This window comes from Solanum dulcamara, chromosome 7 (assembly GCF_947179165.1).
Source record: "Solanum dulcamara chromosome 7, daSolDulc1.2, whole genome shotgun sequence".
NCBI lineage: Eukaryota > Viridiplantae > Streptophyta > Magnoliopsida > Solanales > Solanaceae > Solanum > Solanum dulcamara.
In genome coordinates this window covers 33,011,796-33,083,884 of record NC_077243.1, presented here as the reverse complement: position 1 = coordinate 33,083,884, position 72,089 = coordinate 33,011,796, and the positions used below count along the sequence as shown (strand labels likewise).

The 72,089-nt window shown below is 34.6% G+C and overlaps 2 protein-coding genes across 3 annotated transcripts; one reads left to right on the top strand and one right to left on the bottom strand.

The window, feature by feature from the left end:
* The first annotated feature begins 19,126 nt into the window (after positions 1 to 19,126).
* LOC129893907 (proline transporter 2-like) lies at positions 19,127 to 38,725 on the top strand. Of its 2 annotated transcripts, XM_055969338.1 has the most exons (8): positions 19,127 to 19,316; positions 33,673 to 33,717; positions 36,649 to 36,873; positions 36,965 to 37,059; positions 37,166 to 37,355; positions 37,480 to 37,604; positions 37,853 to 38,068; positions 38,234 to 38,725. In XM_055969338.1, exons 1-8 carry the CDS (start codon positions 19,223 to 19,225, stop codon positions 38,609 to 38,611), a joined length of 1,368 nt encoding a protein of 455 aa, XP_055825313.1. In that variant the 5' UTR covers positions 19,127 to 19,222; the 3' UTR covers positions 38,612 to 38,725. The 2 variants fall into 2 exon arrangements, with proteins under 2 accessions (XP_055825313.1, XP_055825314.1); XM_055969339.1 differs by lacking the exon at positions 33,673 to 33,717.
* A 6,539-nt stretch (positions 38,726 to 45,264) lies between these two features.
* Positions 45,265 to 47,972, bottom strand: LOC129896018 (O-fucosyltransferase 28-like). Its single transcript, XM_055971836.1, is given in 8 exon segments — positions 45,265 to 45,472; positions 45,576 to 46,052; positions 46,138 to 46,370; positions 46,564 to 46,696; positions 46,810 to 46,898; positions 47,181 to 47,251; positions 47,292 to 47,388; positions 47,561 to 47,972. Coding segments are annotated over 8 exon segments (1,620 nt in total). The 5' UTR covers positions 47,873 to 47,972.
* Positions 47,973 to 72,089: the final 24,117 nt, after the last annotated feature.

Genomic DNA, 72,089 nt, shown 5'->3' with positions numbered 1-72,089 from the left:
AATGACCCTGAAAGTCATTTTTGGAATTTTTATAAAATAACCATTTTACCTCTTGCTTTAGATGCCCCGAGCCGTTTATGATTGTTACCGGTGTTGATTTTTAGAAAATCCTATGAAAAGTTAAGTTTTTGGAAATTTTGAGTTTCATAAGCTTTAAGTATTAAAAAGTGGTATTTGGGGTCAATCGAAACTACGGGTCTTAGAATGGAATTTTGTCGATTCTAGCAGCTCCGAAATGTCGATATTGGCTTGGGAGACTTTACGAAATCATTTTTGGAGTTGTAACGAAGATTTAAGTCCTTGAGTTGAGAATTTGAGGAACTTTAAGCCAAGGTTTGATTGTGGTCAACTTTTGGAGTTCCGATACTCGGAATGGAATTCCGACGACTCCGTTGGATTTGAGAGATGGATTTTTGTCTAGAAGAAGTGTTGGTTGAATTTTTAGAGGTCTCAAGTCCATTTTTGTATTTTGAAGGCCTAAGTTGGTTTAGTTGCGACTTTTCGAGTTTTAGGTCAACAAGATCTCGAATTCAAATTCTGATGGTTCCATCAGCTCTGGAATGACCAAATTAGGCTAGTAGCACTGTTGGAATGACTATGAGTCAATCGATACGAGTTTGGGGTCATTTGACGCTTTTAACTTTGAAAGTTAGCCTATGGTTGACTTTGGTCAACATTTTTGGAAAACGCACTCGAATAAAAATTTTGACAGGGCGGTTAGTTCTAGAATCTCGATTTTGGTCTAGAATGACCCTTCATTTGCTTTTTCGAGGCTTTCGGTCTAATCTTGAGGCACATTGTGGAATATTATTTAAAAGGGCTCTTAGGCGTGAGACCCACTTTTTATTAAAATAATCTCGTATGAGAATTCTGAATGCGCCATTGAGTCTGAAATGTCAAATTTAGTGGGTTAGCATAATTGTTTTATTTTTATTGGATTCCGAACAAATTCCGAGCACCCTATCGTAGATTTTAGATTTTCCAAAATCTGATTTGGCATTAGCTGGTGTAGGCCCTTTTTTGGAATATTTTCTCCAACTTTAAAACCCCATAACTTGAGTATTAGGGCTCTAAATTGGGTGATTCAAAAGGTAAACTTGTGAGATTTTTCGTGGAGAACGCATTGGAGAGATTTAAAACTAATTTGGAGTATTCGATTCAGGTAAATATTATGATTTTATTTGCAGCAGTGTCCATTTTCGGATTGAGTTTTTGAAGAACTTTGAGAAATTATTTCTTGACCTATATAAATCCGATTTTGGTATTAGGGTCTAAATTCAAGAGAATTTTGTAAGGAATCTCGTGGTGATCTCATAAACACGAGGGGAAGCTTCGTTTGAGGTAAAAATGCATTTTTAGTTACTGATTTAGTCTTTTTTGGAATAAAATTTATTTGAATTTTGGAAGAGTGTATCTTGGTCAATATAACTCTGTTTTGAGTGATTCTTGAGGATAGATTGTGGGGGTTTTCGCAAGAATCATCATAGTGTAATTTTTTGGTTGAAAGAGTCTCGTTTGTTGAGAATTTGCTGATTTTGATGCTGTTATTTTTGGTCCTTTAGTCGGAATTTATGAGTTTTGGTTGCATGCTCATCCTGAGTAGTTTTCCACCTCGAATTATATTATAAATTTGATTTGTGAGCTCGGGGTGATGTTTGGAACCTATTTTTAGGGGGTCAAATCCGGAATTTCATATGTGGGTCACGCAATTCTCGTTTTAGACCCCAAAATTGGTCCATCTCTAAAAATTATGAAATTTGTGTCTAAACGAACATATCGACTTTGTGGTTCTATTTTTGATACTGTGCCAGCATTCCGAGGCCGTTCGAAAGGGAAAAGCTCCAGCACAGTGATTTGAAGCTCGCGTGTTTAGCCTATAGGTAGGCTACGGTTTTACCTTTCTTTAGATTGAGCTAAAATATGTGAAAGAATGTTGAAATAGTTAGAATTTGGGTTGGGTAATTTGATTGTATATTTTAGGTGTTAGAAAATCATGTTTTAGGCTTGTTATTGGGTTTTACAGATATTTAGAAGCATATGTATCTTGTCGTTATTTGTTAGTATTATAAGGAGAGTTGAATGAGCATGTTGTTGATACTGTGGAGTATATTAGCCTTAGTATAGGATGTAAACTTGCTTTAGATGCCCCGGCATCGCTCCGATGGAATTAAATCCTTATAGAATGGTGTAGCGGGCTAGTGCCTGGTAGTTTGGCCTTAGTTAGGCATTACCCTTTCTCTTAAAAATATCCTCATCCATCAATCGGTATAATCGTGACTTTTGTGATGCGTCGGCCACACTAGATTTTATGATCGTTGATTTTGGCTCCGGTTCTAATTTTGGCGGCATATCGGTTGACTCATTTGGGAAAACAAATTTGGTACTATTTTATTCTAGTTGGGAAGTAGAATGTTTGGCATCATGGGATAAATTATCTGTGAGCATCCGGGTACCAAGTCCCGGCCTCTATTTTGAATTATCGGGGAGCATCCGGGTACTCGGCCCTAGCCTCTACCGGCTTGCTAGTATGACGAGCATCCGGGTACCCAGTCTAGGCCTCGATCATACTGATGTATTACGGTGAGCATCCAAGTATCTAGTCCCAGTCTCAACCGTACTTATGAATTATGGAAAGAATTCGGGTACCTAATCCCGGCCTTGGCCACTTTGAACATTCGGGTGAGCATCTGGTCCCAGTCCCAGCCTCGACCCCTAAGTCACCACTAGATCGATTGACTCTTAGAGATCCTGGGTTTGGAAATGATATAGTACTTTGGCTCCTAACATCATAGATTCTTAATTCCTAGCCTTGGTAGTTGTAGCTATTCTGTGTACTCAGCGGGCTTATGGGGGTTCATCCGGGTTTTTATTTAACTTGCACATGAGTGTCCCAACTGGGCTTATGTGGCCCAGTTGGGTATAGTTAGCTGTAGTTCTCATAGGTAGTACTCTTTCCCCCTTTTGATGCTTATGTTGACTCCTATTTAGGCTATTCCTCTTTTTCATATTGCTTTTACCTTTTCTGCTAAGTCGGCCTATGATGCCTATTGGGTACCTGCTGTCTTGGTACTCATATTACACTCTGCATCTACTTTTGTGATGCAGAACCGATCACCATCTACCACTGTGGATATATCGAGCCTGTTGCAGTCAGCTTCGGAGACTAGAGTGAGCACTTGGCGTTTTTGGATCATTCTTATCTCCTTCAGTATGGATGGCCCATCTTTTGCCTTTTGAGACTAGTCAGTTGTTATACATACTTTTGGTCCACTTTTGGGACTTGTACTCGTCTTTTATTTTATAGCAGCTATGTACTTGTGACTTTTAGGTTTTGGGAGGGATCTTTAGTTGTTTATATCATGTTTTGATTTACTTTCACTTATTCTTTCTGCTTATCTTTATAATTCGTCACTCTTGTTTAGTTTCTACCCTCAAACCCATTACTTGAAGTTCTGAGTTGACGGGTTGACTTACCTACCGGTGGGTTATAGTAGGTGCCATCATGACCTAAGGAATTGGATCGTGACAACAGTTTGCCCCATTTCGACTGAAGATGATGTAGAAGTCTTCAGGTTAAAATATTGACATGTAGCCAATTTTGCTCGATAAAAGATATTTTTATATATATTTTTTGTATTTAAAAAAATAATAAATTGATTAAACTATGATTTAGAGTTGCCTACGTACCTTGAGCTGCATGAGGATCGGGCCATGTATAGTTTGAAAGTTGAGGCAAATAACCTCTTGTCTTATTGTTTCGAGTTGACGACTCTGGTCCTAGTGAAAGGTTTCATATGTTCCCAATGTCTCTTCCAAAATTGCCCTAATAACGAGTTATGATTGGAAAAGTAAGATTGTGCACTTACTAGAGAGAAAGAATGATTACATCCTTGTGATGATCGAACTCTGCATCGAGCTTCCTATATATCTCGAGTGTCATGAGAAAAGTTAATGTAGCTCAAAAGGCAAACTTGTAGTAAATTTTTATTGACTCTCAAAATTTTCCACAGTGTTGAATCGTGATGACACTGTTTCCTTTTGTGATAATGGTAGAAAGAATTTAGTACAAATGAAGGGATGAAAATGTGATGTAAAAGGGCCTTCGACTTGGGAGTCAAGCATGTAATGTAAAATGCCTTTAATTGGCAGGACGACAAAATGTAAAAGTTAGAGTGTGGATACATGCGTTAAAAGGTGGGTACATATAAAAACATACTGAAATACCTGCATTAGAAGATGATCGCCGATAAAATGTACCATAATACCCGTATTAAAAGGTGGGCGTCTGTGGAATGTATTGAAATACCCATATTACAAGGTGGGTACCTAAAAAAGGTACTGAAATACCCGCATTAAAAGGTGGCACTTATAAAATGTACTAAAATACCTGCATTAGAAGGAAGATGCCTGTAAAATGTAATGCAATAACCGTATTAGAAGGTGGTCACCTATAAAATGTAATGAAATACCCGCATTAGAAGGTGGGTGCTTATAAAATATGCTAAAATACCCGTATTAGAAGGTGGACGCCTATAAAATATAATGAAATATCTGCATTAGAAGATGGGTGCCTATAAAATGTGTTGAAATACCCGCATTAGAAGGTAGAGCCTATAAAATATAATGAAATACCCATATTAGAAGGTGGGTGCCTATAATATGTAATGAAATACATGCATTAGAAGATGGGTGCCTGTATTTGAATTTAAAATGCCCGTATCTAGAGGGAGAAAACATGAGTTATATTTTATTTTCATTTTATTTTTTGTGTTTGTTTTTGTAAGAAATGTTGAAAAGTGAAAAAGATAGAATCACATCTTGACTTCAGTTGGTACTAATAATTAGTATTGTGCATAAGAATTCCACCATCTTTTCTCAGCTAACCGAGATCAACATCAAAGTAATTCCTATAATTTTAACTGAAGTCAAGAATCACATCTTGACTTCAGTTGGTACCAACAATTAGTATTGTGCATAAGAATTCCATCATCTTTTCTCAACTAACCGAGATTAACATCAAAGTAATTCTTATAATTTCAAGTGGTACCTCAAACTTACCTAAGTGTCAACACGATTTGTTCATCTTGTTTCAAACAATATTTTGAACTATATCTTTCCATCATGTTTCAAGTGCCCTCACCATAAAGAAAGTCCTATTTTTCAAATATTTGAATAATATAATTTTAGGACATTTTGAAAAGTACGCTTACGCTCAGAATGATATTCATGCATGCAATTGTGAAACCATAGACTTGGCCTTCATGTAAATCTTCACTAATGTGAATATTTGAAATAAAATCATGAAGGACTTGTTATTGGCTTGTAATGTAGGCTTAGGGAGGGGTAGGATAGTCATTTGGGATAAAAGTGACTTAATTCCTTCTTGAGCATTGCACAGAATTTGTGCTTTCAATGTTTTGTTACACTTTTAGCTCTTAATCATCATTGTTGTACCTTTCTTGTTTGCTTTTGGACTTCTTTTGAAGATTAACTTTTCTGAGCCTTTTCCCATTCTCATCTTTTTTGAAGTTTCTCCTATTTGTTTGGAGTATTCTTCTTCTTTTGTTGCAATTTTGTCTGCCTGAACTTGTGGAAAATTTTCAACTTTTTTTCTTTTGAAGTCATTTTGCATCCTAAACTTTGAAGGACTTATCAATTTTTGTCTTTGACAACTTCGAACCTTGAATATTCTTTTGTAACTCACACATCTTTAGGGCGCTCAAAAAGGTCAAGCCAAGAGAGAGATAGTACATATAAGCACGCAGAAAGGATATAGGCTAAAATGTGGTTGTCCAAAGAATAGGATTAGGCTCAAAGTGGGACATGCTAAGGATTAACATCATTTGGTAGGCTTTGAAGTGGCACAAATGGGTCAAAGAAGCCCTACAGTCATTTTTCAAATCAAACATTACTCAAAATTTTGCCTCAATAACATTCGAACCAAGTTCTAGATCAACATTATAATGTAATGAATTAATCTAAGGCTCACTACACAAACGCACATTAAACAATGAGGTTGATTTCATTCTTGTATTAGATGTATGCAAGAGAATTTTCTCAAGTGTCACTAAGGCACAATTAAGAGGTACCAAAAGAATCTATGGTTTACCATGAGGTTGATCCTCTCCATCATACCAAATATTTTTCCTTATGCACACTCCAAACTATGTTGGGCCAATCAAGTTCAGACTTTAATTGATTTTTTCATTTTTTTTCAAAAAAAATGGGACCGAACCCAAATGAGGGTTGCCTACATATCTTGTAACAAACAAGAATCAGGTCTGCGTAGTTCAAGCTACTATAGTATAAGATGATAAGCAAGCAAATATTTTTTTTAAAAGAGTACTGAACCCAGGAAGGATTTTCTACGTATCTCATCGAGATGAGAATTAGATTCGCTTAATTCGTAAAGATACAAACTAAATGTATGTACAAACTCTTTTTTTAAAGAGGAATACCTAACCCAAAAGCGTTGCCTGCGTATAGTTCGTGAAAATACAGTATCAAATATATGTGTAGATAAAACAAATTCACCTCTAGAAGAAATGTAAACCAAAAATCAAGATATTATCTAATATAAAAATATGTAAAAAAGCTAATGTAAAAGATATAGACAAACTTACAGCAATGCCTTGTATGCTGGGTATTGGCAACGTACTTGGTGAAAGAGTGTCTCCTAATTGTTTGTGGGATGATTATTGTTATGATCTCCCAATTGTTTGTGGGAAATCACTCATTGTTGTGATAGTCTCCTGATAGTTTTTGGGGACGACATGTTGTGACCCCTTTATTATCTGTGGGGGCACAATTTCTTCATATCCCCAAAATCATTACCTACAACTTAAGATATGGTCCATGAAAGTTGTAGGTAATGATTTTGGGGATATGAAAAAATTTGAATCACCTGATATGGACCATCCTATGAAAAGTTATACCCAAAATATAGAAGATGTATCATTTTCGTCGAGAATTGAAATACCACATATAACGTTTTAGGGGGTGTTACAGGAAGGAATACTCTCATTGAAGTCTTACATACCTAAGAGTAAAACTTAAAGAAAATAGACATAATTTGTATAATCAAAATACTTTAGGCATGAGAGAATATAATTATAATCAAAATACTTTAGGCATGAGAGAACATAATATAATCAAAATACTTTAGGCATGAGAGAACATAATTATAATCAAAATACTTTAGACATGAGAGAACATAATATAATCAAAATACTTTAGGCATGAGAGAACATAATTATAATCAAAATACTTTAAAATCTTTTCATGCCTTCATATAAGGACCTTTGATAAATCAACAATTCACTGTGTTTAAGAGCCAACATAAGTTAATATAAGATAGGTGATTAAACTTCAAATATTTAATAATCTATGCATTTGGAATCATGATATAAAAATCCATAAAGTTTCATGTTTGAATTAAATAGAAAACTTTGATAATTCATTTGGGCTTCATGAATGAAAGGATCCATGAATCAATAACATTTTAGGGGGTGTTACACTAAGTATCATTTATTCAATTAATAAGAATCACATCTCAATTGCTTTCTCTCTATTCATTTACTAATTTTATCACTTTTGTTTATTGTATGAACTATCGTCCGAGTCCAATATGGACTTTCTCGATTATTTACATTTTGACATTGAGCCACGGAGGCCCAAATACCTTTTTTTTGAGTCATCCTCTTCAAAAAAATAGAAAGGGATACTGATTTACAGGTTGATGGAGCTGAAAATAGGTTGTATACGGTGTATATACACTCCGATATAAATAAAAAGGGTGTGTATATATATATACATTTGCGATATATAATGGAATTGGGCCTATGACCCAAAACGCAGGTGGCCCAATAACTTAGTCCAGGTGTATATAAACTAAGTGTTGGGCTATATTTTCATACTTTATTCATTTATATTTAATTCGGATTGTAATAATTTATTCATTTATTTATGTTTATTTATATTTGCATAAAAGTTGATTTAGTTTGGTTTAACTTAATTGAACTCCCTAAAAGAGAAATCATTTTTTCTATTAATTTATTCTTTAAAAATGACTTCATTTAATGTTTTCTTTTACTTAGACATTTTGACAAATCAAATTTTCTTCCAAATTATCTTAAAGGTTTTAAGTTGACGTTCTTTCAAATCAGTTGAATTTAAAGTGTCTTTCTCTAAATTGATTTCTCCCTAAATGGCTCAAGTGATTTTTCTTTTTTAATCAAAGTCTTAATCGCTTTTAATTTAGTTAAAATACATTAAATCTACTACTTTTATTTAAATATATTTAAAATTTCTTTACTTAGTCATTTCATAGAGTATGTTTTCTTGATATATTATCTCAAGTATTTCAAGTTGATTTATTGCTCAAATAAACTTATTTATCTTTACTATTTACAACTAATTTTTTCAAAGTTAGTCAAATAATTTTTAAATCGTCGGATAACCGCACGTTAATGGCCATTTTGAGTGCTAACACCTTCTCAAAGTGAAAATTTAAACCCTTACCCATTTCCTCTAATTTTAAGACTTAAATCTGTTAAGGTCTTTTAAATTAAGTTTTCTTAATTTCTTTAAAAATTTAAGTGGCGACTCTCCTTTTTCTAAAATTGATTTCTTTTCTAAAAGTTGAAATTAATTTTAAATCTTCATTTTTCCGACATAAAAATCATCATAACTTCATCATTAAAATCACAATCTCAACTTTAAATCATAGAACTTTCCTTGAAAATTATTAAACTCATAATCAACTAATGAAAATTATCTTTAACTTCATAATCATAACTTGAAAATAGCTTTACGCATGGGCATTCATAATTCAACTTAAAATCATGCAATTCATGTAAAAACATACATAGAATAATCATTTATATAATTCAGAAATGAAATTGAAACAGCCTAATATAATTCATCAAAATTAACTAAGGTTCATAAATTATTGAAAATTGAAGAAAACTTGGGAAAACTTTGGGAATCCATGGGTGAAAGGAACCCATGGATCAATCCCCACATATCTTGATTGAAATTACTTAAAAATGAGAAGAAAATCTAAAACCCTAGCTTGTAGCTTGGAGAAGAATCCTTGAGAGAATTTAGTTCTTGCCTTGGGAGAATTTTGAAGAATGATTTAGAATGAAGAAAATTTCAAAGGATTGAGTAGATATAGGTTTGAACTTAGCCATAATTATGTCTAGGTTCATTGAACAGAACTTGAGAAATGACATAATTACCCTTCATTAAATCCAAAATTAGGCCTTGCAAATCAACTCCTACAACTCGTTCTTCAGTCTACGATTCGTAGACTTGAGTGGTAGTGCAGGTCTCTGAGAAATCCTGAAAATTTGGTCTCTGAACTTTCTATACGAGTCGGCATTACGACTCGTAAATCACATCTATGGATAGTAGACTTGATACGTCCCGCAGGTCTTGATTTCTGAGATTTTGGGAGCTTTGAAGTGCACCTACGAGTCATCGTTACGATTCATCATTGTGCCTACGAGCCGTCATCTAGACTCATCTTGCAGACCTGAAAACCTGCAAGCTTGTAAGTCTCTGAAGTTTTGAAATAGGTCATCCTGAACAAATCCAAGTACTGCCTCTATGACTCATTTCCACGAGTCGTAGGAACCTCTACGAATCGTAGAGTGGGTCATAGACCTGAAATTTATTCCTTTTCTTGAAATTTCTCCTTCGTTCTAACTTTCTCACTTTGGGGATCTTATAATCCAATCTTTCAAAATATCACTCATTAATTTTAGTAACAATTTCATAAATCCGTAATTAGAACTTAAGCTTCAAAGCTTTCTCTCATTGCTAATAATAAAGTTTCGTAAATCATCTCGAGCCAATGATAACGATGCTTTAATATTAGAGAAAGAGAAAAGAAGCGCAACGTCATTAAGTTTGAATTTGAAAAAAGAAATTATTTGAAAGAATCATCCATAAGAAGAAAAATAATCATCCATGAAAGAGGATGAAATATGCTAATTTAGGGTTATACACTAATTTGGAGAGAGAAGAAAAAAGGTAGATAACTGAAGTAAATACATTAATTGCTAATCCTTAATTGATTAGAATCAGGAGTGCATTAATTATCTTGAATTAAATAATTATTTAATTATGTATATAAAATAAATTATTATTTGTGTATAATTAAATTTGATATTTAATATTTAATTATATTTATATAATATAAAAAAGATAAACTATAGCTATTTATATTAAATATATATTGATGTTTGTTATATTCTGTAGTTTTTCCTTAATTAAATCCATATTCATTGAACTTAAATAATTAACCCAATTATATTAATTCATAATATCTATTTGGATCAATATATTCATGAATTTAATATGATGCGAATCATTTTATAAATTTATATTGAATAAATTTCTAATGATTACAAATACTTTTTATAAATTATATTGGACCATTCAAAATTCTAATTCCAAGTTTGAAATAATATAAATAAAAACTATGAAAAATTTAAGAAGTGTTTATAAATTATATTACAACAAATATCGTTATGTATACAATATTTTTTAAAATTATATACATATAATGTCTGATTGTTTTGGTTCAATTTGCCTTTTTTATTTAAAACCAAACCATTGATCAAGTTTTTTTTCTTGATGTGACTCAGATTATCAATTTAGTGTGGTTTGTCAATTTTTTTGCTACACCCTTACCTAAAGGAATATAAAAAGGTGAACGACTCTCTACTTAAAAAAGAAATTAACGGTTGCTAACCCAGTGTCATCCCTAAGACAATCCAAGGTAATTCTCTATATTTTTTAATTACTTTACATAATTATGAAATATGGAATGATTCCTTGCCATATAATCCTTACGAGGAATTAAGATTATTTGGGATCATTTGAAATATTTTTTCCCTACTTTATATATTATTATTTTCTGAATACAGTGATTATTTTTTTTCATATAGCATTATGCTTATTAAAGGCCTTTTGATTTATTATCTCAAGGACTCCAAAAATTTTAATAAGAGAAGCAAATTTTTTTAGCTATCTAAAGAAGAAAATTATTTTATTGTTTTTGCTATAAAAATATTGATTTATACACATCATCAAACTAGATGCAAAGTAAAGACACATTTTTTTTTGTTCGTGAATATTTAGAATATTTTTCTGTTGCATTCATACGTCTACATTTTTGTTTTCCTTTCAAAGTTTGAATATCCTTAGTAAGAATTTTGACAACGCCATTCCTAGGGACATTAAGATATATTTAGATTCAAATTCACTTGACTCTTGAGCAATATTGGTCCTCCATTTTCTCAGTGGATATCAGAGTAATACCTTTTTCTTTTTACAAAAGGGGTACAATTTAACTTTAGTTAGTAGATAATGGGACTTTCTAAAAAACTTTTCAAACCTGCCAAAAACGTACCTTTTGGGACTTTAGTTGCTTCAGTGCATTATTGAGAAGATCTTTATTCAACTACGTAATATCTAGTGCCCACTCGTCTTGTAATGGTACAATCTAGAACTTCCAAACTCTTCTCTAGGAAAAAAATTACTTGTTAGGATCTTTTGTCATTTGCATTTATTTTAACTCTTCTTATCTTTGAAGTTCTCATTTTAATTTCAACATATATTATAACATATTTCACCATACAAAACACCTTAGAGTAATAATTATATTTACCACGCTAAATAATACATGCATGAATGCAGAAGCGGATTTATAATATCGAGAACGGTCCAATGACTAATATACATATATAGAGAGGGAGACTTTTAAATGACATATTTTGTTGTTATACCACACACTCACGTCTTTAATTGTTCCTCTTTTTCTTTTTTTGTGAAGGTAAAGATAATTCAAAGATACCATTGCCCGAAAAGGTAAACTCTTCTATGGTCATTGTAAATATTGTTGAAGCAGATCATGTTTTTAGTTTGAGAATTTGACTAATAGTGTTATCTGACCAAAATCATCACAAAACTAAATTTAGAGAAGAAAAACTAATTTAACGACTATCACTCAAACGTAGTGTATTATTATTAATAAAAATAATGTGATAATTATATACTGATAGGTCATGGCCTAATTAACCCCACCATTGTGATCTTCTATTCTATTTTAAAAAAAATATTATTATTTTGTCAATCATGTGATCAAGTTATGATGAACGTAATCAAATAGAAAGGACATGCATACGAGAATTACACACACATATTTATAAAGGCTAGAGCTTAAATTCATTAACGAGAGGAAATAAATTTCATCTTCATTAGTATTAATCTTGTTCTAATTCAGGTTTTGATGCATCAACAAATTATGGGACCTGATTGGAGGACCTGGTCCCATGAACGATGTGTGTCCCAGACCAAATGAGAACCAACTGTAAAAGCTGCCACCACCTGCTGTGGTTGGTGGGCAGCAGCTGATCGAGCTATTTTTGAACTTGAGTCTAGTGTGCTAAATATTGTAAGATCAGCTCCTTATCTATAAAGGAATATTGATCATCTTTCCTTGTATCAGTTTTGTATCGAGTTTATAGCTAGAGTTATCTTTGAAAGGTTTGTTTCAAGTCTATGTCAACTAGAGGAAGTTGGTATAGTAGGCAATAGAGTTATTGCTTAATTTCCAAGTCATGGCTAGATTTAGCTTGATCGGAGTGTTCAAACTCTACGTCAACTAGAGTTAGTTGGGGTAGTAGGAAATAGTTGTATTGCTTAGGCTCAAAGTCTTGTAATAGAGGTATTTCAAGCCAAGGGGTGGAGAGAATTAGTGTCTAGTTACAATAGGTTGTAATAGACTAATTTACTCTTGCATCTTAGTAAAGATTGGTTGTGAAATCCTGTTGAACAGATCATGGTTTTTTCTCCCTTGACTAAGGAGCTTTTCCACATAAAATCTTGTCTTGTTCCTTGTATGCATTGGTTGTTCATTTATTGTTATTCTATTTAGGGACCTGGTCCCTAAGTGATAGTGGACGCATATATTCTAATAATTGGTATCAGAGCAGGTATTCTATACACGGTTAACACTGAGAGAAGATCCTGCAAGCTGAAAGATGACTGCTCTACCAAATCTTGAAGAGGGACAGTCTGCTTACTTGACCAAAAAAATTCAGCAAATTATGAAAAAACATGGCGAATTCATGAAGAAACGCAACACAAACAGAGCAACAAATGGTACTGACTAGTGTCACAGATGTGGAAAGCTAGGACATTTTATCAAAAATTATCCCATGCAAAAAGGAGAATATAGAGACAAACAAAGGGACCAAGTCCCTGATAAATCAAGAGGAAGAATTTTTGTTGATTATGTAGTAAAGAAGGCTCTTGTTGTCTAGAAAACTCCTCAAGCGACTCTGGAGAATCTAATCATCTAGAGGATGCATCCATGCTGGCTATAAAAGATGATGATGATGAGGTGTACAACACCACGTTTGCCTTCATGGTAAAATCTGATGAAGAGGCGGATGAAGAGGTAACTTTGCTTCACCTTCAGGAAAATCTAAATGCTCACTCTCTCAAGAAACTTAGAAAATTAGCATGTGTCTTGATTGACTCACTATGTGAGTTAACCTCTGAAAAGGATCTTCTGAACACTAGCATTGACATTTTTCAAGATGAAAAAACTATCTTGGTCATTCAAATGTCAGAATTGGAAGAAAAAATTATTGCGTTGGAAGCTAAAAATAGTGATGTCAAGGAAGTGTTGAAGTGTAGCCCTGAAATAGATTTCAAGCAGAATGATGAGGCTAATAGAGTTGAGATGGAGCTTGAAAAAAGCCTTAAAACCTCTGAATTAAAATTATTTATGTCACTAGAAACCTTAAATTAGAAATGAACCTGGTCCGTATCAAGGAAGATTTAAATAAATATCTCAAATGGACCACATCTGCTAAAAAATTTAGAAAATCTAACAAATCAAGGTCACAATGGTGGAAAGGGCCTAGGATGCAAAATGATAGATCCCCATTTCAATCCTCATAGTAAGTATGTATCTGTATTTGATAACTTATTGTGTATTCATTATGGTAGAAATGGTCACCTTAAAAAGGACTGTGGTTCTTGGAAAAGAACCGAGAAGAATTTCATAAAGTACTATTAGGAAAAAGAAAGTCAGAAGAAGGCATCTGGTCCTAACATAATAATGCGAAAGCAAACATTGCATGTCTTGTAGCATTCCCTTTGGGAGAATGCCACTTACAAAGTAAAAGATAGTTTTTTTATAATCTCAAATAGTCAACACATTTAGAAAACTTGTTTTGAAATTCTATTTCCAATTCAACACCATTGCGGGTCCATAAAATACACAAAACTCAAACTAGTAATTATCACAGAACTATTATCTTTCTTTGTGCATAATGACAAGTCAAAGTATAAACCCAGCACATGGCATGACTTGAGTTAAAAGCACGCTCCAAATATAGCAAAACTAGTCACCCTGTTCAAGTTACAACCATCTGGTTTTGTTTTCACAAGCTTTCAAAATTTTATACATAAGTGCCACATGTATCATGTACAAGTCCCCAGAATATTTACAAAACTAGATGCATATGTAGATGTGATCTTCACATGGGCTCTAAAAGTATACTCCAAATGGCCATCTTCACAACTCATCCCACACATTACCTACGATAGAAAATAACTATCGCTAAGCATAAAGCTTAGTGGTGTATAAACTTTGGGCTTGAAGCCATTAAATTTTTCAATTCTCTTGTTCATCGCAGGTGGCTCAATAAGTTAAAAGTAAGCCCAAGTGAACAAGTATATCAAAGTATCGAATACAAACCTTGAAGAGTTTCAAAATATCAATATTAATATTCGAAGATTCAAGTATCAAGAAAGCTTACAATTTAATTCAAAAGAGTTGTCAAATAATCAATTTCGCCCAATATATACGTCATGTATTTACACTAAGCACAATCAATATCAAGATGGACCAAAGCCCCAAAATCAAGAAGGGTCGTCACCCAATATCAAGAGAATCAAGAACCATATTGAAAGTGGCTTTCCACTCGTACTCGAGAATGGACAAAACCCCATCATCAAGACGAAATGTAAATCCAAAGTCAAGATGGGAAAGATCCGAATCGAGAGGCATGCCAATATCAATGACAAGTCATCATAATAAGAAGGAAAAAGTCCCAACAAGAATGTAAAATGTTCAAGCAATTCGTACAAATGGGCGATTTAGCAGAAGTTTTGCAATACTTGAGATAATAATCATACCACGATATAAGAAAAAGAGTAAGAAAACAACCCATCAAGATACTTCAAATTTCAGAAATTAAAATATTCCAAGTTCAAGTTTATATACGAACCTTGGAGTTTTAGCACATAACAAGTTCTACCACAATTCGGGGAGTTCAATTCATCTACACCGTAGACCAACCAAAGTCCACTTCGTCAAATAATTCCCCTTATCTTGTATAAGAGTATATACACCTTAAATACATAATAAAATACCTACTTAAGTTTAACAGTCTCATCATATCGAAACTAAACATGAAATCAATGAAAATCAACCCAAACTATCAAAATAAGAGTTCTGGACAGCCTACTGTCTTGTATTGTTGCTCAGTTTCGAAGGGGTAAATAAGGGAAGTAAGCTTTATGGCCTCAAAGAGAAGACAGGAAACTAGACAAAGAACCAATTCAATCTTAAGATACTGGTAAGAATAGTCAAGCTCAACCTGAAGAGACTCTCTTTGATGATGAAGGGACAAATGCAGACGGGGTAAAATCTATGCAAGAAGAACTTCACCAGTTTGAAAATATAAGGTGTGGCACCTGGTCCCTTGTCCCTCTTGACAGAACTATTATAGGGATCATGTAGGTTTATAGAAATAAGATGGATGAAAATGGGGTGATAACAAGGAACAAGTACCGATTAATGATTCAGGGCTATAATCAAGAAGAGGGTATCGACTATGATGAAATCATGAGGAATGATTGGGTCTCTACTATATCTGACAGCTAGCAGGCCTGACATCGTGTTCAGTGGGGAAATATGTGCAAGATTTCAAGCCTGTCCAAAAGGTCCCATTTGAAGGCTGTAAAAAGGATCTTAAGGATACCTAGTTGAAAGAAAGAGTACATCCAGAATGGCACATCTTCTAAGTTCTTCTCTAAATTCTTGTGGAACCAAGAAACAAAATTCAGTTGTCTTATCTACAGCAGAAGCTGAGTATGTTGCTGCAATATCTTGTTTTGTACAATTACTATGGGTTAAACAATAGCTAGAGGATTTTGGAGTGCTCACTGATACTATCTTATTGTTTTATGACAATACAAGTGCTCTCAACATGATCAAGAATCTGATCTAACACAAGAGAGCAAAGCACATAGATATGAGGCATCACTTTTTAAGAGACATTGTCAAAAAAGTCAATATTTGTGCGCAATTCTGCAAAACTGAGCATCAAATAGCAGATATCGTTACAAAAGCTTTAAGTAATTGTAGCTGAATAATCCAACTTGATCCACTCAACCTTCTATTGGCTAGATCCAGAGAACAGGTATCCAAACTTTTGTTATGCATAATTAGTTTGAATTCAAGCTCATAACACTTTCAAGTATACACACATGGTGAGATGGCTAAAGCAAATAGAAACGCAGGAAAGATCTAAGCTAACAACATTCAGTTGTATTAGTGGGACTTGGTCCCTACTCAGAGGGTGGCACTCCTAGCACTATTTTTAAATTATGAATGAGATTCGTTGAAATTGCCACGTGTGACTCATCCCTCTTCTGAAAAGTTGTCTGTCCCATCTAATCACTCAAACGTCGCCTTCTACTCGGAACCATACACCTCAGTTCAGTCCTCTTAAACTCCATCTTCCCAAAATTGTTCATTCATTTCTCTTCGAGTTGAAATTCAAATCTAACATCTCTCATATTTATCCTTTCTTCTCTTCTCCCCTACTTATCAAACCAAATCATGTGTCTTACTCCAACCTCCTCTAAAAAGGTGACCAACTCTAATACCGACACTCCGGTCTCACATAAAATTGACACACCGTCGTTCATACCTATATCATGTCTCTTACTCCAACCTCCTCTAAAAAGGTGACCAACTCTAATACCGACACTCTGGTCTCACATAAAATTGACACACTATCATCCATACCTATATACTCCCCTCTTATTGCGGTGAAGTTGAAAACCACAGACACTATGGTTGTTGTTTTCCCTGGTCAGGATCCTATTTAAAAGTGCATTTATACTATTCCTCTATCTCCATCTCAAAAAGACAAAATCTCAATCTTCTCTCCGACACTTGTTGTTTCTCATTCCTAAGTTTCGTTGCCAAATGCCTCTACCCATTTAGAGGCCAGGTCTGTTCTTCAACCCTTTGAAATAGAGCCATCTGTAGACCATACTTCAACCTCCTAACCTAATCCGATCTTATCCACCATGTCTGAGAGATACTTTGATGATATGACTGAAAAACACACCAGTAGGTCTTATATTTTGGCAGCAGGAGAAGAATGGGTCGTTGGAAGTTTACTAAGATGAGAGGTGATGGTATTAAGCCTTCTTTCTCTTGTGAGAAAGAAAAATCACCAGAGCTTCCAGTGGTACAGTCGAAACCTATTTTCGATTAGACCCCTAGAACAGAACTACCTCCAGTCCTACAGAGGATAAGGAAGAAAATAAAAATGAGGAACCTTTAGTCTAGAGAATTAAGAAGGTTGGTAAAGCAAAAAGTATTGAAACTGGGCAACGAAAGAAAGATGAAGGGAAGAAGGCAAACAAGGATGCTTCTGAAAAGGTTTCAAAGAAGGTCAATGACAAGGGAAAGAAAGTGGTTACTGAGTCTACCAAGGTCACCAAAGTTACTCTACTAGAGGCACTTTGAAGAAGTTACTGAGTGATGCCTTGGCTACTAACAAATCTAAAACAATCAGGAAACAAAAACAAAGGACAAAGGCAGTGGTTGATGAGGATTTCATTCCTGAAGAAAAATTAATTGATGTCTCTAAAGAAAAAGGGGGAAGTGAGACAGAATCTAATGATATTGTGGATGCTGAGTAAAGAAGAACGAATTCAGGCTATGCAAACCCAAAAAGTGTTAAGTGGGAGAGTCTTTGACCCAGATGTGAGGAAACAACAGGGCATGAGGGACCTGGTTGATGCCATTGAAGTATAGGGCTGGACGCACCTTGTCGAGTGGCATTTTCCCACTCTTCATGATCCTGAGGTGCGTGAATTTTATAATAACATTGAATTTCTGATGATGGTAGCCTTAACACCAAAAAGGGTGGCATTAAGTTTCATTTGACTAAGAAAATTTTGGGGAAAATTCGGAGGGTACCTATAGAGGGTATTGTGTTGGTCGATTAGGAGTGTATAATGATCCACCTGCCGAATCAACTAACCTCAAAAATGAATGACGCTTAAGCGTGCGACCTAATCACGGGGGAAAGTGTCAGACCCAAATGAGTAGGATGGCGCGACGATTGATGCAAAACATTATATGTGAGCCTTGGCGTAGCAATCGTAGATGCAAATTTTTGTAAATAGGGTTATTTAAAGCCCATTTTTGCAATTTATTTTACATTATATAGAGAGATTTATTTATTAAAAAAAAGTAGCGGTATTTTTCTTTCAAAATATAAGAGAATACATTCTATTTGCATGCATACAATATTTAATCCTAATTAATTGAATCACACGAATACATTATTTGATTTTAAATATGTGTTTTTAAAGAAGAAGTTGAATGTATGTAAAGACATAAACGGTACGTGTGGACAATTGGATCCAATGTATGTGCTTTCAAACACCTATATTATGTTTGTTATACGTGTATTTCACGTACTTATTGTCATCTCTATTGACAGAGTACTCAGGTGTATTTTGCATATATGCTATAAAAGTATACAATGTCACTATGTTTTGAATCTTTTTAAAAAATACCATTACAAATTAGAATAAGTACATCACATTATTTTCTCTAATATTTTTCAATATTACAATTCACTTTACAAGTAATTCGAAAAGTTCAATAAGCAAGTAAAATAGCGGGACACAAAAAGTGGAAATAAAAGTTACTATTAAAGTAGTCTTCCTTGTCTTTATTTAGTCATTGGTCTTTATTCCTTTCGTATTGTCACATGCAGCAAGTCCATTATTATTTATAGAGGACATCACTCTGATTAATTTCTCCCAATATTCCCTAGCAGCATTGAATATATAATTACATATTTGTGCAAGAAATTAAATGGGGGAAGAGAAGGAGGTGATGTCTGATCATGTTATTTCCAGTCCCTCTTTTGAAGTTGAAGTTCCTGAAACTCTTCATCAGATTGGCCAAGGTTTCTCTCCCTCTCTCTCTCCCACTATAGCTTCTAATCATTTCGTATTTCGTGTTAACAATATTGATTTAAGATTTAAAATTTAGAATCGAGTTTCTATAACATGCAATTCCATGAGTTTGCAATTAAATATTTTGTTTGGTAATTTTGTAATACATGTACATACGATATCTGAACAAAAGCTATTGTTTCACTATACTAGAAATTAATGATTTTATTATTATTATTATTATTCAAAAGGCCAAAGAAGGAATAGAGAGAGAGAGATAGCGACTTTTCAAAAAATTAATTGTAGCTTTTAGACAAAAATGGTAGTCTGATGGTAAAGAAAAGGTTTTTACCAGATAAATAAAAATTAATTGTAACATAATTGAGAAATTGATATAAAACTTGAAAACTTAGATATGAGGCTCCCTACATTTCTTATGTCATCATACAGGGAAAGGGTGAAAATTATTTTCGCCCACAGTTTTGCTTTTAAAATCAAACTCCTTTTTAATTTTGAACAAAAATCAAATTTTCAATTTATCCTAATTAAATCTTTAAACTGTCTATTATATCCTTTCATTATCAACTTTTTTTTTACTTCTTTAAAAATCATAATATTTTTATTTTATTTTTGAATTCATGAAACATATTTTTCATAAAAGCATAAATATTATCTTTTAGACGAAAAAAGTGAGAAATACTAATTAAGTATATAAGCTAATGACGTTATAAAATGAAGTAAATTAGCATAATGAGAAAATTAATTTTATTAATAATAATTAAAACTCTAATATTTGTTTATATAAGTGAAAATAGCAGAGAACATTAACTATACAAATATATTTTGATGTAGAAAATATAAAACTATTTAGTTAATTAAGGTTAAATTTTTAAAGATTCTATTTATTTAGATTTTAAATTATTTTGAACTATTTATCTAATACTCCATCAATGCTAATCAAAATTTATTTATTTATATAGACAACAGAGAATACTCCCACCGTTTATATTACTTGACCCTTATTCTAAATTAGTTGTTTTAATTTACTTGTCCAATTTATGAAATCAAAAAAAAAATTAATATATTTTTATTTCTATCCTTGGTATTAAATAAATGCATAAAATAGTAGTAGTCAAATTTAAAGTTTCAAAGCATTATTAATAATGTTAGTTTAGTAAAATACACCTCTAATTAAAAAATTTAAGGGGTGTCATATCAAGAAGACCAAAGAAATATATAACGCATGGAGTAAGAGAGTGGAGAAAGACAAAAATATACGCATACAAACATATACACACGCTTAATGCATATTATATTGAAATAACGATCATAAAAATAATATTAAATTTTATGACAAATTCATAAAAACATTATTCTACTTAAAATGTTAACTAACTTAAAGAAAAAGTTATAAATACCTAGGTTATAAAAGATAAATTATATATAATATAAAGAGGTATTACATATACATGATATAACAAGGGTAAAATGGACAATGCATAAAATAAAGAGGGAAGTTTGATTATTGTTCAAAGTTGAAGAGGAAGTTTGATTTTTAAGCAAAGTTGGAGGATGAAAATAATTTTTATTCTACACGAAAATAATAAAGTGTATTAATTGAAAATGACAAATAATAAATACGAAGAAATAATAATATCTTCAAGAAATAGAAACTTAAAATCTTGAACAGGAGATTTATTGCCTTTCTAATCACTAAAAAAAATCCTCCTTTACAATTTTGTCTATTACTTCTCAATGATATAGTAGATATAAAGATGGCGAAGTCAAAATTTCAATTAAGAGATATTAAAATATAAAAAAGTAAAATCGTATTAAAACTTAAGATTGTCAATATATATGTAATATATATACATAACAAATATTTTATCTATCTACACAATATAATTTTTCTATAAAAGGGTGTCGATCAACACTCCTCAAATATATGTGGCTCCACCAGTGAAATATAGGCCATATGTACAAATTAATATGAGAGGTCAAGATCATTTTTCTTGTTATTTCTTCAAAAAACAGAATATTTTACACTAAATAATATTAAATTCAAAGTATTTATATGTATTAATACTCCTTCAATTTTAAATTATTCTAAAAAGTAAACATAAACAAAAATTGTGAAATTTTCCAAATTCTCAAAATTAATTTCATTGTTCACAGCTTCACGTAAAGAAAACAAGAATTAAATTCATTTTTAAGGAAAAAAGGAAAGAAAAATATACAATGTTAAAACGGAGGATAATTAACAAAATGATCCAGACCTTAATGGTTAAATATATTTATCTTAGATTTCAAAAATATTATTTAATAGTAGAATAAAACAATAAATTAGTAAGTAAATAAAAAATCTTTGTGTAAGTACCAAAAAAAAAAAAAATCATGGCCTCTCATATTTATTTGTTCTGCATCCTCTACACCATTGAGGAGTAATGGACAATAGTGCAAATACAGATTAAATTTTTTTTTGAAATATGTCATATGATAATAAAACAAGTAGTCAAAGAGATATGGGTTCTGAATTTTAGAATGACTACCTTAAGTGTTATTAACTGGATTATAAATTTAATATTTATAAATATTTAATAAATTTCTTAATACAAATACACTATTTAAGCAAAATCTATTGAATTCAATCGAATCTGTATCTGAACTTTTAGTTCCGTCTCTAATAGCTGCTCACTACCGTAAATTTCTACCACAACAGTCCGCCGTCCACCACAAAAACCTCAGAAAAAGGTGCAATTAGACACCAAGTTTAGAGATGATACTATTGAGTCTAGTGACGTGTCAGTTAGTTAGGTTGTTGTAACTAACTTATAGTTAGTCAGTTAACATGTAGTCAGTACACACAGTAGGAGCATTAATCAGTTAGTTAGAAGTTCAGTGGATGATTCAATGTGTATATAAAGCATTATAGCTAGTTGATTGTAATCATGTTCAATGGAATGAATTCCTCTCTTTCTCTTCTCCAAATTGCTATGAACTTCATTCAATAGATCTCAAATATCCAGCTCTAAATCCAAGGTGTAATCCATGGTAGCTGAAGTTTACATGATATCAGAACACACGATCTAGTGTGTACATTTCCGCGAAGCATCAACTTTGTTGATTCCATTTTTTTCTTTTCTGATTTCGACAATGAATGAGGCACCGACAAGTCGTACAGAGACAACTATTGATCACCGTGATTCATTGTTTCTGCAACCAATGGATACACCAGGGATAACTTTGATCACAATTTAGCTAACTGAAACAGAGAATTACGCTTTGTGGAGAAGGTACATAAAGATTGCTCTACTTGGCAAGAACAAACTAGGTTTTATTGATGGAAGCTGTGTGAAATCTTCATACACCAAAGCATTGCTGAAGCGATGGAAAAGGTGTAATGCGATTGTTCTCTCATGGATTATGAATGTAGTTTCGAATGAATTGATGACAGAAATTCCATATGCATCTGATTCACGAAGAGTTTAGGAGAGCGTAAAGGAGAAGTTTGACAAGGAAAACAATGTAAGAACTTTTCATTTGTACAAGGAGATAGCCTTCCTCGCTCAAGGAAGCAATACTGTGTTAGTTTATTTTTCCAGACTCAGTGATCTCTGGGATGAATTTGATGCCTTGATTCCTCCTCCAACGTGCAATTGTGAAACCTCAAAAGTGTTCACTGAGTACATACAAAAACATAGAATTTTTCAATTTCTTACAAAATTGAATGATTCTTATTCTAGAGCTAAGAGTCAAATTCTCATAATGCAACCATTACCTAACTTGAATTAAATCTATGCTCTAGTCATGCAAGAATAGAGTCAGATATCACTCACTAATGTGATACCAGATTTTGAGATCAATGAGACTACTACCTTGATGACAAATAAGCAAGCACCTAATTACAAGCCTAAGAGATCAGATCTGTACTATGATTTTTGTAAGAAATCAAGGCATACTAGAGCAGTATGTAGGAGATTGCTAGGTCAGACAAATGACAGAAATTTTCAGTACAATAAAGGCCATCAACATGATAGAGGTAACTATCAGCATGACAGAGTCTCACAGGATAACAGGTCAAAGACAAAGTCTCAATATTATCCAAAGCCTGTAATGAATCATGTAGCTAACGAATCACCAAAGAAGACTACCAATGAGCACTTAGCACCAATTTTCTCACCTGAGCAATACTATCAGATCTAACAGATGATCAAACAAGGGCAGGAGTTATATATTACAACAAATGTAGCCACAACCAACCTTACTAGACCCTCTAACACTAATGACTCAACTACAGGTGTTTTTTGTCCCTGTTATAAATTGGACCAAGTTGAATGGGTAGATTCAGGAGCAACCAACCATATGGTCTCAAGACTAGCCATACTGAGTGAGTCCCAATAGTTATCCAAAATTGAGCAGGTACATTTGCCAAATGGTGAGAAGTCTAATATCACACACAAAGGATTTGTGCATAGATTGACATCACAACATATTAGATATGTCTTTTGTATTTCAAACTTCAAGTTTAATTTGCTATCTGTTTTCAAACTCACAAAGAAATTGTAGTGTATGGTAGGTTTTTATCTGAAATTGTATGTATTTTAGGACCTTTGTAGTGGCAAGGTATTGGGGACCGGTAGAGAATCAGGTGGACTCTAGCTGTTTGGTAATATAGCTCAGCTAATAAATGGGGACTGGTAGAGAATCGGATGGACTCTAGTTGTTTGTTAATATAGCTCAGCTAATAAACTCTCCTCTTTATTCATATAATAAAGTACATCATTCTACAACTCTCTCTACTTTCAAAGATAATGCTACATTCAATACTTGGCATAGAAAACTTAGGCAAATGCCCATTGTAGCTATAAAGAAGATGGACAAGTTCTTACATACTGATGTAGATAGATCATGTGGTTTATGTCTTGTATGCCCCCTAGCTAGACAAACCAAACTAACATTTCCTCTTAGTACTACTCATTCTAATAATATTTTTGAATTATTACATACTGATGTATGGGGGTCATATAGAGTGTCAACCATTGATGGAAAAAGATATTTTCTAACTATTGTAGATGACTTTTCCAGGCTCACTTGGTTGTTTCTGATGAATTCTAAAGATGAAACTTATTGGTTGCTAAAATCTTTTTTTCCATGATCAAAACTCAATATGGATCTAATGTCAAGACTCTTAGAACTGACAATGGCTCAAAATTCACTAATTCAGTTATTTATGAGTTTCTTATTGCACAAGGGACTATTTATCAAACTACATATGTTTATACACCACAACAGAATGGGGGTGGTGGAAACAAGGCATAGGTATATCCTAGAATTAGCTAAGGCCTTAAGGTTTGAGGAAGCTATACTATACAATTTTAGTGTGACTGTGTACTTACAATTGTACACACTATAAATAAGATTCTTTCATCTGTGTTAGGAAACAAATCCCCATTTAAGATGTTTTTCAAGACTCCACCATCACTTGATCATCTTAGAGTCCTTGCATATGCATTTAATGTCTAGAAAAAAGATAAATTTGTAGCTACGGCCTTACCTGTTGTGTTTATGGGATATTCAACTACTAAAAAGGTTATAAACTATAATTTTCATTCCAAAAGATTATTTTTCAGCAGAGATATCATTTTTCATGAGTTTGTTTATCCCTTCAAATAGATAATTTCTAGTGTTGATCCCATATTTCCTATCCTGACTTTTACTAATGATCTCCTTCCTGAATAAATGGACTTTGTCCCTATTGAGCCCATATCTCCTGGTACTGAGACCATTTTTCCTATTTCACGTCTTGCTCCTTCGCATAGTCAGTTACCTAACACTTAGCCTGCAACTGATATTCAACTTCCTATTTCAATTTCACAACCATTAAGATAGTCTAACAGATCCAGACCTTCTCCAAAATAGTTTACTGATTATGTAGTTAATGCTCGTGCTTATCCTATATCTAACTACCTAAGCTATGATTCTTTGTCCCCTGATTATTCAAGATGTCTAGCTGCTCATTCCTCAGATATTAAGCCTCAGTATCATAAAGCTGTCAAAGATGATAGATGGGTCCTTGGAATGCAGTAAGAGATAGCTTCACTTGAAGAGAATGGTACTTGGGACATAGTTGATCTCCCTCCTGGTAAACATGCCATAGGATGTAAATAGGTGTTTAAGAGCAAGTACAAAGATGATGGCCAGGTAGAAAGGTTCAAAACAAGGTTAGTTGCCAAAGGCTTTAGTCAACAGGAGGGTCTTGATTATAAGGAGACTTTTTCCCCAGTTGCCAAGATGGTGTCAGTCAGGTCTGTTCTAGTTGTTGCAGCATTTAAGCATTGGTCTATATATCAAATGGATATGTACAATTCTTTCCTTCAAGGGGACTTGATTGAGGGAGTTTGCATGCAGATCCCTTCTGGTTTTCACAATGGTTCTACTCACAAGGTTTGCAAGCTCAAAAAGTCACTATATGACCTGAAACAGGCTTCCAGGCAGTGCAATTTGAAACTTACAACTGCTCTCCAGGATTTGAGATTTATTCAAAGTCATTTTGATTACTCTCATTTCACTTACACAACTGGTTTAGATGTTGTCATTATTTTAGTAGATGTGGATGATATTCACTGGTTCTAATCCTGATCTTATTCAGTCTACTAGAATTAATTTTCAGCAGAAGTTTAAGATAAAGAATCTTGGTGACTTGAGATTCTTTCTGGGCATTGAGGTTTCCAGAAGTACTTCAGGGATTTTGCTAAATCAGAGAAAGTATGCCCTTGAACTGATTGCAAATTTAGGGCAAGGGGGAACTAAGCCAACTTTAATTCCTCTTGATTTCAACCAAAAACTCACTTCTTATGAATTTGATATGGCTGAAGGAAGCAAAGTTTATGACAAGTCATTGATTGATCCAAATGGTTACCAAAGATTAATAGGCAGGTTACTTTATCTTATCATGACTAGACCTAACATTGCCTACATTGTTCTAGTTTTAAGACAATTCATGCATAAACCAAAAGAGTCATATGCTTGCTGTCATTGGTACATCAAGAATGCTCCAGGTCTTCATTTGCTCATGTCATCAAACACATATTGACACTTAGTTGTCTATTGGGCCACTTGTCCAAGACTTGAAATCAGTCACGGGATACATGGTCAAATTTGGTTCCTCTCTGATATCATGGAAGTCAAAGAAGTAGGAGACAATCTCAAGAAGCTCAGCAGAGGCTGATTTCAGAAGTATGACATCTACAGTGGAAAAACTCTCTTGGTTAACTGGATTATTCAAAGAACTGGTGTTACAATTGCACAACCTATTGATTTGCGTTGTGACAGCAAGGCTTCTATCAAAATAGCAGCAAATCCAATATTTCACTAACATACCAAACATATAGATATTGATTGTCACTTTGTAAGAGAAAAATTATAATAGGGATTGATCACACCATATAGGAACAAAGGAACAACCTACAGATTTGCTTACAAAAGGATTAGGAAAAGCTCAACATTATTATATGCTAGTCAAGCTTGGAATGAAGAATGTGTCCTTACCATTCAGCTTAAGGGGGAATATTGAGCCTAGTGACGCATCAGTTAATTAGGTTGTTGTAACTAACTTATGGTTAGTAAGTTAGCATGTAGTCAGTACACATAGTAGGAGCAATAATCAGTTAGTTAAAAGTTTAGTAGATGATTCAATGTGTATATAAAGCATTGTAGCTAGTTGATTGTAATCATGTTCCATGGAATTAATTCCTCAAATTATTATGAACTTCATTCAATAGATCTCAAATATCTAGCTCTAAATCCATGGTGTAATCCATGTTAACTGAAGTTTATAGATACAATAAAAAAATATTATGGTTTGAATAGAGAGGAGAGAATTGAGGAAACTCTTTGTGTTTCCTCTTTAATTGCATATGTGGGTTGTAACTCTGTAATTAACATTTGAAATTTGGGTTAAACCGATGGACAGTCTAGAGGGTTTATAAACGGGTTAAGTTGAAAATCATTTAAAATAAATACAGATGAATTAATATGGTTGATCAATTAGTGAAGTAATAGAAGAAAGGGGATGGAAATGTAAAGAAATATTTTTGTAGGGGGGGAGGGGATGGTGAAAGAAAATAAGTAAACAAGTGGAGTTTTCTCTCTGTCAAGTTGTTAAGCAATGAAATATCTCACAGAAGTATACAAGTATGAATTGACATAAGATGCAAAACAATAGGGGGTTGGGTGTGAAAGATCATATGCCTTCACTAATCAAGCCAAGAGAAAAATTAATCCACTTATTCGAATATAATTTAAGAACTCGCATATATTATAATTCACTTTCTCAAAAAGAAAAATTATGTGTCTCTCGAGATTGTACTACATGTTTTCTTGTAGTATAGACTCAACTAATCTAGATTTGTTAATTTTAGAATCAATAGGACTTCATGAATTATAATGCATAATCCAACGTAGATCCTTTGCTTTATGTTTCCCTTTGTTTCCATCATTAGGAGTTGGGGACTTTTCTTCCTTTTCTTTAAGATTAAAATGGTTGAATACTAAGATATTATATACTTTAATATGATCCAAATAGTAGATGATTATTAGATTTTTTTTCACCATCTAAATATTTTAATTTTTTTGGTAAACCGTGAAAACTTATCATAAACAACAAAGCAACAATACACATTAAAGATGTTAATACACCTTCTAGGAAGGGTGCAAAGGATAGAGAGGCCTCGACAAAATTAAGTAAAGTAATTACAAGTCAATTTCTGTAAGAATTCTTGACACCTATGAGCTTTCCTAGACAACTTAAGAAGGTCTAATCATTATAAAATTTCCTTCTTGATCTGCACTATCACTATGTCTATTTGTATATTTGTATGCTTGAAAAAATTTCAGTTCCTAGCTCTCCAAGTGTGATATATAATAGGTCCCCATATAGAAGCCACTATCTCTTTTCCAACACTTGCTTGACGTCTCCTGGTTATAGATGCACATTAGCCCATGTAGTAGTTTTGAGCTTACTTGCTTGAACCAGTCACACGTTTTGTAGTTTTCATCAGTTGTCCATCGCATAAACAACAGGTACCATCTTCAACTGGGATATGTATATTAGTTAATCTTTTCTTTGTCAAAAATCTTTTTCGTTCAGCTAGCCACAAGATAAACATGTGTTTAGGCTGAGCAACAGCAGTCCATACCATTTCAGCTATCCTTCATCTTTTTTGTCATCCTAGTAACTTATTATACCTTCTAGTAATAGAGTATTTTCCACCAGCTTTTAGATTGTATCTGCCACGAGTTTACTAGTTTAACATATTTTCTTTGTAACTGTTAATTTTCTTCCAATACCAGCTAATATCAACTGGGCATTGTGTGCCCAGATATTTATCAGTCTTTATATAAATACCATGAACTCATCTCACCCACAAAGAGTCCTTTTCAGATAATTGCCATAAAAGCTTCCAAACAGAAGTTATATTTCAGTTCCTGCACCCCTTTATATTTAATCCACCAACTTATTTTGGACAACAAACCTAATCCCATGCCACAAGTGTTATTTTCTTTCTGTCATTAGTTGTACCCAAAGGTATTCTCTACAAATCTTATATACTACCTTCGAAACACTTTGAGGGAGAATAGAAACTTCCCCCTAGAAGTTTTGAATGGAAAACAAAACAATATAAATAATCTGAAGTCTACCAGCATAAGATAATTGGACGGCATATCTAGTCTTAATCCTATTGGTAATCTTCATAATAAATTGATGGCACACTAACTTGTTCCACTTCTTAGAAGATAAAGGAAGGCCTAGATACCTGATTGGAAAGGTACCAATAGCAAAGCCAGTTCTAAATAACAATCTATTCTTGTTGCATCATCCACCCTGGCTAAATATAAATTTGACATCTCCATTTTAGCAATAAGTCCATTAACAGCACTAAGACGCCCCGATGCTTCTATAAATCTTGATACTGATTCCATATTTCCTTTACCAAATATCATCAAATCATCAGCAAAGACTAAGTAAGTGTGTAAGGTTTTGTTGTTTGCACATAGGGTGAAACTTAAAGTCATGTAGCTCACTTATACTTTTCAGGATTCTAGACAAGTATTTCATTACTAAGACAAATAGGGGGGGACATAGGGTCTCCATGTCTTAAGCCTCTTCGTCCAGCAAAGTAACATGGCTTTCCCTGTTCACCTTTATAGAATACATTGGAGATGTACACAAGTAATCATCAACTGTGCAAACCTGACCAGAAATCCATATCCCATGAGGGCCTCCTTTACAAACTCCCAACTCACCATAACGTAGGCCTTTCTTAAATCAATTTTCATTAGACATCTAGCAGAAGTCTTCCTATTATAGTGTCTAAGAGTATTATGACAAATCAAAATGTTATGTACTATAGACCTTCCCTGTACAAATTAAAGGATGCCTGGTTATTTGCCACTTGGTGAGTTATAGCTTCTTTAAGTCTGAGGTAAATCATTATGGAGATGCACTTGTAGATCACATTGCAACAAGAAATAGGTCTGTATTGATTTTCAAACTCAGGGTCAACAACTTTAGGAATCAGAGCAGTGCATGTGCTATTAATTTGTTTCAACAATTTTCCATTCTTGAAGAAATCTATAATAACATCAATAATATCAGGTCCAACAATCTCCCAAGAAACTTTTAAAAACCCACTTCCATAGCTATTAGGCCCTGGGCTTTGTTTACTATCTATTTTAAATATCGCATGCTTGACATCCTTCTCAGCAAAAGGGTGCTTTATTGCAATTTATTGTTGAATTGTGAGTGTAAGCCCATTTCAAAAGAATTCTTCAAAAGCTTTCCTTCTTGTCTCACATTTCCTACCAAGCATCTCCTTATAATATTTGAGAAATAAGTTGGAATTGGTTGAAGGATCATGTTATCAAGCAACATTCTCATTCTTCAATAATGTGATAGCCTGTTTCAATCTTCTGTATCTGATACAAAATATTTTAAATTTATTCTTTGTTAATTTAAATAAATATTACCATCTTACAAATTATTGGGTGGTAAAGTGATGGTAAGTGACAGTTGGTGGCAATGGTTATTGTGCAGTAGAAGTGATATGGCGATGGGTGTCTCTGATGGAGGAGGTGATTGATCATTGGTTGGCAGCAGAGATGGTGGGTGGTGATGGTGGATATTGGTGGTGTGACGATAATGATGATGGTGATGGTGGCTAAAAGTAGATGATTATAGATATCATGGAAGGCTATTTTTGAAAATATTTTGGGCTAATTACCTTTTAACAACTTCAATAATATTCTCAAAATCTAAATTATTCATATCTAGTATGTTGTTAATTCTTTTTAAAAAAAAATGCATTTAATGGTCATATATATGATACTTTTCATCTTTAGTGTCATGTTCTGAAGATGGAGGATCAGCTCTCTCAAGAGCTTAAGATCCATCCATGGCAGAACACCTTCAGAGATTGGCTCGCAGATGAAGAAGAGAGAAAAGAAACTGTAGTTCTGAATTGTGAAATGTGAAAACTGATTCATTCCACTTAAATGTTTACACTATATAGTAGGTGAAAGAAAAATATCTAATGCTAGCTCAACTAACTCAACTAACTAATAGCCAGTTGGCATAAGCTAACTAATCAACTAACTGAGTAAGAGATTTAACAAGTAAGCTAAACAAGATTAGTAAGCTAAGCTAAGCTATGAATATATACAAGAATTACAATGCTACAATATTGAATAATATAAATACACATCTCAATACCCCCCTCAAGTTGGAAAGGATGAAAGGCCTGCAAACTTGCCAAGAACAGTTGCATGCTTAATTCCAGTAAGTGCCTTGTTAAGGACATCTCCTAGTTGATCATGAGTAGGAGTATGATGCAGAGAAATGAGACCTTCATGGGATTGTCCTTCACAAAATGGCAATTCACCTCAATATGTTTGGTGCGTTCATGAAATACGGAATTTTTTGCAATATGTAGGGCTGATTGGCTATCAAAAAATACAGGAATAAGAGTGTGAAAGGGGACAATAAGTTCTTTTAGTAGCCTTTCAAGCCAAACTAATTCACCAACAACCTTTCAGATTGACCTGTATTCAGCTTTAGCTGAGGATAAGGAAACAATTTCCTGTTTCTTGGTTTCCAGCTGATGGGAAAATTTCCTAGGAGAACTAAGTAACCACTAATAGATCTTTTGGAATCAGGATAGGAAGTCCAATCAGAATCACAAGATGCTCTAATGGTGTAGCTAGGGTCATTGGACATAAAAAGTCCCAAAGTGAGATCACTCTTGAGGAACCTCAGTAGGTGAAAGAAAGCTTTCAGGTGAGGCTCTCATGGAGATTGCATAAACTGACTAAGGTGTTGAACACTGTAAGCAATGTCAAGCCTTGTATTAGTTAGGAAATTCAACTTGCCAATCAAATTTCTGTAATAAGTAGGGTCAGGTAATAAGGTGTCTTCCTTAGCTTGAAGCTTTACATTAGGATCCAGTGGTGAAGTAAAGCTACTGTGAGTGAGACAATCATATTCTTTGAGTAAATCAAGGACAAATTTCCTTTAAGAAATGAGAACACTATCATCTTTGTGTAGGATTTTCAGGCGTAGGAAATAACGTAATTTACCTAGATCTTTAATTTTGAAACTGTCATATAAGAAAGCTTTGAGTTGTTGGATCTCCAGTAAGTCAGTCACATTTATAAGAACATCATCAACATATACTGCTATGAAGATGACAGAAGAGGCAAACTTCTTATAAAAGAGAGAGTAATCATTCAGTGAATGATTATAACCTTTAGAGCAAAGAGCTTGTGTAAGTTTGACATTCCATTGCCTACTTGCCTTCTTCAAACCACATAGTGATTTTCTTAATTTTCATACAAGAGTGGGATCATTGACAACCAAACCTGGTGAAATTTGCGTATAGACCTCCTCATGAAGGTCTCCATGGATAAAATCATTGTAGAAATCCAATTAGTAGATGTCCCAACCTTTATTTACTTCAGTATCAATTAGAAACCTCACAGTAGTCATCTTAATGACAGGGGAAAAGTTTCAGTGTAGTCAATTCCAAGCTGTTGGGTGTAGCCCTTCACCATCAGTTTGAATTTGAACCTTTTAATATTACCATCTACTTTTTGTTTTACTCTATATGCCCACTAACACCTAATGGCTTGCTTGTTTGTTGGTAAGGGAACCAGATCCCAAGTACAATTAGCATGTAAGACATCAAATTTCTGAATCATGGCCTTTTTCCAAGCAGGGTTGATAGTTGCCTCTCCATATGAAGAAGGCTCATGGTCATAACAACTGTTCTCAATAAGATTCTGACTTTGATGGTTCAATGAATCAGGTGCAATGTATTGGTACAATGAGAATAAAGAATTTATAGAGTAAGGGGGAGGATGTTTCAAAGAATGGACATAGTCATGGAGGTGTACAGGAACCTTAGATTCCCTTAGGAATCTTCTCACTCTTTGATTGGAAGAAGGGCCAGAACTATCAAATGAAGGAATGAAAACATGTATTACTGGTTCTAATGGATATGAAGTTGGCTCCAAGGACACTATGGGGTGTGCTATGTGGTATATGGCTACTAATGTCAGGTGAAGGACTAAGTGTTGAGGCATTCCTAGAAGACGAAGTAAGAGACATCTGATTAGTAGTATCAACTTGATCATCTGCATTATTTGGCACAGGGTCCATATATTGTTCCTCACAATCATTATTAAAGTAAAAAATAGTATCGGGAATATTTTTGCAAGAATCAGAAAAAGAAGCAAGTTTAAAAGGAAATATGCTCTCATGAAAAATGACATATCTAGAGATGTGTATTTTCTTAGTGGCAAAACTTAGAACTTTGTACACCTTGGTTCCAAAAGGATATACAACAAATACATGTGATGTGGTTCTGGGGTCAAATTTGTTCTTGAGGTGTTTAGAAGCAATGGGGTAGCAGAGGCAACCAAAACTCTCAGATGGAAATAGTCTGGGTTTTTTTATGTAGAATTTCAAGAGGACATTTGTTTTTGAGGTAGGTTGTAGGGAGTCTGTTGATTATATAAGTTGTTATGAGTAAGCACTCTCCCTAATATTTGGTTGAAAGTTTGGATTGAAATAAGAGTGCTCTGGCAGTCTCCAGTAGGTATTTATGTTTTTTTTCCACCACACCATTTTATTGTGGTGTGTATGGGCATCTCTTTTGATGAATAATGCCTTTAGATTGGAAAAATTGGTTGGCTTCTATGTTTGTGAATGCCAAATCATTGTCTGACTTGATGGTTTTGATATGAGCATTGAATTGGTTTTCAACTAGAGTGACAAAGGCTTTAATAACTTGCAATGCATTACTTTTGCAGGACAACAAGTGTGTCCAAGTGCATCTACTATAATTATCCACCATGGTAAGGAAGTATTTATAGTGGTCATGTGTTGCAACATGATATGGTTCCCACAGAAAAATGTGAAGTAATTCAAAAAGTTGTTTGCTAAAAATATTTTTTTTCTAAAAGAGGGTAGTCTTGTTTGGCCACAGGGAAAATGTTACATAGAAAGGGTTGTTTGGATGAGAAATGGGCAGGTATTGATGAGATACCCTTCATTTTGCTAAAGGGAACTTGTCCAAGTTTGTTATGCCACATCAACTCTGCATTAGCTCTATGAGAAGTAAAAGAAGCAGAGAAAAGTTGCACTTTATTGATATTCACGGTAGGAGAAGGTGATTTACAGTGCAACTTAGTAGATGAAGGAAAACTAGGAGGTGAAAGTTTTTCAAAATCGGAATACAAAACAGAAGTAGAAGTACTAGAATGATGAGCTGAGTTTTTCAAGCAGTGAGGGCATAGAAGGTACAGGCCATCCTCCACTTCACCAATCTCCAGAGGGCTCTTCATTAAAGGGGCCTATAGAAGACACAAATCTTCAGTAAAGGAAATAATGCCTTTGAGGTTTGAAGCCAAACAATGCACCAAAACTAGATTGTATTTAAAGGAAGGAACATAAAGTACTTCATGTAAAACAATTTTAGATGTCAAAACCACACTACCAATTGCAGTTACTCTAACATCACAACCATTTGGAAGACTCACTAAAATAGGATAGGGTGATTGTTTGATGTTGGCTAAGTGAGGTCTATGAAAAGTCATGTGCTTTGATGCACATGAATCTATGATCCATATGTCTTCTCTTGCTTTTGAACATTTACATATGAGTTTGTCAAAATCAATAGAAGAGATTTTGTTAGAGCGGACTACAATACCTGCAAAATTCACAGAACCATTGGCAATGTTGTTGTTTGAAGGCTCTCCTGTATTCCCAGAATGAAAATGTTGCAGAAGATTCACCAACTATCCATATTGTTCTTTGGAAAGGCTCAAATTATGCTCTTCCTCTTTACGTACCAAATCACCATCTCTGATAGATAGCATGTCTGTAGAAGGTCCTTGAGCATGTTCTGCTTTCTTTCCCTTCCAATCAAAGTTATTGTTTTCCTGATACCTAAAGTTCTGATTCTGATAGTTCTGAGTATTTGGAGGATAACCAAGAATTTTGAAGCATTTGTCTTTAGTGTGGCCAGGTTTTTTATAGAACTCATACACAACTCTATACTTGTGTGAGGATTGACCATTTTGTGGAGAGTAATTGGTTCTAAAACCATTTCCACCATTGCTACTTCCGGATGCAGTGTAGTTAGACTTAGGATTATTTCCACTGTTTCCATTGTATCCTCCAGATGCGGAACCACTAGCACAGATAGATGTGGAGGCAATTCCTAGTTGGTCACCAGGTCTAATTTTTCTTTGCTTTTCATCATGAATAAGCAATGAGAAAGCTTGTGCTAGGGAGGGTAATAGATTCATCATGAGAATGCTGCCTCTTACTGCAGTGTATACTTCATTCAGCCCCATTAAGAATTGTCTGAGTCTCCTATCTTGCTCTCCCTTATGCACATCTCCTTTGCACCAAAAGTACAAGCACAACTACATTGTGTCTTCACATTCAAGCTGCTTAGTTTTTTCCCTAGCTTCTTCATCTTGGTATAGTAATTGATGATGTCTAAAATCCCCTATGATAGGTCACCAATTTCCTTCTGAATCTGGTATAACTTCGCACCATTGGTTTGATCATATAGATCTTCTAACTCATTCTAGAGTTCGACTGCATCATTTACGTACTCTATGCTATCTGCAATCTCCTTAGCTAAGGAATTCAAAATCCATGATGTAACCATATCATTACATCTCTCCCACAATCGAAAATTTGGGGAATTAGCAGCCGGGTTTTTATACTCACCGTTGATAAATCCAAGTTTATTTTTCACTGACAGGGAACGCAGTACACATCTTCTCCACGATCTATATCCAACTCCATTGGAAGGAGTTGGTACAAGCATTGCACCCGAATTGTTAGACGGATGCATGTGCAATGGGCTAGATGAATCAATTGGAGCATCTTTCTTATTGAGGTTGGTATTATTAGTCATCGTGAGTGACTATCCATTCAAGTGGAACAGAAAGAGATTTTCAAACAGGGAACAAATTTGATTTCAAAGATCAAAGGAAATCAAATATCAGCCAAAACAAAAAACACTCATACAAAATTACAGAGAAATTGAGGAATCGAGTCTCAAATTGAGATGCTCAAACTCACACAAATTGTAGATCTAAAAATTGCATACATAAGCACGCAGGTTGATTATGAAGGAGGAATGCTTGTCTGCGGAAAGATCGAGTTGCGCTCTGATACCATGTCGAGTTTTGAAGATGGAGGATCGAGCTCTATCAGGAGCTTAAGATCCATCCATGGAAGAGCTCCTTCAGAGATTGACTCACAGATGAAGAAGAGAGAAAAGGAACAGCAGTTATGAATTGTGAAATGTGAAAACTGATTCATTCCACTTGAATGTGTACATTATATAGTAGGTGAAAGGAAAATATCTAGTTCGTAGCTCAACTAACTCTAACTACCTAATAGCTGGCAACAGCTGACATAAGCTAACTAATCAAATAACTGAGTAACAGATTTAACAACTAAGCTAAAACAGATTAGTAAGCTAAGCTAAGCTAAAAATCTATATACAAGGATTACAATTGCTGAATAATTTAAATACACATCTCAATATTTAATTTTCAGTAGATTGAATTTGTGTTTGTGAGAAAAGGAAACTATTTAACGAAAGAAACAAAAAAATGATTGAAAATTGGATTATTAATCATGCCATAATATTTGTGTGGCAATGTTTCTAAATATAAGAACGGAACTGACTGAAAAGGAAATCATATTTTATATATGATGTAAGATTGTAATAATTGTGTTTTATGTTTTCCAAAATGTAGATTCGTGGTTTCAGGTGGGACTTGTTCTCACAACTAGTGTCAATTGTGCGTATGCGCTAGGATATGCTGGCACACTCATGGTTCCTCTGGGTTGGATTGGTGGTGTAACTGGTATGATTTTATCCACAATCATATCATTATATGCCAGTACTCTTATGGCTAAGATCCATCAATATGGAGAAAAGAGGCATATCAGATTTAGAGATCTTGCAGGATTTATGTATGGTAAGGCAACAGATTGACGAGTCATAGTCACTTTTAACATCTCAAAATTTAGAGGAGTTCTTGTAGTTCAAAGTTTTGTTGGTTGATGCAGGCTGGAGAGCTTATGTAATTGTCTGGGGATTACAGTATGCAAATCTTTTCTTGATAAATATTGGTTTTATCATTTTGGGAGGACATGCTTTAAAGGTAGGATAATGACTTAATAAGCTAGAATAAAGTAGTGTTGACTTTTATTATGAGAAAGCAAAATTAGTATAAATGAATCTGAAACATTTGTTATGATTCATGACAGGCTTTCTATCTTCTCTTTAGGGAAGATCATGAGATGAAGCTGTCATACTTCATCATAATCGCTGGATTAGCGTGCGTGTTTTTCGCCGTTTCTGTGCCCCATTTGTCAGCTCTAAGGGTTTGGATGGCAGTTTCCACATTCCTCAGTATTGTGTATTTCACAATAGCGTTTGCTCTGTCTCTTAAAGATGGTATGCACAATTGATTTAATCGAGTGTAACCTTCTCTTCTAAAACCTTAACTTGGTAGAGATATGAGTATATTTTTATTTACTTAATTGTATATATAAATCCTTCTCTCGAGGTGAAATGGCAGGTATTAATGCTCCTCCTAGGGACTATAGCATTCCAGGGTCCACCTCCAGTAGAACTTTTACAACTATTGGTGCAGCTGCAAGTCTTGTTTTTGTATACAACACAGGAATGATCCCGGAGATCCAGGTATTTAGGCTATAAATTCGTGAACTTTAATGGAGGTATGATTTACTGATAAATTTGTGTGATGGACTTAGTAAAATGATTGAAAGAAATTTGAATTATGACCTCTAGTTGAAATACCTTAAATGGGATATCCTTGTCGTTGTCCAATGCAACAAATATTTTTCAGCTCTTGTATCTGCATTTATTTGTTGATCAATTTCATATGATCCTCAAATTAATATTGTTAAATTCAATTAAATATGTGACAGGCTACTGTAAGAGCACCTGTTGTTGACAACATGTTGAAAGCACTATATTTTCAGTTTACTATAGGAGTTGTGCCAGTGCATGCTGTTACTTACATAGGGTACTGGGCGTATGGATCTAAATCATCATCATATTTGCTCTACAATGTCAGTGGCCCTGTTTGGCTTAGGGGATTAGCCAACCTTGCTGCTTTCTTCCAATCCATCATTACTTTGCATGTAAGTAACTCACAAATTGCACCTTCTAACATTTATTTAGAACTGAAAAATAGTAGTTCATGAGCCTCAGAAATGACTACAACTCGATCACTGAAGAAGGCAATAGTTGATACATGTGTCTAATCTTTTCTCATATTCTAAGCCTCGTATTATTGTTCACCGCAGATATTTGCAAGTCCAACCTACGAGTATTTGGATACTAAATATAGAATTAGTGGAAGTGCAGTGGCTTTACGGAACCTGGCATTCAGAACAGTAGTTAGAGGTGGTTATCTAGCGATTACCATTTTTCTATCTGCTCTGTTGCCTTTTCTCGGAGATTTCATGAGCTTCACCGGCGCTATCAGTACAATCCCACTCACATTTATTCTTCCAAATCACATGTACATTGTTGCTATGAGAAAGCAAATTTCGTCATTACAAAAGAGTTGGCACTGGTTCAACATTGTCTTCTTTAGTTGCATAGCTATTGCCGCATTAGTAGCTGCTGTAAGACTTATTGCCATGGACTCAAAAACTTACCATGCATTCGCAGATTTATAATTTATTCGATGTTTACTTGGAAGAGGATGTCTCTAATGTTTATGCTGTTAGTTGTGTTCAAGCATTGTAGCTTCTCTATTAGAACAAGAGTTTTATGACTTTCCCCTCCTTAAAGAGGTAAATATTTGATCAAGTAGTTTGATGAATGAAGTTCTAATTTGTGAAATGTGAAAGATACATTGAGAACATTTTATCTAGACTTTTGGACCAAACTGCAGTTCGAATTTTAGCATTTTGGCCACTTATCTATTCCCCAAGGCCAAATCATTGAGTATCAATTAAAATGTTTTGCACCAACACGCTTGTGGTATAGAGGTGAAACTGCTCTACCCTTAATTAAAGGTTCCGATTCGAACCCTGGATATAGAAAAAAATTGTTGGGAGCACCATCTCAGAATGAACCCTGCAGTGTGCAATCTGAATTTAGTCGGAGCTTCAATGCGAGCACCAAACACCTAATAAGAAACCGAAAAAAATTAAAGTATTTTGCAATTTATGTTTCTGTATAGGATACACACAAGTTCTATACTGGCACAGATGTAATCATCTTATAGAAGCTGGCATTGAATGAAGATACTAGTGCACATATGAAATTACATAACAAGGTTCAGGTTATTTCAAAACAATGAGGGTAAGTTGGTAGGAAGTATTAGGAGAAATAGTTCATGTATTATGTATGGTATTATTTAGTACTATGTTTGATAGGAATTTTGGGTTCATGTATGGTATTATTTAGTACTATATTTGATAGGAATTTTGGGCCTATATATAACTAATTGGATTAGTTATGCATCATATATGGTATTAACTAATACCTCCCATTTGGTGGTATTAGTAATACATAGGTTTAATACCATGGGATTAAGCTATGTAAAGACAAGAGCACCCCTCAAATTCTTTCAATCATTTTATTTATTTTCTTGATTTTATGTTTTATATTTGTACTAGTAAATTTATTTAAATAAATTAGCTTACAAATTTTATTATTTAGAGAGAGTTGTTTGTTGCTAAATAAATCAAATCCAAATCAATACAATATTTGAAATGTGAGTTGTTTAACATTTACTAATTGAAAAGGCAAATATATCACCACATGATTTTTGTCATGATTTTAATTGAATGTATTATTCGTTGATATATATGTGGTTTCTAAGTATATGTATTTTGAACAATTTATAAAACTGCATATATATTAAAACTACAACTTGCAATTCTTAGGTGTAAATGTAGATGGTTTATTCATTTTTACAATCATTTACCATTTTTTCGATTTTAAAAGTAGATGGTCTATCTTTTTAAAATTAAAAATTGTGAGTGGTCAATTTTTTAAGATGACAATTATTTACCCTCAAATATTTCAAGTGAGAAAATAGCAAACATGACAACAAAATTATTTTTCTCCTAGCTAGTTAAAAGACCACAAAAAGAAAAATCTAATTCGGCATTTATCTATCTTGACTCAATTACATAAAATAGAAAATCTCATAATTATTCAAGGGTATAATTGGAAAGAAGCGTTTTGTAGAATTCTAATCCAAACACAAGATTAGGTGAGAAGCAATAAACCAAATACTCGATAAAAAATAATCCATGCATTACTAATCCCTACATTACTAATCTCCATGTGATGTATCTTTGTACCAAATAACCCCTCAAAGTTTAAAGTTAAAGACGGGGGCTTTATTCATCATCATTACACACACATGTAGTCCTCCCTCCATTAATTTTTACTCGTCCAATATGGACTTAACATAGGGAGCAATAAATGGAATGACATTTTTATTATATCACTTGTTAAATATAATAGATTTAATGTTTTGGAAAGTGACCATAGTCGATAATAAGAGTAATTAGAAACTAAGTGATGATTTTTTTCTTAATTTTCTAAATTGGACAAGTAAAAGTGAACATCTCTTTTTAGTATAGTGAAGAAGGGTCTTCATGGTTCGATTTGAATCGATTTTTTGATTAAAATCAAAATCAAAATCAAATCAATTTTGTCAGTTTTTAAATTTCTATAACCAAATAAAAACTACTGGCTTAGTTCTTGTTGATTTTTCAATTAATTATAACCAGCTAAAGATAAATTGATGATAGTAAAATACCATAAACATGAAACAACTAATTCAAATGAGGATTAGAAATCAACAAATTTCCCATTACTAGCAGAGAAAATTGATAAGCATCTACTCCATACTTACGAAGTAAGCATAAAGACGATAAGCAATATATATCTAATGTGTCATAAATCTAGTTTCTTTTTCATCTTCTTAATATTTGGCTAGTTTTTACCATTTTAGTGAATCACAAGATGAATGTATCTTAATCTTTTATCATACCAACACCACAGAGTTGTTTTTGCTCCTAACGTAAAATAATTAGATGGCAAACTTAAAATACCATAAAATTATAGGAAATAAATAATATAAAAATAGACAAAAAAATTACCGTGTACAAAGAAAACAACTTCAAGTATGTCAATTACAGAATAACTGTTATTCCACAGAAGTTTGGACTTAAATATGAATTCTTCTATATTTAAGATCTGATTATGCATCAAATATCTTCATTTAGGAACACCATAAAGAATATGGTCGACAAATTCTTCTTCAAAATCGTACATGTGGACTAAACTTGCAACACAATTTAAATTTAAGGGTAACTTAAATAAATTTCACTACTTTAGAAGCTAATTTACTTAGATTCATGTTAGTTTGCAATATTACGTTACTTATCATACTTTGGGCCTCAGATACGTGTATTTGCCTCTTCCAGATACCTATAAAGTAGATACATATCAATTAGTATGTCTAATTAAGGAATATAACTAAAAACCATTAATTAAAGAGTGTATATAATTAAGAGAGATAATTGAAAATCACTAATTAAAGAGAAAATCACGCTTGTGACAACTTTAGAGGATATGTTATATCACAACTTCTAAAAAAAAATCAAAACGATTAAAATCCTTCTCTCTTTTTTTGGCGATCAGTAAAGTTTATATTTATTAATTCAGATTCATAAACTCTTATTCAGATACATGTGTATATTTTATCAGATACATTCACAGTTAATCAGTTAAACTAATAAAAACTAGATACATATAATCTTAACTCAATAATGTGTCAGATACATCAATAATGTGCCAAATACATCAATAATGTGTCAGATACATGCGTAAACCTCCAATACATACGTATATTTAGCCAGATACATATACACTTAATCAGATACACTAATAAGAACTAGATACATATAATTTTAATGTAGTGACCCGCTAGATTATTTTCTCTGTTTTCGATATTTTCGGCATTTATAACTTTTCTATAGTGACCTCAAATCATTTAAGACTTGCTAGGATTGACAGCTTGGTCTGTGGATCGTTCGTTTGGTTTTTATACAAGTTTATGTATTTTGAAGTTTGAATAGTTGACTTCAGTCAAAATTTCAGGGGCCTCAGAATTCAATTCTGATGGTTCTGTTAGCTTCGGACGTCAGTTTGGTCTAGAAGGACCTTTTGTTTGGTCACGAGACTTTCAGACTCATTTCGAGCAACCTTGAGCCTTATGACTAAAATGGAACCTTGGGTGTGAGACTCATTTTTGTCGAGACGATCTCCTTTTGGAGTTTAGACATTTTTGTTGAGTCAAGAATGTCGAATTTGATTGGGTAGAATAGTTTTTTTGTGTGCACGGATTTCCAAACCAATTCCGAGCACCCAAGCGGAGTCCATTGGAACTTAGCTAAATTTGTTGGTGCCTAATGTTTCTGTAGCTGCCTAAGTGACCTTGGCATCGCCTAAGCGGTTGTCAGGGAGCCGCTTAAGCGGGACATGCCAGTAAGGGCTAGCCGTTTTAGCCGCCATGACACCACTTTAGCAGTAGCCGCTTAAGCGAAGCCCCCTGCATGGCCATAGCCGCTTAAGAGGGCCAGGCGCTTTAACGGCCCTGGCACCGCTTTAGCGGTAGCCTCTTAAGTGAAGCCCCTGCATGTCCATAACCGCTTTAGCGCCCAAGGGCACTGCTTTTGTGGGGCTGCTTAAGCGTCCAAGTGACCGTTCTTGCGGCCATCACTGGTAGTTAAACCCGTTTTCATCCCTCATTTCTCTAAGTTTTAATTCAAATATTGCTTTTTTGGAACTCAAAATTCTGCGAGAAATTGCTAGTTATTGTTGGGAGTTGATGTGGGACTATTGTGGGACAATCATAGGCTCGTTAATCATGCTTTCTAACTCGTAAGTATCTCTCCTTCACCTCCATTTTAGCTTCAATGGTGAAGTGTTGTTCTTGTGATTGCAATGATCTATTTTGGGGCATTTCGAAGCTCAAATTGTGCTCGCATTCGGGCACAAGTTCCTTGAGTTGAATGGCAGGGGCGAACCTACATGTTTGCAAGCGGGTTCAGTTGAACCCACTTTGTTCGAAAATTTACTATATATGTAAGAAAAATTATTGTGAAATTGAATATAATGAATAACTTGAACCCATACAATACAAAGAATTGATGTTGAGCAGCGGTCTAGGGGTTTCAAATCCACCCTGGATGTGCGGGAGTTCGAATCCCATCCTTGTAGCATTTCATGTTGCTTTTTGCTACATTTGGTATGTACCCGGTCGGATACATCCTGTGCTCTTAGAAAAATGAAAAAACTGATATGCTAGCTCATAACTTACTATATTTATATTTTCTCTCTTTTTTTTCTATTTCACATTCTATATTGTATTTTTAATTTACTCAATTTTAAAAATTTCTATAATATTGTTACTTCAACAAACATTTTTTTTGTTAGTTGAATTTTTCTACTCTCTTTCATAGATAGTTGCAAAAACATGAAATTATATATAGTTTGTTAATTTACTTTGATTTAGTTCAAATAAATGTAAATAAGTTCTTTGTAAATTTTTAATTTTTTTCTCTACTTTATTAAATAAAAAAGTGTTGAGTTGTAAAAAAAAAAAATAGAGGTTACATTATTAACAAATAAAAAAGCAGTAGATAAATTGTTTGTTGTGCTCGACGCTGGTTACATTATTGATTATTATTATCGAGCTTTATTTATTAATTGAACCCATTTATGTAAAATGTTGGGTCCGCCACTGTTGAATGGGATCTATTGACGGAGTCGATTATGAGATTCCTCGTGTGGGTCCCACAATGACTTCATTTTGATCCTGTCTTGAATTCATGTTACGAATTGGATATCAAAACATCCGTATTGATGCGCGTCATAATATTTTTTGATAGTATGGCAGTAATCGGAGGCGATTCGGAAGGGTAAAGCTTTGATTTAGTTGATTTTAGAGCGCACATGATCAGCTTTGAGGTAGGCTATGACTTACCAATCTTAGATTGAGTTTGTGTTGGTAATTACATGTTATTTAACTAGTTTTGGGAGGGTTTCTAGCATATCTCACATTTAGGTGATAGAGGCCTGCTTTAGCTTAAGTTTTCAGGTAATTTTGGGGGATCTAAGCATGTCTATCTTATCTATAATGTCTGCCATGCTATGTAGTACGTTATGCCTATTGAAAAGTAAATTTGAGAGCAACTGCATCACTTCAGCCTAAAGAAAAGAACCTAATTTGGATGAAGTTTCGAAGAAGAAGAAGGAGGAAAACAATCCATTTGAAGAAGTTAAAGAGAAGAAGAAAAGAAAAGTTTCTTCAAAATGCACATAATAAAAGTGGACAGAGTGACCATTTCTTTTTTTGTAATAAATGAGTAATAATTGGATTATTTTGGATAAAAAATTTGACCCGGACATTTTGTCTTTGTTTTCCTTGATTATTTATGGGTAACTGGGCCTATACAAATATCCAGATCTGTTATTCGAAATTTATTTTAAGAATATTTGGTATTTTGGTTAACCATTTACAGAAAAATGGAGGCTTTCAGAATCATTTTGGTTCAGTTGATTTTTTTTCCGACTTTATGCTCACCCATAATGAGAATAAAGAATCAATCGAACTGATACCAACTATTGTGTATTAAATCTTGGTTGTTACTGAAAATCTTGCATTATATTATATCTGGTGTTTTGGGGGGATCTTCAATCTAGCTAGGTAGGACTTGTATATTAGTGATAGGAATAAAAGTGAGAAATAATCATAACTGATCCAATTTGTTTCTATTTGGTTGCACTTTCTTAATTCTTGTTTACTAGAAATGATTTCTATACATTACTTCTCTGTCTTTCGCTTTGCAACAGAATTCAAAGGCGGATGCAATATGGATTCAATGTGAACTTAATTTGTGTAATAAGCATCAGTTTGTTGATTTAATGCTGTAGACATACAATTAGTGATGAAGAACTGGCAATCTGAAGATAATATACAAGCGATCTGATCTGGCTCTGAGTGGTAGAGGCAGACAGATGGTATGGTTCAACTCAATAATATTTTCGACATACAGTATACATACATGTGAATAATTACTAAAATGTCAACAAATATTAAATTCTGAACCCATAATCTTCATTGTGCGTTTCAGTGGTAAGAACCTTAAAATTGAACCCATCAAATTTGTATATGTTGGCTCTGCGCGGCGGGCGGATGACAAGTGAGAATCTTACTTTTCCGTCTGCTTCTGAGAATTTAGCCTTTGGAAGCCTACAAGGAATTAGGAACTGCTTTCTATACCTCGAGTCTCAGCAATCATCTGCTCTTCTGTTTTGGTTTGAGACAAATACAACCAGGGAAAGGATTTGCATAGAAATTTTCCTCCAGTTTTGGTAAATGCCCAATAACTCTAGCATTTAGTGCTCCTGTCCTGTTTACATGTAAGCCCCTTACTTGAGTTGCAAATTCTTTCCAACTCAGCTTCTTGTTATCCATTTCATCGATAAGTCTAACAAAATTTTGCCTGAAACAAGTCTAACATGTCAAACAAACAAGTGAACAAAACTATTTAACACAAGCAATAAAACAAAGAAAATTGAACATTATTGATGATGCCTTTTACTTACTTGTCAGGATTGATGGTCTTCCAAAAGCCTTGGAATAGGCGGTGACCACGGACTGCTTTGGCCATATTCCCGTCATAGGTGTAGAAGAAAACGTCTGCGTGAAGAGCTAAAATATAATCTAATGCAGCAAGCTGATTATGCCTTTGCATAAAAGGTTTCAACTCTTGCTCTGTTGACAAATTGGAATGGTAATATATATTTGGATACCTTTCTTGAAGAGCCTTTAATCCATTTTGTCCAAAAATATCTCCCGCGACTATGCAGATTTTAGTGTTAGATGGATATTCCATTGCCTCTAGAAAAATGGCAGCCTCCCGAGGTGTCATAGGACAAAGCCCCAGAAGCCTCTTTTCTGTCCCATTTATCCTTTTCTCTTTCCAATGCTTAGTTTTGTACCTTAATTTTCGAAGCTCCTCTGCTTCCTTTCTAGTAAGATTGTGATTGCAGCCTGTGAAAGCCAGCATATCTTTCTCATATCTGTCATAAATGTATGCAACTTAAATTTCTACAATGACAATTGATAGTACGTTTATTACTACGTGTGTATTTGATTTGTACCTACCTTAAATGGAGAGCTATATATGGTACACCATTTTCCTTGAGTCTGTTTACTAATGTTGTTCCAAGTTGTTCGATTTTCTCAGTAAAACGAATGGCTTCGTACATGGCATGACATCGGAGTTTTTGGATTGAATCTGGGATGCCATTGTTAGCAAGTCGCGAATCAGTGTGAGTGAATTCTATTACTTGGTGTCTCTTCAATATCTTCAGAATGTCTCTACTATAGTAACTGGCCTGCACTAAATTAACAAACAAAAAGTTTTATATGATCAGCCAAAGTAGAAAATCACCATTAATTTGGGGCAAATCTATGTTGCTTGGAGTCGGATACTCCAAAAATAGTGCATTTTTATAGAATTTGATTCGGTGCAGCAACATTTTTGGTGAGCGGGCAAATTATATATACATATGAAGAAGCTAAGCATGCCTTTGACCAAGAAACAGGTGCCTTCACGAAAGGTTTCACATTTGCAACACTTGGTGGAAGAGACTCCAATACTTCAATATCATCTTCCAAAGATTTTCTGAAATGCTGCCAGTCAAATATATCTTTGAATTCACTGTAAAACAGAATTAATTATTAAAATTGATGACATTATAAGATGCATTTGTTTTTTTTCAACTTTATTTCAAATAATTAAATACCATAGAATGAATGTATGTTTATTTGCACCTAGGATCTGTCCAAAAGGATTTGTGATCTAACATAGGAAGAACCAAGCTGGCATTCATTAGTTTTGCTACTGCTACCATATCGCTTATCTGCATCAGAGTTTAGTAAAATTATGATGAGCAATTATTCATTTTCACATATATGATCAGACTCGAAAAAAAAAAGAAAAATTAAATTCATGTATGCATGACAAATTACATAGGAACTCATATTCAATAACGTAACTAGAGACCTTCACACACACACGTCTACTGGAATTGCCTGCTCATGTAGAATCCTTCTTTCAGATGATTTATATTGTCTAACAAAAATTACTTACAAAAATAAACCCTATTAAACCAAAAGCTGGTAATTAATTAATAGTGTCTTACCCCGCTTCTCATTTGATTAAGTCCTCCATTTGCATGAACTAAAATATAACCATTGCTCATACTTTTGTCTCCTGAGAAAAATAATGTTTACTCTTAATGAGAAATTAATACTTATTGCTCAAATTATCAAGTTTTAAGTATACGTACTTGATCGATCGATGCATTTATAATACTTATCACTTTCGAGGTTTTCCCAAATTTCACTATTCTGGGAAGACATGATACAGAAAAAGCTATGATTAGTACAATATATATATATATATATATCATTCACGACATAGAACATACTTTAGTTCTAGAAAACAAATTAAAGGCGCAAAATATATAAATATTTTAGATGACAACCAACAAATTAAATAAAAAAGAAAACTTTGATGAACCTGTGCATGGATGATGTGAGGTGGAAGTTGCAAGAAATCATGGGAAGTCATGGTGGCATTGACTCTAAGAAATAAGTGTATGAGAATAATCTTCACAAACATGGTGGAAACCATAAGTAACATTAATGCACAAAAAATCCAACGGCTCAGGTATCTTCCTGGTCTCATTAAGGAATTAACCGACGACGTTATTCTTCTATGATGATGATGATGATGCCCAATATTAACTTTCCCGTTACCATTTTCCTCCGCGTATTCGATCGGTCTCCGACGAGTCGTGATGGTTCCCGCGGCCAATGGGGAATTGCTCATTTTTCTTATGGGGAAAAACGTTAGGGAAAAATATGATGGCGATTAGTGGAAGAGAGACATGGTAATGGAGAGGAGAATAATAAGCCTCCAAGGGACGTTAAGGGCTTCATCCTCATTTCCATTTTCTTTACTTATTTTCCCCCCACTATTGCCTTCTTTTCTAATTTCTAATTTTGTGAGTAATGGCTCCGATTTATGAGGCAAACCACCCAATCTAAAATTAATGATGAGTAGTGGATAAGTAGTTTCATCTTTATGGGAAAACTAATTAATATTAGCCCTCTTAACACATTCTTGGCTGGGAAATTAAACGTCTATATTTTCAGAAGAAAAAAGAAAAAGAAGTGAGACAACCTGGTTAATTAGAGGTGGTTAAGGACTCCTAATTAACATTAGCTATGTACATTAGTTATTTAACCTAGCGTATATACACACGTTATATGCTAAAATAGATTGCGATAAGGTTTGGCCTACACGTATGATAACCTGTAGGACTCTATGACTTTTCCTTCTTGTGTATAAATACACACATACGCATGTACCGTAAATATTCATCGAAGAAAGGCGAAATCCATAGGCGCCACCCTGCTAGTCATCAATTTTCACTTAGACATTTAAGTAAGTCTTGTTCATTTTAACATAAATGGCATATATAGTGAGTGTGATACATGTGTCTGAGAGGCTTATAGTTAGTCTATTTTTATTTTATTTTTCTCTTCCTCTCCATTTCTCAAGCCATTACCTCCCACCATCTAAGTGTGTGCACTGGTCGGTTCAATTCGATTCGATTTTATATATTATCGATTTGGTTTATTGGTTTTCGATTTTTAAATACGCTAAATCAATAACCAACTCAATAAGATATTTTTTATCGATTTTCGATTTATCGATTTTTGGTCCTTAAGTTTGATTTTTGATTAAACCAATAAGAAAATACTCATAAAATAATTATATGACTTCTCCAACAATTTGATGCGACAAGACAATAATGTAACTTTATAGAATGTTCATAAAATAGAAACAGTAGTAACTAATTAACATGAAAAGAACTATATTAGTGCAACACAAATAAAAGAACTAGAACAATAAATGTGAATGGAAGGCTAAAGGGCAAATGTAGTAATCAATAAGGAATTGATATTAATATTTAATATTTGTGTAGGGGTAAAGTAGTATTACTATTGTGTTAATGGATTATCGATTTACCCAATTACTCAACATTAAAAAATCAATATCGAACCAATAACCTCATATTTATTTTTTATAAAATCATTAAAAATCTGTTAACCCAATAACCTAGTAACAATAACTCAATAGTATTTTTTTAATTCGATTTATTGGTCTATTCGAGTTTTGCACATGAGTAGGCGACCATCTCACCATCTCCCCAATATACGCTCCTTCAATGGAAGTTGGATTTTTCGCTTCAAATCTATTCTCAGGTCAAATTTCTTTTTTTAGTCTTCTCTATCCTCCACCTTTTTCGTTGAAAAAAAATGTATACTAACACTTATATTTATAATCTCTCTCTCCCAAAAAACAATACTAAGACAAAAAAACAGATCTGAAACATAAATAATAAAAAATAAAAGAACGGGCTCGAAAAAACATAGGAATTTAAAGTCGAAATGAGAAAAAAATGCAAATAGGAAGAAAGATGGTGAAGAATTCACGCTGAGATACTGTCAAATACTCTGATAAACTCCATTGATGGAGTTTGTAAGACAGAAAAACTGCAGAAAGAAAAGGAAGAAGAGAAGTAGTTAGATCATCAATTTCCATTCAATATATGTGCATACAATGTGTATTTATAGAGTCCATGTGGGGGTCACCACTCCAACTAACTCTAACTAATTTCTAACAAAAGACTAACAACTTTAGTTAGCTTAACTAACCATGATAGCTTGTCTAACTAATTTCCTAGTTAACACTCCCCCTCAAGCTCATGGTTTAAACAAATCTATGACACGCAAGCCACTTAGGAGTAGTTGATGTTGAGCTTTGCCAAGACTCTTTGTGAGTAGATCAGCTAGTTGATCTTTGGTGTGAGTGAAATCAGTTTTCAGAGTTCCTTGACATATTTTTTCCCTTACAAAATGACAATCTATGTCTATGTGTTTAGTCCTTTCATGAAAGATAGGATTTGCTGCGACTTGTATTGTTGACTTGCTATCGCACACCATTCTAACTGGTAGCTCAACCTGAACTCCAAGTTCTCTGAACAAGCCAATTAGCCAAGTGATTTCAGCTGCACAGTTTGCCATGTTCCTGAATTCAGCCTCTGCTGAACTTCTAGAGACTGTCTCTTATTTCTTAGATATCCAAGAGATCAAAGCTCCACCAAATTTAATTAAGTATCCAGTGACAGACCTCCTAGTCTCTAGACATGCTCCCCAGTCTAAGTCGCAGTAGGCAAGGAGCTGATCTGTAGCTTCTGATGGCATAAAGAGTCCAAGACCTGGAGCTTATTTAATGTATCTTACCACCCTAAGTGTTGCTTCCATGTGTGACTCCTTAGGACAGTGTATATATTGGCTCAACAACTGAACTGAGAATGCAAAATCAGGTCTGGTCATTGTAAGATACAGAAGTCTTCCTGCTAACCTTTGATAACTGCCAGGATCCTTCAACACAAGATCTGCATGTCCCCTTTTAGGAGAAACAACTTCATCATACTTAACAGATGTTAGTTTCAGATTCTGTTAAGTGGTGTACCTGCAGGTTTAGCTCTCCCTAGACCAGTCTCAGCTATTAACTCCAATGCATATTTCCTTTAAGACAAATGTATACCTTGACTGGATCTAGCAACCTCAATTCCTAGGAAGAATTTAAGTTCTCCTAGATCCTTCATCTTGAATTATTTCTACAAGTCCTTCCTTGTGCAGTCTATAAGTGTTTGCTTGTTGCCAGTGATTAAGAGATCATCTATATAGACTAGTATAATAACCATGCCACATTCAACTTGTCTAGTAAACAATGAGTAATCGTAGTGGCTATGAATGAACCCCAACTATACCAAAGCTTCTGTTAATTTTAGATTTCATTGCCTAGGAGCTTGTTTGAGGCCATAGAATGACTTATGGAATTTGCAGACTTTACCATGCTCCCTCTTTCTTGCAAAGCCAGTAGGAATAGTCATGTATACCTCCTCCAAGAGATCACCATTGAGGAAAGCATTGTGAACATCCATTTGGTGAATGCACCAACCTTTAGAAGCAGCAAGAGCATGGATCTAACAGTAACCATCTTTGCAATAGGGCTAAAAGTCTCACTGTAGTCTAGGCCTTCTTGTTGGTTGTACCCTTTGGCCACTAGCCTTGCCTTAAATCTTTCTACCTCACCTGAAGCCTTGTACTTCACCTTATATACCCACTTGCAGCCAATAGGTTTCTTATCAGGGGAAAGTCCACCACACTCCAAGTATGATTATCTTGCAAAGCAGCAATCTCTAGTTCCATAGCCTGGACCCATTGAGGATCAAGTGATGTTTCAGAATAGAAGGTAGGTTCAGTTATGGTTGAGTAGGCAGCTAGATCATGAACATAAGAGGGGGGAAAATGAGCATAGGACAGATGATCAGAAATGGGATATGAAGAGGAAGTGCTATGATGTGCAGTGACAAAGTCCTAAAGCCAAAAAAGAGGTTTAGTTTGTCTAGAGGACTTCCTAGGAGGAAGCACATTTGGCTAAGGGGTAATATGAAGGTCTGAGGAGGGTGAAGAATAGTCTGGACAAGAGATATGTGGAGGAGAAGGAGGGGAGCGAAAAGATTGGGATAATACAGGAGAAGGATCAACAGCTTGTGTAGAAAGAGTAAGAACAGGAAAAACAGGATTAGAAGAGACTTGCAAGTCTTTGAATGAAAAGCATCCTCCTTGAACACTATATTTCTATTAACAAATAGGGATTTAGAGTGCAAATCATATAAGAGATAGCCCTTTTGTGATAGAGAGTACCCCATCATGACTGCAGGAATAGCTCTAGGTGCAAATTTGTCTAAGACCTTTAGACAAGCAGCATAGCATAAGCATCCAAAAGTTCTTATATGTAAGAGAGAAGGGGGTGATGAATGTAACAATTTATAGGGAGATTTGTAATGAAGAAGTTTGGAAGGAAGTCTATTAATAAGATAAACAGCAGTGGTGACACACTCACCCCAGAATTTCAAAGGAATACTAGCTTGAAATCTGATAGCTCTAGCCATATCTAGAATAGTTCTATGTTTTCTTTCAGCAACACTATTTTGTTGAGGTGTATAGACACATGTACTCTGATGAAGGATACTAAGAGTAGACAATAGAGATTGAAAATCATGACTAAGAAACTCACTACCATTATCAGTCCTAAAGGTTTTAACAGTAGTAGAAAAGAGGTTGTGAACCTGTGAAAAAAACTTTCTCAGCACCACTATAGTATCATCTTTAGATGTGATAAGAAATAACCAAGTAAATCTAAAAAAATCATCTACTATAGTAACAAAGTACTTTATTCCAAAATGAGTTGGTACTCTGTAAGGACCCCATATATCACAATGAACTAGTTCAAACACAGATTTAGAAACATGAGAGCTAGCAGGAAAAGCAAGCTTAGTTTGTTTAGCTAAGGGGCAGACAGTACAAGATAAATGCACAGTGGTATGTACAATATCAAGACCAGTGGATTTTTTTATTATGTTTATAGGAGCATGACCTAATCTTATATGCCACAAGGAAATAGACTCAAATTGACTTGATGGAGAAGATGAGGTATTTGTTGAATGTGCTGAATGAGGAAAAACTGGGACTGAGTTGATGAGATCTTCCTTGAGGATGTAGAGACCTTGATCTTCTCTATCAATCCCCCCGACTAGTCCATTGCAGAGATCCTGAAAATATAAAAATCAGGAAAGAAAGCTGCCATACACTAAAGCTCTTTGGTAAGTTGTGACACAGATAGTAAGTTACACTTAAAATCTGGAACAAATAGCACATTATTAATACTTTTTCCACCAAGTACTTTTGTTCTCCCAGTATGTGAAAGTGATACTACATTACCAGTAGGCAGATGGACTTCTCTCATCTCAGAACTAGGCATAGGTTGAACTGTATCAAGTACATCAACACTAGCTGTCATATGATCTTTGGCTCCAGTATCAACTATCCAATCCATAGGGACATATTTGAAGACTAAGGTAGACAAGGTACTACCTGTAGTAGCTGCTTTAGATGAGTGTTCTCCTGCATTTTCACTTCTTTTTGCCAATATTTGCATGATCTGTTGATACTGATTTTGTGTGAAGAACGCTGCTAAAGCTGGAGGATTTAGATTGGGAGTAGCATTACCAGCAGGTTGAGAGGTTTCAGCTTGATTAGCATAGGAGTTGGTGGTTCCACCTTTCTTCTTTGATCTCCAGCTAACAGGATAGCCTTTAACTTTGAAGCATTGCTCGTTAGTGTGTCCCTTATATCCACACACTTCACACACAACTACAACCTTCTGAGGCTTCTATGGCTATGGCTTGTATTGAGAATCATAATGTCCTCTATTTGGATGACCATCACCACCTCCTTATTGGTGTCCAAAGTTACCATTCCCATTAGTATATTTTTTCTGACTGAATAGAGCTATACTTTCAATAGCTCTATGAGGAGAAGCATTTGTACTTGTATGAATCAGATTTCTCTGACTTTCATGATCCATGATGAGTGAGAATGCTTTGTTTAGATTAGGAGTGGGAGACTATAATAGAATTTGACCTCTAGCAGCTGAATAAGATTCATTCAATCCCATTAGAAACTGCAGCAGTCTTTGATATTCACAGTTTCTTTGAATTTCCTAGATTCATCACAGGAGCACTCTGGATAAGGCATGATGGAGTCGAACTCATTCCATAGACTCTTAATGTGGTGTAGTAATTTGTTACTGACAAAGTTTCTTGGCTGAGACTGTGAATCTCCTTATGAAGGTGAAACACATGTGCACCATTGATCTTGTCGAACCTCTCTTTTAGAACACACCATACTTTGTGAGCATCAACACCATACACTACTTTGCTAAGAAGTCCTAGCCTCACAGCATTCATAATCTAGGTCAAGACAACAACATTGTACTTCTCCCAAATATCACAATACTCAGGGCCAAATTTAGATTTAGGAAATCTACCATCAACGAAGCCTAGTTTATTCTTTCCTAGCAGTCCAATGCGCATGGATCTACTCCATATTGCATAATTTTTTGATCCAGTGAGTTGCAAAGAGATTAAGGAGCTACCTGGAGTGTCATTAGGTTGAAGGTACAACGGATGATTGTGATCTATAATTGGAGAACTGAAACTTACTGCAACTGCTTCAGTTGTAGTATTTGTTGTATTTAGGTTGCTAGTTTCCATTGATCCAGGTTCAAACTCTGCTATAATTGCCATTGTTTCATAGCTGCAAGACTTGATTTTCTACTTAGATGCTTACTAGTGACTCAACTACTTCTTGGCTTCAAAACTTAGCACTTTAGTACACTATACTGTAGTGCACAGTGAAGGTTTTGGTCTGAGAACTACCAATGCTCTGATACCATGATAAACTCCATTGATGGAGTTTGTAAGACAAAAACTGCAGAAAGAAAAGGAAGAAGAGAAGTAGTTAGATCATCATATTTCCATTAAATACATGTGCATACAATGTGTATTTATAAAGTGCATGTGGGGGTCACCACTCCAACTAACTCTAACTAATTTCTAACAAACTTCTAACAACTTTAGTTAGCTTAACTAACCATGATAGCTTGTTTAACTAACTCCCTAGTTAACATACTCTATTTTTTCTAACTCGATTTATTTTTTTAATAACTACATAAGAACGCCACCTCTTTGATTCTAATGATTTGTCAATTTTTTATGTTAAAGATTTGTATTGTTTTTTGTTAACTGAATTTTTCTCTAAGAAATAGAGAGAGTTTAGAGGACGATCCCGGGGATGTAATTAATTTTTTAGAGCATTATTTTTATTTTGTTTATTAAATAGATTTTAAATAAATTTTCCCTTTTTTCTTCAAAATGTCTCCTTAATTTTTTGCTAATTGTCAAAAAAAAATGTCAAAATTACAAAGGAGGGACCTATTATAGGTCTTTAAAATGAACAAGGCCTGCTTAAAGTGTATAAATGAGAGTTGGTAACAATTTTAAGGGGTTATCAATGAATTCCGCCTCGAAGAGAAGCTTAAGTCATTCATTGTATTGTTCTTATTTTCTTTAATAGTATTTTTTTAATTTTATATAGGTCTTTAAAATGAACAAGGCCTGCTTAAAGTGTATAAATGAGAGTTGGTAACAATTTTAAGGGGTTACCAATGAATTCCGCCTCGAAGAGAAGCTTAAGTCATTCATTGTATTGTTCTTATTTTCTTTAATAGTATTTTTTTTAATTTTATATTTTGTTTCATGTTTGACTGAATATAAAATTTATTAAAATAAATAAAATATTTGATATGTAAGTAAAATATATGCAGAGTGTTTGTATGGGGTAAAATCTATCTTATTTAGGTGGAGCGATGATATGACGATATGTAGCGTATGCATCTGGTCACGAAGAAGCGATTAGGAAATGATGAATGACCACCACCAATAACTAGGGGTATGTAAAAATCGAACATACTGATAAATCGAATCAAAAAAGTGTTATTTGTTTGTTGCTATTGAGTTATTGAGTTAACAGTTATTTAATAATTTTATTAAAAAATTATTGCATTATCGATTTGGAATTGGTTTTTTAATATTTGATTATTGAGTAAATCAATAACCATTAAGACTATAATAATTTACTATTTTAATTTTTACTCATACATAAATATCAAAGTACCAAATAAAAGATATTAATATAATCACTATATCAGATTATCAGTACCCTTCACAATTCACACTATTTCACAGTTCACACTTTATTTACCATTTAGGCTTTAGTATTACTTTAGGTTCACAAATGCCAAAATTTAAAGAACTAAGAACGCGGTAGCTACGGTTTACAATGACAATGGCAGGGTTAGGCGACTGCTAGGGTTGTGAATTGTGAGTATTCACAACAAGAACATCTAATTTGCTTGTTTCATTGTATGTCTGTATCACGTCAAATTGTTGAAGAAGTTGTATATTTGTTTTGAAAGTAATTTCTTATTGGTTAAAATGAAAATCGAACCGTTAAATACCAAAAATCGATAAACTGAAAACCGATAGCAAATATCTTATTGATTTGGTTATCGGTTTAGCATATGCAAAAATCAAAAATTAATAATACTTAAAATCGAACCGACTGATACACACCCCACCAATAATTAAACCGAGGAACAAAGTTCAACTCAAAAGGATTTTGGAATCCACGTCACCTAGATTTAGAGACCTGATTAACTGATCATGAATTTACTTGATAAATTATTGAAATGTATATATTAGTCTAAGTTATATTACTACTAGTTGTTAATTTACTCGAAAACGATCTCTTGTAATCCTTTTCTATACGTTCTTAATATAGTGATGCAGATTTTCCACTAAGTAAATATATAATGCTAGGCCTAGGGTGAGGATCCAATTCCTCCGTATTTCTTTTCTTTCCAATTTCCTTAAATCCCTATTTCGATGTATAACACTTGTTTTTATTCACATATCAATGATACAAATTTTTAAGTAATCTAAGTGTCTTAATCATAGTTAAAAAGATATATATTATCGTTTAAGTCCCTCCAATTTTAGCTGTAAAACAGCATCTCACAATTCTTTTGTAACCACAGTAAATCAATTTCGTTATCTATACATAACTTATTTTGTCATTCACCAAAAAAAGTTGTGTGGGTTGCTTTTTTTCAATAAATTTGGGTATATTTTCTTATGTTATTTGTACCAGTAGCCATTTTTAAATGAGTACTCTTGGAGTAAAAATTTGTGCCGTGAAAAATTCTGAATTTGAAAGCTTCTACATTAAAAATATTCTCTTAAGCGAAGATATTCACGCTTGAATAGGCTAAACATTTTTCAATTCAAAATCAACATTTAAATAAGTTGTTTTAAAAAGAGAAAACATTGTAAATCATAAAATAGAATTTTAGAATTTGGATATTAAATAAAATGTATTGAAAATTATTTTTTCATAAAATTTCTAAGAAATATATACTATTTTTTTCTTAGATAAACTTTTTCAAAAAAAAAAATAGATAGATTATTTTTGAAAATACTGCTTACAGATGTTTACAGATTTTGATCGTGACTCGGTGTCTTAAAAATATTTTTAAAAATCATTTTATATCAAAAGTTTAATGATAATTAATTGAAGTAATTTCATTCAGTCACAAAATTTTGGAAGATGGATACTTTCTTATCATTATTAAAAAATGTAAATAGCAATATCTCTACTTTTAATAATGGTTATTAGTACTGTATACTTCTTTGATTAAGAAAATCAATTAATCTAGACCTTTGATATTTAACTAACATAAGTGTCACATATTTGGGCAGAAATTTAGAAAAAGTCGGAAAAAAAAAACAAAGAGGAGTCGAATGAGAGAAGGATCAAGGCATTTTAGTCCAGAAATATTTTTATTAAACAGAAAAAGTAAAAAAAAATCACGCTCCAGACTTACATCTTGGACATGATCAGTACTCGGAATCATTACAGGTCTGGGCAAATTCTTGATCTGAAATGCTATAAGACTAAATATTGACTAATGCGGAAGTTGAGATTTATAGTAATGCGCTAAGCTATAGAATTTTAAAATAATCTTTTATAAATAAAATAGCACTGAAAGATTTGAACCAAAGTTTAAAATAGGACTGAAACTACTAATATCTATGACTCACGATTGTATCTAATGAAGCCTCTAAAACAACCGAGTTGAATAAGTCTACCGGACAAGATCACAGACTATCTAAAAGCTAACACAACTGAACTAATTAAAACTCTATTAATTCATAACTGGAGTCCTCTGAAAGCGAGGATGACTCACCACCAGCAGAATGTGGCAAAGTTTAGCAAAATGTCCGCCTATGAATCTGAATCTGAGCGCTGGAATCCATATCATAAAATAGAAAAGTAACGTTTATACATGAAATGTATTGTTATGTAAGGTAAGAACCGAGACAAATATACAACAACTGAAAGCACTATAAATCTAAGCATGAGTAATACATATATAAAAACTGAAGGACGAGAGTCAAAAACTAAGACATATGAGATGATCTTTTAAAAATTGTTCACTCAACTGAAATTCATAAAAATAGGATCTTTAACTGAAAGGAGATGTCATGCACTAAACTAGTTTTATGTACTAAGCTTTTGAAATATGCATTTAAAATATGAGTATCTGAAGTAAGAGCTGAGACCAAAACTGAAGCTGGATATCTGAGAATGCATCATATAAGAAAACATAATAATGCTTAAATGATAAGGATATATTTTTGCTTAAATGATAAGGATATATTTTTTACAAGGTGTGGGGAGTTTCTTAAAACCGATATACACCGTGTGAACTTATGTTGTCCAACGTATAACATAGGTTGGAAGAATTGTTCCATACATTGCCAGAGTATAGAACATTTTCTGTCTAATGTGGATTCATTACTGAGCCTTTTGGGCTAAAGGAGCTGATCGACTAGTTGTGTGCTCAAATCCTATGATGACATGTAGTTATGGGACTTGAATTTTATTGAACTGCATTCTTTGGGTGCTAAATAATCATTCCAAATTAATTTGTATACAATGATATGTTCATAAGTAAAACTATCTACATGACTAAATCAAGTATGAGACTATTCTCAAAATTTATAAAATTGTACTATTGGTGAGCATAGGCTCACAACTATCTAAAATATATTGATACTCTGAATTTTCATGATGAATGCTATTTTATTTAAAAATCATATTTGTATTTGTAAGGATAATCTTTAAACTTTTGTAAGAAAATCTTTTAAGTGTATGAACCTTCTTTAAAACATAATTTATGAAATAGGTATAAAGATATTTCATGAAAATATATTTTACTAATGTAAACAATGGATAGGAAGTATTGTGATAAAAATTTCAAATAACTTTAACTAAGAAGGATCCATATGGTAAATTAAACATGAATCATCACTCAAGAATCATCAATGAATATGAAATACAATACTTTTAATAATAGAATTCAACAATGAAAAGTTTGAGTTTGAGGGCAATTGAACATCATCAACCTAAAACTAGACAAAATATGAACGCTTTGTGAAAACATGACATCATCTCAAAACGTTACACACATGTATCAAAGTAACCTTTCTCCTGAGGAGTAACAATCAACCAAAATATCATAAAATACGAGCCGAAAAGGCTTCCACTACACATAACATCCCAAAATAAGTCATGCTAACAAGCCGAACAACATCTATACACAACCCACACGTATGCCTACAGACCTCTAAGAGTATCAACAGTATCATATGACGGGACAGGGCCCCGCCGTACCCCTGAATAAATATATATATACCTCAAAAAGGATCTGTACCAAAAGTCTAGGTTACGGGACAATGGAGTATCCAAGACCGCTGAATAGAAGTCCTAAGTTGGCGGATCACCAAAGCGAGTATCTGTACCTGCGGGCATGAAATGCAGCCCCCCTTCCCTTCGAAGAAAGAAGGTCAGTACAAAATACGTACTGAGTATATAAAGCATGAAATACAATAAGAATGATCATACTAAAGTAGACATTCCAAGTGGCAGGTATGGCAATCAATAAATTACTGTACCAGCGTTTTATAAAATAAAATCATGCATATCATCATCATATACCATACCCGACCCATTATGGGACTCAGTGTCACAATTATATCATCATATACATATACATATACATATACATATACCATACCCGGCCTTCTAGTAAGGGACTCGATAAAAAAAGTCATGTACACGTATATCGTATTCGGCCCGTCATGGGATTCAGTGCCATAACCATATCATTGTAACATCGTATCATCATACCATACTCGGCCCTCTAGTAAGAGACTCGGTGAATAATACCAATAACATTATGCACGAATAGGGTATCATTAATAACCATGTACAATTAGATCATCATCTGAGACTTAATAGAATAAGTAAAATAACTAACACTCGAATCCCTAAAGTATGGGATTTATTGACTAAGACAGTGTAGTTTAGTCTCACCAATATCAAACCAACCAATAGGTGACCTACACTTCCTACCATACAAAGCCTCGTACGGTGCCATTCTAGATACTAGAATGGTAGCTATTATTATAAGCAAACTCAATAAGTGGAAAATGATCATCCCATCTACCTCTGAAGTCAATAATACAGGCCCGCAACATATCCTCTAGCGTCTAAATAGTACGTTCAGCCTATCCATCAGTCTGAGGGTGAAATGTTATACTAAGATTCACTTGTGTTCCCAATCCCTTCTAGAATGATCTCCAGAAGTTAGCTGTAAAATGACCTCCTTTGTTTAAGATAATAGATATAGGAACCCCCGTGGAGTCTTACTATCTCTTTGATATATAACCCTGCATAATCCTTAACTGAATATGTAGTCCTGACTGGAAGAAAATGGGGTGATTTTGCCAGCCTATCTACAATAACCCATATGGAATCATATTTCCGTAGAGTGCGAGGTAAGCTTGTAATGAGGTCCATATTAATTGCTTTCCATTTCCAAGTCAGAATTTCCATCTCCTATAATAGTCTGCCAGGCTTCTGATGTTCAATCTTAACCTATTGGCAATTTGGGCATTGGATATGAACTCTGTTATGTCCTTCTTCATGCTATTCTACCAGTATAAACATCTAAGGTCATAATATATCTTTGTTGACCCTGGATGAATAGAATATAGGGCATAGTATGCCTCTCCCATAACCTGTTGTCGTAGCCCTGTAAACTCAGGTACATAAAGTCTGCCCCTATATCTTAGCACTCCGTCAGGTGTGATCTCGAATGTGGTCTTTTTCTTTTGAAGGGCTACATCCCTATACTATGCCAGTACAGGGTCCTCGTACTAGCATCGCTTGACCTCTTCCATGATATAGGATTCAGCAACTCTTTGAACAAAAACTCCACCATCATTAGAACCAGCCAAACAGACTCCAAGGTTAGCTAACTGGCGAATCTCACGGACTATCTTCTTCCATTCTGGTTGTACATCTGCCAAGCTACCCATAGATTTATGGTTGAGTGCATCTGCTACAACATTTGCTTTCCCTAGGTAGTATATAATGTCAACATCATAATCTTTTAGCATATTTAGCTATTCAGCTCCTTTTTCTTAAAAATGTATTAGAGACTTTTGTGATCCATGTGGATATCAACATGCATGCCATATAGATAATGCCTCCATATTTTCAAAGCATGAATTACTGCTGCTAACTCTAGATCATGAGTAAGATAATTTCTTTTGTGCTTTCTGAGTTATCGGGAGGCATAGGCTATGACTCTGTCATGTTGCATCAATATACAACCTAGCCCAACATCGGAAGCATCACAATAAATGACATAGCCATCTGGTCCCTCAGGAAGAGTTAGAACTAGGGTTGTAGTCAACTTATCTTTCAGCAACTAAAGCTTCGTTCACAAGCATCGGTCCACTAGAACTTAGCTGCCTTCTGAGTTAGCCTTGTTAAAGGTACTGAAATCGAGGCAAACTTCTCTACGAATCTCCTGTAGTATCTTGCTAGCCCTAGAAAACTACGTACCTCAGTAGGTGTCATATGTCTAGGCCAAGTCTTTACAGTCTCAATCTTTTGTGTATCTACTCGAATACCATCAGCTTCAATAATATGCCCCAAGAATGCTACTGAAGTCAACCAGAATTCACATTTAGAGAACTTCGCATACAACTTCTGGTGCTGGAGCACCCCAAGTACCATCCTTAAATGATCTGCATGCTCCTCTTCAGATCATGAGTATACCAGAATATCATCAATAAATACAATCATGAATAGGTTTAGAAATGGCTTGAACACCCGGTTCATTAGATCCATAAATACTGCTGGAGCATTGATCAGCCCAAAAGACATCACCCTAAACTCATAATGCCCGTATCGGGTCTTGAACGCAGTCTTTGGGATATCTGCTTCCTTCACCCATACCTGATGATAGCCTAATCGCAGGTCTATCTTCGAGAAATACTTAGCACCCTGCAATTGGTCAAATAAATCATCAATACTGGGGAGGGAATATCTATTCTTTATTGTTACCTTGTTCAGCTGCCTATAATCAATACACATTCGCAGCGACCCATATTTCTTTCTCACGAATAGTACCGGGGCTCCCCAAGGTGATGTGCTGGGCCTAGTGAAGCCCTTTTCTAACAAGTCTCTCAGTTGCTCTTTCAACTCCTTCAGCTCTGTGGGTGCCATTCTGTAGGGAGAAATAGATATAGGCTGAGTATCTAGCAATACATCTATGGTGAACTATATCTCCCGCTCAGGAGGAAGACTTGGAAGTTCATCTAGAAATTCATTAACTACCGAAATTGACTAAAGAGTCGGTACTTTTGCTTCCAAGTTATACACACGAACCAGATGATAAATATAACCTTTCCTAACCATCTTCCTTGTCTTGAGGTATGAAATAAATTTACCTCTCGGCAACGCCGTATTCCCCATCCACTCTATAATTGGTTCTCCTTGGAGCTGAAACCAAACTATTTTGTCTCTACAATGAACGTTAGCATAACAAGAAGCTAACCAATCCATACCCATAATAACATCAAACTCGGTCATATCTAGCTCTATCAAATCTGCCTTGGTGTGAAGACTATATATAATCAGTGAACAATATCTATATACTTTCTTGGCTATAATAAAATCTCATACCGGTGTAGCTACATCAAATGATTCTATTAATTTAGGTTTTATTCCAATTATATTAGCAACAAAGGGAGATATATATAATAAGGTAGAGCCTGGATCTATCAATGCATATACGTCCTGAGAAAAAAATTGATAATATACTTGTAACCATATTTGGTGACGCCTCCTGATCTTGTCTACTAGTCAAAGCATGTATACGGTTCGAGGGATCGCTAGAACTAGAAGCTCCACCACGACCTCTACCACGGCTTGCTGATGTATAAATACCCTACCCCATGGGGCGCATAGCCACCGAAGAAGAAGAACTAGCAACTAACCTAGTAGGCTGAGCTACACCACCTAGACTACCCCCGAATGGACACTCCCTCATAATATGGACTTGACGGCCGCAAGTAAAGAAAGCACCTATAGCAAAACGGAATTCCCCAAAATAGGGCCTACCATAATGAGAACACCTAGGCAAAGGTGGTCTCTATTGGGTGAACCCCTGTTCATCTGAAAACCTAAAACCTTGGAGCTCTGACCGGCTCTTGAATACCCTATGCTATCGAATCTCCTACTTGTGAGCTGTAGGGGTGCACTCTGGACTGGCTGAGAAGGATATCTACTATACTATTGAGGCTGCCCGCCTCGAAATTCACCAGAATAACCAACCAATCTAGCTCTCTTATGCTGGCCTCTCTCGTGATCTCTATCGGGCTGACGCCCTTTATGCCGATCATCTAAACCCTGCGCATATGCTTGTACTCAAGCTATATCCATACCTGGATAAGAAGACATAGCGATACAACTATCAATCAAATAACGATCCAACGTCATCACATAACGATGCACTCTATCAGCCATATCAACTACAATAATGGGTACATGTCTCGCCAACGAATCAAAATTGAGGCTATAATCTCGAACACTCCTGCCATTCTGACTCAAATGTAAGAATCTATCAACTCAAATGTAAAAATCTATAAACTTTGACTCGTCTCATCTCTGGAGGAAAAAGTTGTCAAGGAAGGCCTCCACAAACTTATCCCATACCGCTGGAGGGGCACCTTCGCCCCTAAACAACTCCCAGGATTCATACCAATTAACGGCTACATCACACAACTGATATGAAGCCAACTCAATAGACTCGGTCTCAAAATCCCTAATTATCCTCAACGTACGCTGCATCTGTCGGATAAACTCCTGTGGGTGCTCCGCGGGGCTCGACCCATAAAACTCTAGGGGGTTATAAATTAAGAAGTCATGAACTCTTAAACTATCATGTCTATCTTCATAATAAACTCCTAGCCCATGCATGCAAGCCTGCCCTGCCTAATACCTGGTCAGTAACTGAACTGCGTATCTCATGAACCTATCCTCCATCGTTGGATGGAGAGATAGAGGCTCAGGTACTAGGGCCTCAAGAGTTAGCGATAGAGCCGCCCCCTGATCTGCAACTGCCACTGCTCTAAGCTCTTCTGGAGGTGGTGTAGCAGAGCTCACCGACTGAAGTATAGTCTCGAGCATGGACTGGGCACTGGCCCTAGTGACTCTCTGAGTATGACTAGTCTCTCCTACTACTGATTTGCCCTTCTAGGCAGCTGTCGCTTTCTTTGGAGGCATAGCTGTAGACATAATAATCTGTTAGTGAGGGATTTTCCTAATAACATAGCTCTATCACACAATCTAGAGTAAGAAAGAAAGACAATATCCTAAATGTCCTGTATCATCCTGTTTATAGATGTGGTGCACAACACACCAATAAACAAGACTCTAATAGACATGACCTGTAGACACTCCGAGGATGAACTTCTCTAATATCACTTTTGTCACGACCCAACCCCGTAGGACTTGACTAGTGCCCTAGTTGGACACTCATGTACATATCTGTTAGACATCATAAACCTAAAACTAGACAAAATATGGAGGCTTTGTGAAAACACGGCGTCATCACAAAACGTTACACACATGTATCAAAGTAACCTTTCTCCTAGGGAGTAACAATCAACTAAAATGTCATAAAACACGAGCCGACAAGGCTACCACTACATACAATATCCCAAAATACGTCATGCTAACAAGTTGAACAACATCTATACACAACCCACACGTATGTCTATAGACCTCTAAGAGTATCAACAGTATCATATTATGGGACAGGGCCCCGCCGTACCCTTGGATAAACATATATATACCTCAAAAAGGATCTATACCAAAAGTATAGGCTTCGAGACAATGGAGCATCCAAGATCGCTGAATAGAAGTCCTAAGCTGGCGGATCACCAAAGCGAGTATCTGCACCTGCGGACATGAAATGCAGCCCCCCTCCCCCCCTCCCGAAGAGAGGGGGTCAGTACGAAATATGTACTAAGTATATAAAGCATGAAATACAATAAGAATGATCATACTAAAGTAGAGATTCTAGGAGGCAAGTTTGGCAATCAATAAATCATTGTACCTACATCTTATGAAATAAAATCATGCATATCATCATCATATATCATACTCGGCCCATTATGGGACTCGGTGTCATAATTATATCATCATCAGTTATATACATATACATATACATATACTGTACCCGGTTCTCTAGTAAGGGACTCTGTGAATAAAGTTGTGTACATGTATATCGTACCCAGCCCGTCATGGGACTCCATGCCATAACCATATCATCATAATATCGTATCATCATATACCGTACTGGCCCTCTAGTAAGGGAATCGATGGATAATACCAATAACAATATGCACGAATAGGGTATCATTAGCAACCATGTACAATTAGATCATCATTTGAGACTCAATAGAATAAGTAAAATAACTAACAATCGAATGCCTAAAGTATGGGATTTATTGGCCAAGATAGTGTAGTCCGCGACAGATCCGTGTCGCGGACCTGACCATAGAGAATAAAGCAAGCAAAATCAAGAATTCAAGTGTGAGGTAATATAGTTCGCAACAAGTATGCATCGCAGATCTTTGACATGTAGTGACTAAAATTGAAGCTTGAATTTAATCTGTGAGGTAGTCTGGTTTGCGATAAGTCCGCGTCGCGGACCTGGATGTGGGTAATGCGAACAACTATTATAAGTTAAGGACACTAATCATGATAAAGCCTGTAAAAATAGGGACTCTTATACACCAGCAATTATCCAATGTATAGAGGGCTCGAGGGCAATTGCTCAATCACATTAGGAGCTCTAACATCAAGAAATAAATAAGGATCGTGAATTATACTCAGAATTTATGAATAGAATTACCCCAAGCTCATATAATTTATTACTTAAATCTAAGACATGCCAAAAAAAGGACAACTTTACATACCTTTAGCGTTTATTCACACACAACACGTATATGTTGCCCAATAGCATCTTAACATATATTAAGACGTTAAGTACTACGGTTAAGCTATGGAAAGGCATAAAACATATGGTTAAGCTATGGAAAGGCATAAAACATACTTTATCATTAGTAGGTTATTTCTAGAAAATTGGACAGCACCCCCCCTACATTGCTCACTTTCCTCACACCCAAATCAGCTATACAACACAACATATAATCTTAACTTATCATTAATCTTCCAAGCTCAACAAGAACAACAACAACATATCAAAACAGCCCCTAACTAACAATATAAAGATGCTCAAAAACCTTGTGAATACTTGTGAACACACCAAGGAAACCACATACGATTTTTACACCTTATTTTGTACTATCTTTTCATCTAATTTCATGAGACATAACAGCAGCCATAAGACAACTACATCACCTATTCATATGCAAGTAAATTACATATTATCACTATAATCATTACAATAGCCCATAAACCAATTTAACTTTAACTTTAACCATTAAATACCTTTATTCTCATCATAAAACCCATAACAATAACAATCAAAATACTAAGCAAAATTAATCCACCATTATTTACACCAAACCGTCCCCAACATCTTCCACCATGCTTCAACATCAACACCCATAATTTCATACACTCATCATACATTTACCAACTTGTGCAAGTTCAAATTACCTCTAAGATGTGTAAAAAGATTGAATCTTACCTTAAGCTATAATGACATAATTTGCTTGGAAACTTGAGGACTTGATCAATAATGTTTTTGCTGACCTAATGACTCTATCATTGCTGCCATCACCTTGAACAATCACCACATTTGACCCCATAATTTTCTCCCTCAAGCCCTAGCTTGGCCGAACCTTTCTCTCTCTCTACACTTCTCACTTCTTTCTCTAAACTAATTTGGTCAAGAAGAAGAAATGGATTGTATTTTCAACATTATCCCTTAAGGCATAGCCTTTATATACTTTATATGCAGCCCCCTAGCTCCCACACGCCTCTCTTATATGACATTTATCTATTTTTTATTAGTTAGCTAATTTGGGTGGGGACCACACAAGCACTTAGGTTAATTAATTTGATCAATCACTTATTTCTACTTAGTCATTTAATACCAATTAAATGAAATTCTAATTTCCAAAATATATTCTAATTAGAATTGAGAATTAAAGATTTCTACTTCGTGTCCGAAAACAATCTCGTCTTTAACTTGAGTCGATTCTCTTGCGAATAACTCAACGTATGAAAATACAAGATATAACATGAACTTTCGGTAAAAATGTAATTTTGATCTTACTAATTGAAATTATAGATGTTGGGCATGGGGAACAAACTGAATTCCTCACTATGATAGTTTTACATACTTTAATTGATTTAAATATTCAAAAATAAAATCCTGGAAGGAAAATAACCACAAGACCTTTCTTGTATCCAGAAAAAGAGTTTTCTTGAAAACCCTAGGTTTTGAGCTTAAATTCTTGCTTAGGATACATAATCATACGTTAGATAGAAAATTATGAGAGTATGTTTACTTGATTTGGAAGGCAATATAATCTCTTTGATAGTGATGGGTCTTACTCAAAATTAAGTCTTTAACCCTAGAATTGAGTTCTCAATTTCATTAGAGATAGGAGGAGGATTTGATATTAGAATCTAGTCCACCAAGGGCTCTCCCGGCAACTTGCACACTGTTGTCACCAGCCCTGGGAGGAAAAAAACCTTCTTGTTGCCTCGATAGAAGATTTTCCACTCAGATATTATTTGTGCCCCCATATTCAGCCTAACTCCCCTTATGGTACAAGCCATCACTAGATCCCGAAGATAAGTCATGTCGGTGAGATTGCCCGATGGACGGATCCTTCGAGCTACCAAGGTCAGCCACCTCTTGGCATTGACTAAAAAGTACGAGCTAGCTAGTGATGCCCTCAGTGGTGACCCAATACACTTGATCCTAAAACTCCTCTTCGACTAGCAATGTCTTGTAACCATGCCAGGTCCATCTCCCTCAACTTTGCATTGTACTCTCCATTAGAAACCTTTGGTATCTTTAGCACTACGTTTATAAACTAGGTACTCAATGGGACACCCACCCCTAGGATACAGATGATAAGGTTGAGATCATCCCAACGAATAATGGGGAAGAGGGCATAGTACTGTCTCACCCAGCCTGAGTGTGCAATGGGTAGAGCCTCCACTAATGGGCCCTAATCTAACTCCTCCAGCCTGCTATGAAAAATTGGTGCCTTTTCTGCTACCCTCAACATGTGAAAGGCTCTTTCATGTAAAAAATTTATTCCACGGAGGTCATGATATCTCTTCTGACTAGAGATATTGGAGAACTGATGAAAGGTAAGTATGCCTCATTTATTTCAGCCATCGTGGACAAAATTTATATTTGTATGTTGTATACGTTAAAATTTGTCAAAAAATCGGGAACCATGTTAGAAAAAGAAAAATTTCCAACTGAAGCCGGCTAAGAGGCCAATGTTTCACGACCTCCCACAATAGTAGGTTGTGTCTCACTATGGTAGGGTCGCCATAGTAGGAATGACCCGCCACCCACTATAGCGGGAGCAAGGTTGCTATAGCGCCCTTCATCCTGTTCGAACTTCAAGGGGGCGTCCATGGTGCCCTTAAGCCCTAAAAGCCCCATATTTGTTCATTTCACTTTAGATCAGTGTTTCTAAAGTGTCCCACTACTTAAATATGCCAGAATTCAAGCGTTATAACTCATAAATAATACCCGAATCTAAGTTTTCAACCAAGATCACTATTTATCTTCCCTAACTAATTTGGAACCTTTTTCGGCCCTATTTTACCGTAATTCTTATGCTCATAACATTGTAGGTACATTGTAAACATAAGGGAAGTGTTTATGTTACAAATATTCCATCAAATCAAGTAACCCATTTGAGTTCAAAAAGAAAACCAACCCAAGGCTTTTCTACTGATCGATTCCTATCATGTAATAATCATTATGTAAGAAATGAAGCAAATAGACTAGGAAGCGAGATTATTGCCTTAGATTCGACCTTTGGGATAGAGTGATCAGGAGAGAATTTGGGAGTTAAGTTAGTAAAGAAGAAATAAGGAGAGACCCATTTCTCTCCCTTTATTATCTGGTCCCGTTGTCCTGCATATCGATAGGGTTGCCGTTATAGTGACATCACTATAGTGAAATAGTGCTGCCATAGCAGGCTCGGTTTAGTGGGATGGAGAAAGATTTTCAAGGTTTCATTCCCTTCTTAGCTCAGTCTATTGGCAAGGTTCTTCCATGCTTATGAGACAGGGTGTGATTCTTACTAGGTGCGACGATGTTGTATCATTAGCCTAAAAAAAATCACAAACTAACTCATGCCCTCTCCTTCATTATGGTTCAGGAATGAACGATGGATAAATTGATATTTATTATAATGACCCAAACCGTTATTATCTAAAAAGGGGCTCTATGCGAAAGCACTTGGATTGAAGGAATGGAAATTTCATAAATTGAGCTCGATTTGAACCAGAGTCATCCCTTCATAGTGGGATTATTCCCGCCATAGCGGAATTGCCATAGCGGAATGGTAGCCACCATAATTGGGTCATTGGGGGTAGAAACTCTGAAATGCAAATTCTTTTATCCTCCTTATCCCTTTTAGTGGTAAAATAGACAGAGGTCATCCTTAAAACCCTCAAAAAGTTGCTCTTAGGAAGAAGGAAGAGAAGGGATTTTAGTGCAAGAAAGGCTACAACCCTTGGATTTAAGGCCTACCTCCATTGTTTTGCCTCCCAAAAGTTAAATTATTTGGCAGGGGTTCTTCAATATTTTCTTAGCGCCAGGTAGGCTAGATTATTTTAATTGAGTAATTATAGACCTATCCCCATTGTATGTGGTATCGTATATTGATGAGAGATTTCTTGATTAGGTCATTGGTCAATGAGTATGGATGGATGAATGTATTGGTATTATTGCCTAGAGCAGGAGTGAGTTATGTAGATATGGCTTCTCGATGACTAGGAGTAGGTGATTAGTTCTTGATTGATAATCTGAATAACTCTTTTTGAAATGGTTGGTAATTTCTGACTGGTCTATAGCTATGTGCAAACATAAGGATATATATATACGTATGTGTGTTTATGTGACTGCCTATGTGAATTACTCATGTAACACATACTTAGGGAATAATTGTTATCTATGTCTGTTAACTATTTCACTGGTATCATATGCATAATATATTATTTGGAAAAAAGGAACATGAATCGATATGACATCTCGTGATCAATTTATATGTAATGAATGTATTGCGTGGTTGTACAAAGGTATGCGTCTATTTATTGTGGTTATGGTTGTGATGTGTGAATTATTGTTAAATCGAGTACCATGCCGGTATATAATTGGCTCGGGCACCACATCGATACGTAATTAGGTTGAATTTCACACCAATACACTAACTATTAGAACTAGTGACATTTCGGCACATAATTAGATCGAGTACCACATTAGTATGCTAACTATATTGGGATCGAATACCACACTAGTACACTTACATTTTAGGTGTGGGTTCCATGAGAAAATCACTACTTGACTGTGGAATTGTGATTGTGCATGTTAACTGTATAATGATTTAAAAGTTGGCATAATTGTGATGCAATTATGTATATTATTGCCTTTTTATGTGGTGACTATCTATCATATTTCATATAGTTGGGTACGATATTGTGTATGATCAAGTGGAGAGTTTTGATATGTCGTTAGTTTGGGATTTGGCAACTTAGAGGTAGATTGTATGGTCCTATGGTTGCATGTGATAATAGTGGTTAGACAGAGTTAGTGGTGGCCTGTATTTATGAAACTTCTCTATGGGATAGAGGGGCTAGGCTATGATCAGATATGTACGAGGCTTGAAAAGTATCAAAAGGTTATGGGGCGGTATGATAAATATCAAAATCGGTAGCGGAATAAGAAAAAGGCCGAGTTCAAGTATGCATGTGGTAATTAATGTAGTTGTAGGGGTGTATTTTCTTATTGTATGTTTCTTTCGATCATTTACCTTATTTTGTGTGGTGGATTTTGAATCAACCGATGATGCCTACCCATACGTATTATTTATACTAATATTACTCTTGCTATACCATAATCTGATTGCAGGGTCAGTAATGTTTCATAGATGAAGACGACGGTGACCTCCGACAACTTATACTCTTTCTTCCTTATGGTGAGAGTTGTGTCTCTACTTATTGTCTAAACCTTATTCTTAGAAGCTCTTATACCTATTTAGACTACTTCTTCGAAGGGTTGTGTTGGTGTTTTAAAAGAGAAGTTTTTCTTTAACTTGTAAATGCGTTCTATTTTAATCAAGGTTTAGATCTTTTTTATTATTAAAAATGGTGAAATGTTGTTTTTTCTGTTTATTCTGCATTACCTGTCTTCGAAATGGGTGTAAGGGTTCTCCTATGTATGTGTTAGAGTAGGTGTCCATCTGACCCATTGAATTGGGTCATGACAATACCACATCATCCAAATTAGCGTGATTTGAACGAAAAGAAGCAAAGTAATGAAAAGAGTTTTTTAAAAAAAAGAAGAAGAATTTTTCATCAAAGAACCATGTCACATCATCATGCTATGGACTATAATTAATATGCATAAATAGATTAAGTGTATATTAAAATTTAAATATTTATATACTGAAATACTAACAAATTTTATGTTACCAACAAAATAATCACTTGAACACCATTTTTTGTTGCCTTGATACACAAAATGTAAAACTTTGTAATAATGTCACACCTTGGGAGGATACCCTAGGCGTGGCCGGCACTCGAAAATCATTGTTGATCCCCAAGCGAACTACTTGGTCCGATCACATATTCAATTACTCAGAGGAATACTCAACTTCAATTTGAAAGACATTCAAGTAGGCTAACCAAATTAATATTTCGAGAAGAAGAATGTATTTAAAACAAATCTCAAATCAACTCCATGTCAAAGAATAATTTTAAAAACTAAAACAATGAATCAACATTGTCACTATCTGTCTATGAAGCCTCTAATACTATCTAGAAGGTGTCAATAACAAGTCTATGGC

Excerpts from the sequence above, each read along its gene's own strand:
- LOC129893907 (XM_055969338.1), top strand. The coding sequence starts at position 19,223 with ATGGGGGAAGAGAAGGAGGTGATGTCTGATCATGTTATTTCCAGTCCC. Across the intron at positions 36,874-36,964 it reads TCTTGCAGGATTTATGTATG|GCTGGAGAGCTTATGTAATT; the intron begins GTAAGGCAACAG and ends TGGTTGATGCAG. Across the intron at positions 37,060-37,165 it reads TGGGAGGACATGCTTTAAAG|GCTTTCTATCTTCTCTTTAG; the intron begins GTAGGATAATGA and ends GATTCATGACAG.